The sequence below is a fragment of the Rhinatrema bivittatum genome, unplaced genomic scaffold (assembly GCF_901001135.1).
Source record: "Rhinatrema bivittatum unplaced genomic scaffold, aRhiBiv1.1, whole genome shotgun sequence".
In the NCBI taxonomy this organism is placed as follows: Eukaryota; Metazoa; Chordata; class Amphibia; order Gymnophiona; family Rhinatrematidae; genus Rhinatrema; species Rhinatrema bivittatum.
The window spans coordinates 21016-93104 of record NW_021820842.1 but is presented as its reverse complement, the minus strand read 5'-3'; the positions used below and the strand labels follow the sequence as shown (position 1 = coordinate 93104).

Below are 72089 nucleotides of genomic sequence, written 5' to 3'. Positions count from 1 at the left end.
CCAATAAAATATTTCAAAACAGCAGACACATCACATAATACCCAATAATTAAAATGGCAGTCAATCAAGAAAGCCACCTTTACTTACCCTCTCCAGCAATTCTCCTACTCTTTTCCCTTGCAGGCCAATAGCACTCACCAGAAGCAGTAGTCAGTGGCTGCTGAAGCTCTGTCCTCACAGACCTCTTCCTTAGGGCCCACAACCAATTTCTCTCTCACACATACACACACACACACACCAATTACACCCAATGACCAATCTCTGCCTCTCACATATCAATGACCTCCCCGACCAGCCTCTTTCTCATACCAGTCACATCCCTGACTAGTCTCTGTCTCCCACACACACACACACATCATCTCCTTGACCAGTCTATCTCTCTCTCACATATACACACAGCAGTAATCTCCCTGACCATAAGAACATAAGAAATTGCCATGCTGGGTCAGACCAAGGGTCCATCAAGCCCAGCATCCTGTTTCCAACAGTGGCCAAACCAGGGCACAAGAACCTGGCAAGTACCCAAACACCAAGAAGATCCCATGCTTCTGATGCCAGTAATAGCAGAGGCCATTCCCTAAGTCAACTTTATTAATAGCAGTTAATGGACTTCTCCTCCAAACTTATCCAAACCTTTTTTGAACTCAGCTGCACTAACTGCATTAACCACATCCTCTGGCAAAAAATTCCAGAGCTTAATTGTGCATTTAGTGAAAAAGAATTTTCTCTGATTAGTCTTAAATGTGCTACTTGCTAACTTCATGGAGTGCCCTCTAGTCCTACTAGGACCAGTCTTCCTCTTTCTCACATATACAAACATGTCATCTCCCTAACCTGTCTCTCTCTCTCTGTCACTTACATGCTCTCTCACTTAGACACATACTGTTGATCACACTTGCACAAACAAGCTCTTTTTTACTTACTTACATGCTGTCAATCACATACACATGCTCCCTCTCCTTCTGGCTTGCTTTCACTCATGAACCCCTCCACCAGTACAAATAGCAGCTGTAGCAGCCTCCTCCTCTAGCCCCCACGGCCCGCGAATGAAGAATCCCATTAGTTGCGAGGACTAACTCTGCTATTTCTCCCATTGCTGATCGCCGGCTGTTCTTCATTTTGGTCCGGGCCTGTGCTTCTGCTGCGACTTTATGCAGCCTGGTTCTCTCTTCTTCCTGTGTGTCCCATTGTACATCACTTCCTGTTTCGGGCCATGTCACTGATGTTTACCAGCTTCCACTAACACTTCTGCCATTCCTGCCTGGACAGAATGGCAGCATTGTTAGTGGAAGAAAATGTGCGTCTCCCTGTGATGAAGGGGAGAAAGGGAAGCCATGACACACCTGCTGGTGCTTGGGTCACACTGGTGTGTCACGACACACTGGTTGAGAATTGCTGTTCTAATGCATATCTTAAACACATCACTACAAGTCAGCGCCTTACCTTCAGAGTTAGAGAGACCTTCATCTGACCCAAGTTTGAAAAGAAGCCTAGATAGAGCCATAGTTGACAACTATAATCCTGTTTCCAACCTACTCTAAGTAGGGAAACTTTTCAAAAGAGCGACTTCCTGCCAAGTAACCCATACCAATAAGGTTTATGAGCAGGCTACAGCTTCTCAGTCATCTGTACTGACAGATGACTGAGAAAGTACTTAGACAAAGGCACCAACTCTGATAGCTCTCCTAGCCCTCTCGCTAGCCTTCAACATCGTGGACCATGACATTCTAATTACCTGACTAGAGATTCTTGGTGCCAAAGGTACTATGTTAAAATGGCTCCAGTCAATCCTCAAGGGCAGATCACAGAGAGTACAGGGAGACTCCAATCTCTCCAACCCCTGGGAACTAAAATACAGATTACTTCATAGATTGGTCCTCTCACCTTTCCTATACAACATTTATATACAACTCTTATGCCTCATCAGACAGACGACATTTCTTTGCTAACTACATCCAGATCAACTGCAAACCTGGGCAACTTCACACAGAACTCAGGCAAATTTAACATTTTCCAACAAGCTATGCCTAAACCCTGCCAAAAGAGATAGAATTACTCTGGATAACCTAAACAACTCTCAAACCTCTTCCCCATCAACATACATCCTGGAACCTACAACTGATGACAATATCTTACCTAAAATCCTAGGGGTCATCACTGATTCCCAACTCACCATGCACAAACAAATCTTTTACAAGTTTAAAACATCTTTTCTACACCTATGCAACATCAGAAACTATACACATCTGACAACAGTGATACACATACAGGTCACCTCAAACCTGGATTATTGTAACTCACTATATGCAGGCCTGCAAAAATTACAAGCCCACCACTTCCAACTGGGCTAAAACACAGCAGCATGCATGCATACATCTACAACTGAAACTGTCCAATCACATTACCCATGACTTATATAACCTACCCTAGCTGCCTGTTGCCAGCAGAGCTTTATTCAAAATTCTCACACAGGTCTATAAGACACTTAACAAAAGAACCCAAAATATCTTGTAGACCGGCTGATTCTATACACCACAGACAAAACACTCTGATCACCATAAGAGATCTGCCTCTGCATCCCACCCATAGCTGAGACAACACTTATCAAAACTAACAACAGGGCTTTCTGCTGCCTGAATCCCAAACTATGGAGCGCTATCCCAAAGGACATAAGTACCATCAAGGACTGCTTAGGCTTCAGGAAACACTAAATAATAAGACATTGTTCCGAAAGCCAATGACCTCCCCTCCTTCACACTGACCTCTACTCCCAGTGACTCCTATTCAAACTGGACGGCATACCTGCCACATACATCTAACTCCTATTGACATAGTATCAGTCTGATGCCTACTGCTCACCTTATTTCTCGACCCATGCTGTATACTTGCATTGACCTGTTTTAATGTATGTATCATTTATATAACCTACAAACTGCACAAAGAAACTTGCATTAATTTACACTTGTTGTAACAATTAATGTGTGTTGTATTGATTTAGGTATGTTGTAAACTGCACAAAGCATCAGTTTGACATGGATAACTCAGAAGTTATCTAGCTAAGGGCCGATGCAATACAGTGCGCTCAGCCGAGTGCACTGTATAACCCGCACTCAGACGTGGGTTAAATAGGCACTAATCCACCCCATAATGCAATAGGGGGATTAGCACCTATTTAACCCGCGTCGGATGTGGAGTGAATGTAATAGCGCTCATCACATGCAAATGCATGTGCATAAGCCTATTACTCATTCACTCCGCATGCAAAATATAAATGTGCGTCTCAGAGCGCAGGTAAAAGTAGTACAGAAGAAAAAACTGCTTTTCTGTACTTCTTTTTCCAAGTAAAAAAAAAAAAAAAAAACTCCGCAGACCACCAAGTTATGAAGACCAACGCCGGTAAACTCGGCCTTGGTTTTCATAACCGGCCATCTGCCAGTAATGAAAATGGACGCCGTAACTTATTATCCAGCTAAAATTTGGCCGGATAAGTTAGGGGCGTTCTGGGGACATAACTGGAAGGAGCAGAGTTAGCTGGATAACTTATTCATCCTGAAGCTCTGTCCTGAAGTTAGCCGGATAGAATTATGTGGCTAACGTTAAGATAGCTGGGTATTATTCAGCGGCACTGCTGAATATACATTCTAAGTTAGCCAGATAGTTTTACCCAACTAGATGAGCCGCACAGTGGCTGAATCTGAACCCCACTGGACTTTACATGGTTAGGGAGTGATGAAATAGAAGCTGGTTGCAATGTCAACTGTGCAAAAGAACACTGAGTTATGACTGATGTGGTGCCCATAAGTCAGAATTCCATTCTCCCTACTCCTCCCCCAACTTTTCTCTCTCTTTTTTTTTTTTTTTTTTGTACATTTCTCAGACCTGTAACATTCCTCTAAAAAGCATCGGAGAGAGAGAATATACTGGCTTTTACATCAAAAGCTTGAAGAGTTTGCAAACAAAACAGGGAAGGAATCAAGCCTGGGAACTGAGGTCTGTTAGATAAAATGCGGTGCCTCCTGGGTGGTGAGCAGCCCCATAGGCCTCACACCAAAAAGGAGGAAGCAAGGTAGTAATTATAAGAGCCAGACGGGCAAGAACAAAAGGGGAAACTTGCAGTCTGGCTCAGAGGATCCCTGTGGGTTAATGGAATCCCGAGGAGAAGTTTAATAACAAGACTGGCGAAATCCTCTACAGACAGCCTGGCGTCTGCACTCCCACACTCCTATTAACTGGCTTCACCAGAACAATAACGCAGTGCAGCACAGAAGCGCAAAGGCGCATGAATTATACATGCGAACAGCAAGATTCTACGGTGCTTCTGCAAACTGCCGACTGGGCTTTGCTGCCTTTTGTGTCAAACAGTAATCCAAAAAAAGGCAACACGAACTGTAAAAGCTAAAACTGATTATTAGACAACCCGAGCATTACTCGGAAGCGTTCTGTCTGTGTACGGTGGAGGCAAAAACTAGACAGAGCCAGGTGTGCTAGGTGAGAGGAGGAGAGGAGGAGCGAGATAAGCTGATACAGAGATAGATAGGTGGCTGTGCTCACAATGTTTAAGGACAGAAGAGGGCAAATATAAGGAAATGATTGCTTTATTGCTGGATAACTTTTTCTAAACAGATAAGCAGAAATGTCATTGGAGGCTGCTGTGCAGCAGGCCTGACTTCATGGGTGCCCTGCAACTCCAGCCCCTGAGCTGCTCAGCTTTCAGTCAATCTGAATTCTTTTTTTTTTTTTTTTTTTTTTTTAGTTGGAGAGGGGACTGTTTCTCTACAAAGTTTTCAAAATAGCTATTTCTTGCTCCACTTCTTCTCCCACATTAGCTAAAATAGCTGACCTTGGCACTGTCTCGCCCTCGCTAGATGTTGGAGTTCATCAGGCTCTCCAAGCAGCTTCCTCCAGGTGCTTTTGATGCTGCTCCTGCTCCTCTGCTTTGAAATCTTCTTTCATCTTTTCTCTCTTGCCCTCTTTACAGGCTCCCCCCTCCCCCTCCATCGTTTTATGGCTTTATACCCACCCACCTTTCTCTTCCTCAGTTCACCTCCTGCTGTTTTTTCTGTAGCCACTCATCAATGCCTCCTGGTTTTCCCCTCTGTAGTATTTCTATCCTTCCATCCCACTTACCTTCACTTCTTTCTTGCCCTTAGAAATCCCACCTTGCTCACATATCTTCCTTAAATCCTTTTTCCCCTTCCTACACTACCCACTCTCTGCCTCGCGGTTCTACTTTTTCAGACACCACCTTCACCTACACCAGCGTTTCCCAAGCTTTTCAAGCCTACGTTAGCAAACATTGTTATACGACCCACCAGCCTCCGAGGAGCAGGCAACGCAGACCTGGTGGGTACTGAAATGGCCAAAAGAAGATTCCAAGAGCGACTGGTGGGGCTTTCGGTGCTTTCCTACCAAACTGTAAAACAAAGGGCCAGAGAGGGTGGAAACACCTATGAATCCAACACAATGGACCAGTTCCCGCTATATATAGGTGCAGGCTAAGGGAACGTGGTGGGGACAGTCAGCTCAGCTAGTTATCTTGGCTGCCGCATGTGACTGTCAAGAGCTCCTTCACCGCCGCTGCTCCCAACAAGAGTAAGTCACATCCTGTGCTCCGGGCATGCTTTCTCCCGGGGAGAGGGCAGAAGCTCGGGACAGGGCAAAGGAAAGAGGTTGTGTGCAATGTATCTGCTGCACAAAGCAGGCCCTGGCTATCCATTCCCCGCATGCTGCTGCACACGCTGGGGCTCATGCTACAGCTGGAACGAGGCATGCCTCGTTCCAGCTGTACAACGGTTTTCAGAAAGGAGCTCCTGCACGTTCAAGAGCTGCTGTTGGTGCACCTTGTTGCTGTGAGATGCTGACCTGGATCTGAGTATCAGGTAATGGTGACTTTTTCTTGGCACACCCGATCAGGAAACACTGACATACACTATGCGTTCACCCTTGCCTCCCCAATCTCCTGCCCTCACACTTAAATATCTGTGATCCTGGTCCTAAACTTTGATCCTTATGCCACTAGTAGTGGTATCTTAAGCTTTTCCCCATATCTTCACTTAACTTCTTGTGGCACAAACACAAGTGATCAAGACTTTTTCCTATAAATGCATTTATTAACAGTGTTAAAGTCAGCAAACATCAAACAGGACAGCCATGTTTCAGGAGCTGCCTCAGCCTGCTTCTTCACATAGTTTATCTTCACACTTTCCAAACACAATTTCAGTCTAGCTATTGTCAGGAGTCATCTATTCCCTCTTTACTCACGTAGTTTCAATTTCACAAACAATCAAGTCAGCAATTTTACAGGAGCTGACTTCTCCTGGAGCCCCAGGGGCCTCTCTAAACCTCCCGGGCCCTGATTCTTATCTTCAGCGATGGGATCCTCCCTGAGCCCATAATCCCTTGCTACACTCAGCTTTAAGGTGCTCTGGGGCTTTTGGGAACATACTTTGTCACATGTCTACCATTACTTCTACCATTACTTATACTAGGAGGATGGTTGTCCAGAACAGGATGGCACTGTTTGCCTATCTCTTTAAGTAAGGGTATGGAGAAATGATCTCTGGGAAGAGTATGGCTCTATTTATATAATCCTGAGTTGGGATGGTGATTCTAAGAGATTCTGAAAGAATTTGAGTTTCAGAGGGATAGAATCCATCCTGGGTTCTGGGGATAGCCCTTAAGGCCTGCTGGTTCTGCCACTCCCACAAAAGCATGGCTATACATTTTTTTTTTTTAGGAAAATATTTTTTGCACTTAAAAACAGACTATCAAAATGATTATCCCACCATTTAAATGCCATCTGTGACAGGTGTTTCAAGAGATTACAGTAAGAACATTTTTTTCATTCTCGAGCCCCTGAGGAAAGACTCATTCTGAAACTTGGCCATGTCATGATATTAAGATTATTTTCACGAGAATTGTCAACATAAAGTCTGTCCATAACTTGGGGTCATTACAAGGGTATAAAGGAGAACACTTTGTTTAGCAATTTATTGGAAACCATTTTTGGAGTGGCGATTAATGTATTTGAACTCAATAATCATTTCAATTGTGTTTTTAAGTGCAAAAACATTTTTTCCTAAAAAAAAAAAAAATGTATAACCATGTTTTTGTGGTACTGTGATATTTAAATAAGGCGGGTGGAGGTTAGTAAATGATTACAGTCAGAAAAACAAGGTAATCTGGATGGTACCACAGACCATTTGAGTATGAAGCAACCATTCCCCACCATTTCTACATATTAGATGAGAATAAATTAAGCAGTTTTTTCCCACAATAACATAGTTTTTCTATTAGCTGAAGTAGGTGATGTTTTTGTTTATGACTTTGGCTATCTGCTGAATGGAGACACTTTATTTTTTGGTTCTGCCGGTCCAGCAGGGCCTCTTTCCTGCTGTGCCATAATATACCCGGCTCTAGGGGGATTTTGGAAACAGTTAGCTGCCAGACCACTCTCTGCAAGGAGGTGCCTTTCTGCTAAAAGAATCAGGACTAGGAGTGAGTACTATCTCGTGTTAACATGGGGACAAGCTGGAGATTGTGTTTTCCTTCTTTTTGGTTACTGGAGCTGTTTGGAAGTTTTCATGGCTGTCGCTGTGCTATTATAGGGAGTTAAGGGTTTTACCCAAGATTGTCTGTTAGATTGGTCTGTGGTAAGATCCTGTGACTCGTCCAATTCTGCGATTACTGCTGATTTGTTCTGCTGGTAACCCCCAGAAGATAAAATAAAGTTTATCTTGGAACTACACTGTATTGTGTGAGACTACCTTTATGGATCCCAGGGTGTGGGTTTGCAGAAGAGAGAAGGGTTGACAATCCACAGTGGGGAAAGCAGTGTAGATGGTCACAGAAGGAAAAAGCGTTTTGTTTTTCTTTTCCCTATCCTGAAGAAGAATAATATACCTCATTTCCATGTGAGCCAAATCCAATCCAACAACTTACTCAACCAAATTTTGTGAACCCACAGGACACAAAACCTCCAGTGCCCTAACACGGCTCACATATCTATGTGTATGTAACCCGTTAGGGGCATTCCTCTTCAAACATTTCTTTGCAGTATAGACATTCACTCATGCATTCAACAAATATTTCAAAAAAAATATGCATATATATAGTTTCCTTGCTTGTGATTCCCTCTCTATGACAGCTGTTGCTTAGTCTCTTTTAGTGCAACATCCACGGCTGGTCTTCAGGAAGAAGCAATCAATGTATCATAGCAGATATCTTGTAGTTCTTTGCAGGTACAATAGTAAATGGCCCACTAGTATGACCCAGAGAGTGGAACCTCATTTTCAAGAGCTCACATCTATCATATGCCGAGTGACCCGATTGAGTGCTTTATATCTTACTTCAGCAGGTACTTAAGATGCCATCAGTCAAGGGAGCAAGGGACAGCCATTGTCATCTTGCAAGGCAGAAGAAAAAGCAAGTTCTCTGACAGATTTCTCCAGGTTAAAAAAACAAAAACCAAGGAAGGGAAAAACTCACTGCCGTTAGTAGTTAGGCAGGATAGTTCCTGTCCTTTGGATCATCTCGTATTTCCTGATCAGTACAAAAAAAACTGGATACACTGGGAGATGTAGGCGAACATAGCCTCCAAAATAGATGCACGAAGCTAGAGGCAGAGGATCAATTAATGCCGGTTGTGCTCCCAGTCACCCTTTATAAGAAGTGAAATTCTCCACTCAATTAAGCATCCTCTTGTCCCATCTTTTGTTCAGTTGCTAGTTTAAACCCCATCTCCATTAAAATAATCATAGTTCCTGAAGAACAAACTCAGATTTGAACTCAGCAAGAGAAGAACGAGCAAGGTTAAAGGGGAGGGGAATAATGAAAGCTATTTCCATGGAAAGGGGAGGCTGGATTACTGCCTGCCCTGGGAAGACGTGATCCCGGGGGCGTGGAGAGGGCATGGGTAGAACGACGCACGGAGTTTCCACAAGAAGATTTACCCACAGAGAAAGCTGGAGGGAATCCTCCGTGCTTACTTTTGCAGGGGGGCAATAATGAAAACAGAAGCGGGAGGGCGCTTTTGCTTACGGTATTGGCGGCAGGACACGCAGGACAAAGTTTGCCTGCAGGATTTGAAAGACTGCGAAGAGTTTGATTATTTACCCCAAAGAGAATAAGATGGGGAAAGCAAAAGGAATTAGGTGTTCTAGAGTTGTGGTAAAACCCCCTTGGCTTGAAGTACAAGGCTGCTGGCTTCTATTACACACCGAAGACAAAAGGGGATTTTTTTTTTTTTTTTTTTTGGCACATCGTGATGAAGTAAGGGTTTCACGTAGGCAGACATACCCCAGAGACACAGAAAACAAAGCCAGACTTACAAAGAAGTAGGAAGTAATATTGGGTTGCTGGGAATCATTATTCAGGTAAGTTATGTTCCAAGAACGGGAAATACAGCGAGGGATTGCGGAGGGATTGCCTTCCCACAGAGCCTTGGTCTGCGAGGGCCAGGGGAGGGAAGGAAAAAGTCTCCAGGAGAGGTGGCAGGGGGCAAACAAGCAGAGGGCTAGGAAACTGCCAGGAAAGTCATGGAGTGAAAGCGGGCTCCAGTCAGCTCAAGGGGCAACAGCTGGGCAGCCTTTTGTCTGGGGCCTAACAAGAGTTGCCAATGTACGGCTCAGAAGAGGTTTCATTAAGCACCTGCTGTCAAGTGAGTGGATCGGCCTGGCGTCTTGGGGACTGGACCGGAACGGTATCTGTGTGGCAAGGAATAAACAAGTATTTTGGTACTGCCAGTGCCGGTTTGTGTGCAGTGTTTCTGACACTCTGACAGCAATCCAAAGCAGGCCACAAGCCTGTCACACCCTCCCTGCACACACTTATGTTTACATTTCTTTTATTAAATTTTCAGCAATGCATTGAAACCAATACAACCAACAGAAACAAGTAGAAAAGATCCGGAGCCCTGGTTGATACTTCTCAGGGTCCTGTATTTATAACAATTAACTGTTATATCCCCCCCCCCCCCCCCCCCCCCCCCCACCAAGGTATCACTCTGTATAAAAGCTGCATCCTAATGTCTTTTCTCTTCTGACACACAATAGATTCACAGGGGGTTTATCCCCCATAATCTTTAAGATCTAAACTCCTCACCCTATGTGGCAAAGATTGCAAATACAGGTTCCATATCTGCAGAAAAAAAACATCCACATATTTGTCACATATGTTTGGCTAATTTTCCTCTTACCCAAAACTGTGGTATTACCTTTTTGGATAAAATTAGGCTTTACGGATCCACAGTCTTACAAATGTATGGCCCATAGCCACCCCAGACAGGTTATCAAGTAGTAATACTTTGACTTGGAATGATGCCCTTATAGCTGTTACTCTGTACATGCAGCATATCACAGACTTCCAGAGTTTGCGCAACTCCTTAACTGATGACTTTCCACACCTTTGCACATAATGAATGTATGTGGGTGTCAGTCCTAGCAAATGACCTGAATAGTTTTTGTGCACCAGCAAACAAGCATCAGGAAACTCCTGACAAAAAAAAAAACAACAAACTCTCTTCCATGGGAATGAGAAAAAAATTCCTAGACCAGTAACATATCCCAATATTTTCCCAATTATGTACTTTCAAAATAGAGCGCCTAGTCCTCAGTCCAGAATTGTTCAACATTTATTTTGTTAGTGATACCGGGAAATGTTTGCCTTTTTACGGATGATTCCAAAATCTGCAAGCGGGTAGACACCCTGGAATGTGTGGAAAACATGAGGAGGGATCTTGTGAAGCCTGGCAGCTAAAATGTAATGTTAACAAATGCAGGCCTATGCATTTAGGTTGCACAAACCCAAGGGAGCAATACAGTATAGGGAACGAAATTCTTCTGTGCACAAAACAAGAGCAGGACCTTTAGGTGGCCAAACAGGTAGATAAGGCATAGAAAACAGCAATAATAGTAAAACCATACTATTAAAAAGAATATTTCAAAATAGCTGACAAACAGAATGACATCCAATAATTAAAAATTCATAAAAATTAAATGTTCCAACTCAAAATAAGAAATATTGAAAAATAGCAGACATTAAATAACACCCAATGATTAAAACGAACAAGGATAAAAAAAATCAAGCACTCTCCATACCTTACAACTTTTGATTTCCAGATGCCCTGAGATTGTCGTAGATTAGCTGATAGGGTGGGAAGGGAGTGGTTGTTGCGCACAAACGCCCGAATGTTTGATGGCGTCCATGCACAAATACCCTGCGCTCGCTGAGCGCAGTTTAGAAATGGCCTGGCCGTTAGCGAATCTCCGGGTACACGCAGAAGTGCCAGGCCAATGAAAAGGGGCAAGCTGGGGGCAGGGCCGGTGCAAGGGGATTTGGCGCCCTAGGCGAGCCTTCTTCCTTGCGCCCCCCCCCCGGTCTCGGCCCCGACTCCTACCTCATTCTCAATCACGCCCGCTGACTGGGGTTTTCTGGGTCGCGAGCAGATTGGGCACTGCTTGCGGCCCGCCAAATCTCCACTCCTCTTTGCCACCACTTGCGGCCCCATATGGCTCGCACCCAGTGGCGCACCAAGGGTCTCCGGCACCCAGGGGCCAATGCATTTGTGTGCCACAGAAAATCAGTGGCATCTCTAGACAGAAGAATTTGTTTTGGGTGGGGGGGGGGGGGGCCAAAATGACATTTCTTCATCACACCCACCTCTATAGCATGGATCCTGCTTTAAAATTGGTTATAAAAAAAAGTGTTGTTAAAAAAAGTCCAAAGGGTCCTCTGCATTATTTTAAAAAGCTGGCCAGTTTCACACTTCTAGTAAAACTACTATAAAATTATTTGATAGCCTCATTCAACTAATTCTATATGGATTATGAGAGTGAAGTCTGGAATATATAGGAAGGGACAGAATGTCAATACAAATCCTGCACCTCCAGTTCTGTATCTCTGTGCATCCACTGAAATTCCCCCAAACAATGGAGCTTGGATGTTTCCCTACAGCTCATCATACTAAAAGATATTTTCAAATTCTGGTGTCACCTCACAGTAACAGCAGCACAAACACCTTCCACTGCCAGACACATTGTGAACTAACATAAAGCACCGCAAAAGAGACACCCAAAATCTATACTGCAATCCCATCATAACATAACAGTAATAACACCAAGGACTCAAACAACAATAACCCTACCTGTGAATAAGCAAGGATAAATATTACACTGGGTCCTAGAATACCAATACACCACCTACTGAGGAAACAAAACAAACCCAATTGCTATAGATCCCTATGCTAGCAGAATCTCTCATCATGGTCACACACACAGAGCAGAGACAGACCTTCACCAAATACAGAATACAAAATAAAGGAGCACAAATTAGAAAAAACTGAAATGGAAACCCCAAGAAGCCAGACTCTGTGTATTAGCAATGGAAAAACAGAACAACCATTCCTCATAAAACAAATAAAATCAAGAAACAAAGCATCAGTTATAATAGTAAAACCATACTAATAAAATATTTTAAAACTACTGATAAATAGAATTTCTATTAATTAAAATCATATACATTTTTTACAATTTCCCAAACACCAATAAAATATTTCAAAACAGTACATATATCAAATAACACACAATAATTAAAACTAATAAGGATTTTAAAAAGCCCCTGCTGTCCATACATGGGAGCTCTTGATTTCCAGTCACCCTGATATTGTCGAGGATTAGGAGGTTATCCTCTCTCTCTCACACATACTCACATGTCCATTCTCTCTCACACATACACTGTCACATACATACACATTCATGCTCTTATACCCAACCATAACCTCTCGCTCTCACAGACACTGACACACTCTCAGGGTGTAAGACACTCTCTTCCCCCCCCCCCCCCCCCCCCACTCACACACACTCTTACTCCCCTGGATTTTCTCATACACACTCATGCTCTCACTGGCTCCCTCACATACACACAAACACACACTCCCAGGCAAGCTCCCACTCGTTCTCACACAGACACACACACACAGGCAAGCTCCTAGTCATTCTCACACTGAACCCCAGGCAGGCTCCCATTCATTTTCACACCACTCCCTCTCCATCCCCCAGGCATGCACACATTCATTCTCACACACAGAGACCCCCAGGCAGGCACCAATTTATTCTCACACACACACATACACCACAAACAGGCAGGCACATATTCTCACACATACAAACCCCAGGAAGACACCCATACATTCTCATACACAGACACACCCTCAGGCAGGCACCCATGCATTCACACACATACACCGCCAGGCAGACTCCCATTCATACACATGCACACACTAAAGGCAGAGACCCCCTCTCTTTCTTTTGCCAGCAACCTCAGAGCCTCTCTCATCCCTCTGCTGCCACTGTCACTGCTGCTGTATGGCTATTGCGGAGGTGCTGATTGCTGCTATTGGCACTGAAGCCCATTCTGCTGCCTCCTCTGTGCAGACCCCATGGGCTTCCAGTTCCTCTATGCTGATCTCGTACATTGTGAGATCCGCATAGAGAAAGTGCTACTCTTGCACATTCCCAAAGATTACATGTTCCAATCAGTAAAAAGTAATTTATTTCTTTTTACATTTGCTGTCTGATCTTAGTTTTCTAATCGGTTGGTCACAGGCTTTTTTTTTCCACCTTCCCTTTCTTATTTTTTTGCCAATTCCTTTTATAACATATTTCTTTTCTCTCCATCTGTCTGCTTCCCTCAAACACACAGTCAGGTTCTCATTCTCACATGCTTTCTCTCTCTCACATACACAGGCATTCTCACATGCTGTCCCTCATACAATTATTTATACACAGTCTCTCTCTTGCACATCCTGTCTAACTCTCACTCCCACATGCTGTCTTGCTCAAGCACAGGTTCTCACTGTCACATGCTCTCTCTCATACAATCATTCCTACACACAGGCTCTCACTGTCACATGCTGACTCACACACACACACACACAGGCTCTCTCTCACTCCCACATGCTGTCTTGCTCAAGCACAGGCTCTCACTATCACATGCTGTCTCTCACACACACAGAGGCTCTCCCATGCTGTCTCTGCAAACATTCAGGTCTTCACTCACACCCACACACACAGTCTCTCAACTCATCTCATACACGCACACATACACACTGTACAAACCCTCAGTCTCTCTCTCACCTCTGGGCCTCCTCTTCACGGGCCACTGCAGGATGGGCTCTGCAGCGGCCCCGGTCTTCTCGAGCCGCGCTGATCCTCTTCTGCACGCGGCTGATGCTCCTCCTCTTTCCTGCCCGCGCGGCTCCGGCAACATTTTTCTTCCGGGGCCGCGCGGGCAGGAAGGAGGAGAAGTTCCTGCATTGGCTGATGCTCCTCCTCTTTCCTGCCCGCGCGGCTCCGGCAACATTTTTCTTCCGGGGCCGCGCGGGCAGGAAGGAGGAGAAGTTCCTGCATTGGCTGATGCTCCTCCTCTTTCCTGCCCGCGCGGCTCCGGCAACATTTTTCTTTCGGGGCCGCGCGGGCAGGAAGGAGGAGAAGTTCCTGCATTGGCTGATGCTCCTCCTCTTTCCTGCCCGCGCGGCCCCGGCAAACATTTTTCTTCCGGGGCCGCGCGGGCAGGAAGGAGGAGAAGTTCCTGCATTGGCTGATGCTCCTCCTCTTTCCTGCCCGCGCGGCCCCGGCAACATTTTTCTTCCGGGGCCGCGCGGGCAGGAAGGAGGAGAAGTTCCTGCATTGGCTGATGCTCCTCCTCTTTCCTGCCCGCGCGGCCCCGGCAACATTTTCTTCCGGGGCCGCGCGGGCAGGAAGGAGGAGGAGGAGCACCAGCATGTTTAGACGCGACTGTACCACGGTCCTGCCGATCTTCTTGCTGTGTGTATCCGGCACACAGCATAGCAGTAGTTCACCGCTCAGCCGCCATTGGGATGACGTCCACCGGCGGCCATTGGCCATCAGCGGCTCGGCGCCCCCTAATGCTCAGCGCCCTAGGCGATCGCCTAGTCCACCTAGTGCTTCCGCCGGCCCTGGCTGGGGGGCGGTGTCTGGACGGGGCCCTACCCCGGGGAAGCGGGCCCCAGCAGCCAGCCGGTGTGCAGTGCTTACTTCTCCGATGAAGAGGAAGTAAGTAGTGAAACAAACAAACAAAAAATAAAATAGGGTAGATAGAGTTAGGTTAGGGGTTGGAGAGGAGAGGGGAAAAGGGATGAAGGGTAGGTAGGGCTATAGAAAAGTTCCCTCCAGGTCCGACTGGTAGGGAAGTAGGCAAAGGCCCAATCACGTCACCGTGCTACTTTATAAAAATCCCCCCCCGTGCAAGCGAGTCACGACCTGCCCACACATGCATGAAGATATCGTATTTTATAACATGCGTGCACATGGAGGCCCGCGCCCGTTTTTTAAAATCGTACCTCCACAAGACCTACCCGCTCCTCCCTTCGTGGAACTTTTATCCCCCCATCTATAAAATCCACAAGACTCATCTCCACCACCAATAGGGCCCTTTCCCTCGCAGGCCCTTCCCTGTGGAACTCCATGCCACTTGACCTTCGCACCGAAACCTCCACACCCACCTTTAAAAAGAAACTCAAAACCTGGCTCTTCCTCCAAGCATACCCCCAATCACCTTCACCACCTATAAACACCTTAACCCAACCTCCATCTAGTACTAGTACTAACACCCCTACCACAGGACCTACACCCATCCCCTCAAGACAACCACAAACCCCTCACTTATCATGCACACAATAATCTATCTCTTATTAGCACCGTACATATCTTCTTACCCCTTTCACTGTTGCCCTTGCGCATTTTCAAATATTGCACACAACCTCTGTACATACCACTTGTTCATTGTTTCCCTGTACATATTTTCTCCTCACGTTTCCGTCTTCACCCCCCCTGCCCCCCCCTTTGTCTCGACCACCCCCTCCCCTCCCTCCCCTATTTATTTAGTTATTGATCTGTTACTATGTTCTAGGTTACACAATGTTCCTTGTAAAGGCTTTGCCTATATATATCCTTGTTTTAAGTTATCTGTAAACCGGCACGATGTGCAAACGGTTGCCGATATATAAAATTAAATAAATAAAAATACACAGACACACATTCGCTCTCTCTCTCTTACATACAAGCTCTCCTACACATGCATGCTCTGCCACACATACATATATACACACATGCTTTATTTAAACTAGCTGCTAAATCAGCACCCCAAGCTAGTCAATTGTTTTCTGCTTGTTTGCACTACTCCTTTAGTAGCGTTAAGTTAAATAATTCTCTCTCTCTTAATGGCCCTGTATTGTACACCCTGTTTATTGTAACTTTCTTTCTAGTTAAATGGTTTTTCCCCAGTTATGACGTAAACCGGTACGATAAGACTTCGTCTTGAGCATCGGTATATTAAAAGAATTTAAATAAATAAATAAAATGCTTTCTAACACTTGGACACATATGCACACGTTTTCTAACACTTGCGCGCACACACACACATATTCTCTCTCACACTCTCTTTCTTTTGCACAAGCTCCTCTGTCTCACAAATGCACATACACACAGGTTTTGTATCACTCACACATACTCACCACACAGGCTCCCTCTCCCTCTCTCTCACAAAAACAAAATCCTTCTCTCTCTCTCTCTCACTCACACACATTCCCCATCATACAAGCTCCCTTTCTTTCTCATTCACATACACACACCCTCACATGGGCTCCCTCTGTCTCTCTATACATACAAACACATGCACACACCCTCACACAGGCTTCCTCTCTCTCTTGCACACACATACACAAACACAAACACCCTGACACAAGCTCCCCCTCTCTCTCATATACATACTTTTACAAAGGCTCCCTCTCTCTCTCTCATACATACTCTTACAAAGGTTCCCACGTGCTCTCGCTCTCTTATATGTACACTCATCCCTTCACAAAGGCTCCTTCTCTTACACACAAACATGCACCCTCACTACCTCATTTACACACAATCCTTCTTTCACACATACCCTCATTCATGCACACAGGCTCGCAATTTCACTCACACACTCCTTCACACAAGATCCCTTTCTTTTTCTCTCTCACACACACAGACTCACACAAACAGGCTCTCTTACACTCATTTTGAGCCTTTCCATCTTCTTCCACTGCAGGTAGGATGGACTCCATATTTAAATGTTTAATGTATTTGACAAAGGTAACGCATAAGTTCCTGCAAATTTTGTTTAAATGTAAACCGATGTGATATGTAAAATCGAACACCGGTATATAAAAGTAAATAAATAAATAAACTCTATCAGGCCTCTCCTCTGTGTCTTCAGCTGTGAGCAGGGTGGGCTGTTTCCGTGGCTCTCCCAGGCCTTTCTCTTCTGTGTCTTTGGCCAAAGGTAGGATGGACTTTGCCCACGGCACTGCCAGGCCTAATCTTTGGCAGCAAGTAGGACCGGTTCTGTTCACAGTTCACCGGGCCACTTCCCTAATCTTCTGTCCTGAGTGGAATGGGTTCCACTCATGGCTCTATCAGACCTAATTTGCAGCTATAAAAGGGATGTGCTCTGCTTGCAGTCCTGCTGAGCAAATCTTCAGCCATGAGTGGGATGGGCAACATTTGTGTCCCCATCAGGCCTATCTTCGGCCATGAATGTACTCCACTGGGCCTATCCAGCCATAAGTGGGATGGGCTCTGCTCTTGCAGCCCCGCTCTGTTCCTCTCCTGTGTGTCTTCAGCTGTCATCCAGGAACCTGTGCTGCCCCCTAATGCAGGGGTGGCCAGCCAGCATTTCTCAAGCCACATGCAGCTCTTTGGAGGAGTCTGTGCAGCTCTTGGAGCTGGCCCCATAATTCTTATATGGATGGCAGGCATAGAGAGAGAGCTTCAACTCGCAGAATTTGCATATATAGATCCTCCCCATTCTCAAAAAACTGCCCGCAACAGAAGATGTAATGTCTAACTTCTGGTGTAGACAGGCTGCTGAGAACAGGGAGGATCGCCATGTGCAGGAATTTGCTGGGACAGAGCTGATTTTCTTTCATGCCGCCGCGAGCGTGAGCTGCGCGGTTCCCTCGCTGGTATCTGAGCTGCGCTGCGCCGCCTCTGCTGTTGCTGCTACATTAATTTTCTCACTGTGCTGTTGCTGCTAAGGCTATCGTTGCCATGCTGGTCTTCTGTCACGGCTCTCTTCACAGTGCCAGTCTGTTCACCACCAAAGTGACTGCCCGGGCAAGGAATCCGCTGCTCCACCGCCTCTGCTTGTCCCCCAGTAGGACAATAACTCAGCCACTTGAGTGGGATGGGGGTGGGGGAGGGGAAGGGGCAGAAGTGAGAAAAGAGGGAGATGTTGGAGAGAAGAAAAGAGAGAGGCAGAGTGTGGCAGACTGCTGGTACCCACAACCAGCAGAGAGAGGGAGAGGCGGAGACAATAAAGGTAATGCCATTATTATTACTAATAACAACCTTTTCAATGTTAAAAAGTAGTTACAAGATTACGTGACTCTCGAGCTCTCTTTGTTTTGTTTTTTCTGCTCTTGGTCTGTGAAAGGTTGGCCACCCCTACCCTAGTGGTTGGCACTCTAGGCGACTGCCTTCTTCCCTGATTACTTTTATCATTAGCCTATCCCTGGAGTCCAAAGTAATGTGCAATAAGCAAAGCATAAAAACATTTCAAAGAACAAAACAAAACTTGCCCAGCTGCATTTAAATAAAGAGCAGACATAGATAAATGTTCCCAAACTATCAATTTCAACAACTAGGCAGACTGCGAATACAATTAAAAGTCATACTTTGAACAATAAATATATAAAAATAAATAAAAATGGTCTGTATGTCAAAGCCAGAAGTGTAAAAATGAAGATTAAAGAGCTAGAATGCATAGCATTGAATGAAGATGTAGATCTAATTAGCATCTCAGAGGCCTGGTAAAAGGAGGATAACCAATGGACACTCAGAGGTCCATATTCAGACTCAGTCCAGATAGCAAAGTTAGTCAGATAAACTTATCTGTCTAACTTTGGATACTGCAGCTGGGCACAAATTATACCAACATGACAGGCCACGCCAATTTGGTGAAGAGGTGGCGCTCTATGTTAAGGATGGCATAGAAACAAACAGGATAAAAATTTTGCAGAAATCAAAATATACTGTTATTTATTGATTTATATTCTGCCTATAAGGCATTTCACAGCGGATTTCATTCAGGTACTGTTTATAGAATCTCTGTGGGTAGAAATTCTCTGTGTGATGGGAAAGAGTATAGCTTTGGGGGTAGACTACCATCTGCCTGGCCAGGAGGAGGAGATAGACAGAAATTAGGAAAGCGAACAAATTAGGTAACACAACAACAAAGGAGATTTTAATTACTCCGTTATTGATTGGGTAAGTGTCTGGTCAGGACGTGTTTGGGCGGAAACATTTCTAGATGCTATGACCGATTCATAGAGCAGATGGTCTGGGAACTGAGGGCGGGGGGGGGGGGGGGGGGGAACACTCTAGGTTTAATTCTCACTGTGATGCAAAATCTGGTGCGAGGTAATGGTGATGGGGATCACTTGGCAAGAGACCTAATCAAATTTAACAATCATTGAAGAGAGGACATTAAAGAAAACTACTGTTGAGGCACTTAGGGAAGAACCACTTACAAAGACTTTAAAAAATATTCTAAAGGCTTTTATTTTTTCAAAGCACTTTGGTTCAATATTAAATCTTTATAGTTTATGTCCAGCATGGCTCACCATTTATTCAGAATTACCCACTCTCTTGATGACAAACGAGAGAATTTTTCCAGTCAAATTGTTTGTTATCAAGAGCATGTATTTTACATGGCTCATCACAGTTCTTATAAATAACAATGGCTTTTCTGATATCTGCTGCTAGCTGAGCAACCATCACTTAGGTCAGTCGACATTTTTCTATCTGTTTTATTGTATCTATATGTGATGGGGCTTTGCCAGACATGATCTCCGGTATTTTTCTCAGCAATGGGCAGGAGAAGGGGTTTTGGATAGCTAGGATTGCCCTAACCCCAACCTTTTTGGGAAAAGACTTGTATCATGCGCGTGCTCAGTGGTTGAGTGAAGGCGACCGAGGAGTGAGTGGACGGAAGGAGAGGAGCTCTGAAGAGTCTTGACCTCAATTCCTGGAGGTCCATTGACATGAAGAAGTACTATTGCTTTTTAGAAAAAAATTTTTGGAAAGAAAATTGATCAGTCCAGAGGGAAGGGAGCTCCCCTGGTATCTCAAAAGGCTGTATCAATGGATCTATTTGCTCAGGCGGCCAGTAAGCAGCATAGGTGAAGAAAAGTATTGAGGCTTTTGAGAAAAAAACCTCAAGAGACTTGAAGCTTTTGATGGATTACAGTTAAGAGGTTTTGCCCCACTTGGGATTTTTTTTGAAGATTTTTTTCTGCTTGGGGATATTCTTCCATCTTGACCAGCCTATGCTGGAGCTGCACTCTAATTATCCTTCCCTGCAAGGGGAGGATATGTTTTTTGCTATGGTTGAAGATGCAAGAGAGGGGAGAGTGTTGAGAAAATTTAAAATGGACAAGGAGACCATCGTTTTCATTGTAACAATATTTTATAATATTTCTGTTATTTTTTATTTTCATGATTTTTGACCTGGATACGTCTATTTAAGTTACAGTAAAATGATTATTTTGAACACCACTTTGGATTTTGATTTTTTTTCTTAATTTTCCCAGTGCATTAGCTAAATGGATGGACACTGGCTTGATCTTTGCTTTCTACCTATTTTACTACTTCTGGCTTCCTCTTGCACCTAGTAGTGATCATCGAGCTGGAGTGTGAGCCTTTGACTGATGTTCTGATTGACCGTGCCAGGGTCCCAGGAAGATAACTTTCCCCCATCTGAGCGTGAACCTTGGAAACCCATGCCATCCCTGGATGAAGTTCACAGTGCATACCCGGACCCACTACATATTCTGTATATGGGTTTTTTTTTACTGATGATGCTTAGAACTTTGGATTGCAGCACATAAATATTTTAAATAAAATAAACAGCATTTAACTGTAAACAAGATTATGATAAAATGAGGAAAAAAACTAAAAGAAGCAGTTGCAAAGGTTAAACATTTGCATGAGGCATGGACACTGTTTAAAAATACCATCTTGAAAGCCCAGACAAGATGTATTCCATGCATTAGAAAAAACAGAAAGGAGACCAACAAGAGCCAACAAGAATTCAGCAAAGGGAAGTCTTGTCTTACAATCTGTTAGATTGTTTTTGAAGGCATTAATAAACATGTCAACATGGTCAGTTTCCTCCTGCTCCTTTTGGCTTTGAGTTTCATCAGAACTAGGACTGGGATCTTGGCATCGCAAACTTTCATTTGCAGCTACCCAGGGAATTTTCACCTATTTTATATCATCTCCAAAATCTGGTCACTAGGTGTTGCCATTGCATAATGACTATGACTTCCTCCCCTCTAAAGGCTGGGAATGCTACCTCCGCAGCATCCCCACTCAAGGGTGGCCAGTTTAGAGAGCAGAAGACCCTAGCCAGGAATGAAATTCAGGCTTTAGAATAGGTATTAGGAAAGGCACAGCAGACCTGCCAAATCTCCTGCCCTGGACGGGAGGGTCCGCTTTGGGACTCTATCTCCCATTCTCCCGTACAAGAGCCAGAAGCTCCCGCCCAGTGCAAAGGTGGGAGAGCTCGGCCTCAGGGCTGCAGTCTCACATCACTTGAGTGGCCAGGGAAGGCAATGTTAATGCCACACCTCAGACTGCAGAGGGGGAGCTCCAGGAGTCTGGCATGCAGCAGTCCACAGACCTCTGTGATTTTAGAGCAGTTGTTCCATCTTTTTTTTTTTTTTTATCAACTATCGATAACTGCAACACCTTATATGTGAGTCTTCCCAAGTGCCATCTGACAGCCTTCAGCTCCTCTTGAATGCAGCTGCACATTTGGTTTCTGGTTGTGCTCTATGGGATAATATCACACCAGTATTGCAATCTGTGCCCTGGCTTCCTTCCTGCTGCTTTCTGTGCTTCCCCCTTTAAGGAACCACAGAAAGCAGGATTTATTTTTTTTTTGGGTCAGGCCTTTGAGCAGCACATAATTCTGCTTTCCGTGGCTCCTCCTATTTAGTATCGCAACAATACTAATAGAAGAAATCACAGAAAGCAAGATTTTTTGTTTTGTATCGTCAGCCCTTGAGCGCCGCATGCCAGCCAGGCATTACATTTGCAGCGTTAAAATGGGCACCGTGGCAATGTTTTGCATTGTGAGGTAATAGCTAATAGCCTCATCTACATGCATGTGATGAGCGCTATTAGCTATGTGCTCAGTTGGACGGGCTAATCCTGGTATTGCATCGGGGGTTATTTTAGCGCATCCAAATAGTGCGTCCAACCGTGTGTTAAGCGGCACGCTGACCTGAGTGCCGAATATTGTATCGGCCTGTCAGATAGTACTAGAACTAGGGGGCACACCTGGAAAGTAACTGGTAGATTTTAAAACAAATTGGGGAAAAAAGTATCTTTTCACTCAACACACAATTAAGATATGGAATTTTTTTTACCAGAGGATGTGGTCATGGCAACTAGCATAGCTGGGTTTAAAAAGGGTCTGGGGGAAAAAAAAGGCCATAACCAGGTGACTCCAGGAAACCCACCATTTATCCCAAGCAAGAAGAACTTGGATCTACGTGTTGAGACTGGCCACTGCTGGGTTTACGATGCCGGGCTCGAAAGACATTTGGTCTGAACCAGCGTGGCACCTCTTATGCTCCTGTGCGGGGTAGTGCTCAGCAGTGTAAAGGTACAACTTAAGGAGGTTGATTGGAAAGCAAGAAAACCCTCAGCTGAGACATTGGCTACTAGTTGCGCTTTTATTCATTAGATTTGATCTTAAAACAGGGGCACCCAGCGTTTATAAATTTGTGCACAATGATACGGACGATTAAGCTTTTGATACCCATGCAGTGTCTCTTGGTTCAGCTTTAGTACTGTTGGCAACGACAGTACAATGCATACACACAGTGATAATGGAAAGGGGAGTAACTGATGGCGTCATTCGTATGTAATGACGTGGAAAGTTTTGTGGTTGGGAATGAGTTTTGAGATACATTTTAGGCGATTCCTGTTTATTGGACCAGCTTAACTGTGACTATGCTTTCTTCGTTAAGATGATCCAATAAAAAGGTATCACCTACAACTTATTTGTTGACCCTTGTTTTTACATAGGCAAGAAGACTTAACACAGCAAACACATGAACTTTGATACAGAATTTGAAACGGGGAGGAGATAGGGCCAGTTCCAGAGAAACTAGGGCAAATATGGTCAGTTCTAACCCAATCAATAACCAGAGTGAGCAAAGGTCGTTTGTGAGCCCTCCTTTATCACCTTTTAATTTTCTGAAGCTTCTGTTTGAAGGCAGTTTCCAAGATGACAGGGAACTGTTACAACAGGAGGTTAACAAATGGGGGTTTTCAATGACAGAAGGATTTCTTCAAACAGGGCCAGCTCCAATTACAAACGGTCCCCATGTCTGGTGGGGCCTGTTTGCTGAGCCTGACGTGCATTCTCTCTACTTTCTGAAGGTGAGGGCTCTTTCATCAAATCCAGGTCTGCGTGTTTCCTCACAAGCCCCAAGGCGGAGTCTTACCTGTCATGAAGCAAGAACATGACAAAAGGCGCTTCTGTCCACCTGACAGGGGAGCTGCATTCTACCTCACCTCCTCCCCCTCCCCTACGCGCTGTTTGCATCCTGGCTAGGCCGGTGTCCTAAGCCCTGACAACTGCTGCTAGCCCCTATTGACAAACCTGCAGTCTGCAGCACCTCCTGGGTGAGGGGAGGAGGGGGGGGATGTGTTGTGTTGAATAGCTGGAGATGTTTATCGGCTGAAATGCCTCTTAAGCTAAAGCTCTTTCATCTGGAAGCCTGGCTGCTACTAACATTACATTTCCTGGCTCTTTGTCTCTCCAACTAGAAGCTCTCCTGTGTGCAACACCTGGGAACAACAAACAGCTACCCAGTTAGAACCAGACTTCAGGGAAGCATTTCATATCAGGCCACTAGAGCAGCTGATGGGGGGGAAAAAGAGGAGCTTTCAAAAGCCTTCAGACTGAATCTTAAATTAAACAGGCTTTATAGACCAGAGCGTAATCCACCATGGCCTGTACACAAGGGAAAATGTGCAGTTTGATTACCTGATGTCATGGGAATTAAAGAAGGTGGAGTAGAGATGGGCTAAGCTAATTTCAGGAATCATGAGCCAGGCTTCACAAATCGGGGACTCCTTGTGACGTGCTCATTTTTCCCATCCAACCCCCCTGACAGCAGATAAAGACAGCAAGGCCAGGGCTTTTTTTTTTCAGGGGATACTTGCCAGTACGACTAAGTGTACTGGCACCTTTTTCCTCAACCTGCTTGATTTGCCCCTTGGTCCCTCAGTTTTCCCCAGAAAGAAAGCACTGAGCCAGGTCCGCATTTAGTATGCATATTCCCGATGCAGTACCTCCGAGCCTACCAAATCTCAGACTTTTCCCTCACGGCTTTGCAGCTGCAAATCCTTTGTGCATTTTTTTTGGGGGGGGGGGGGGGGGGGTGTAATTTTCCAAGTCACGTCACGCATAAAACTAGGTTTTATGTGTATATGTGGCTCTTTGAAAACAGATCCAGCTGGTTTGCGCGTGAAACTATGCAGGGAGCAAGAGTTTGCACTTGCTTGTACGTGGCACACTAAACAGGCCTTCCAGGAGGCGGAAGAGGGTCAGGATGGGGATTTACGCATGTATGCTGCATGAGGCTCTCCACACACTCATGAATTTTCAAAGGGCTTTTATGCATAAGTTGGCTTTGAATCTCTGCCGGTAAAAAGTACCCCCAGAATTTAGACTATGCGGGCTGTTTGAGAAGTATCCTTCCCAGTCCTTTGCTTTCTTGAATTGTGTTCGCAGTGGGCCGGCTGGGGTGAGTGTGGCAGCTCTCCCGGATGCAAACCTGCAATGGGGCACAGAGTTTCAGCTTTCCAACCAATAATTCAGAACTAAATCTAGGAAGTTATTTATTTTGATATTTTTTCATTGTTGGCAATCCTAGAAAGTATTTATTTATATCCTGCCTGCCACCTCCAATACAATTGTCCAGGGTGGGTTATAGCTAGGTTTACACACATAAAATTAAAAACTCACATACAACAACTAAAATTATAACATTTTAAACGTATTATTAAGCTAAAACAGCTTAAAAGCTTCCTGAAACAAAAATGCTTTTAGGCTCTTTCTAAATTTTTTATATAAGTCTCAGTTCTCTATTCAACAGGAAGGGTGTTCTACATAAAGAACGATGTTCTTGTTCGATGTAAAGCGCCGCCACAGGCACTAGTTTCTTGTTTCGCTGTGAACCGATGTGATATCATTGATGAATGTCGGTATATAAAACCGTTAAATAAATAAATAAATAAATAAAAGGTGCTAAGAATGAAAATCTTCTATTACATGTCGATTGTAAGTGAAAATCTTGGCTCGGAGGTAGCTCGAGCTTTGCTGTCCCTTCTGATTAGGGTTGCCAACTGGCTCCAGATTTTCAGGACAGGTTGATCCAGTCCTGGTTTGACTCCCCTGCATGCGGGTACTTGTAGACTTGCTTTTCTTTAGGGAATGCAATAGGGAAATCAGGATAAGTCCCAGCATGCAATGGGGTAAAGCCAGGACTGATTCAACCTTTCCTGAAAATCTGGAGCCAGTTGGCAAAGCTACTTCTGATCTCATATCTCCCCGGTTCATACTGCCATAGCGTTGTTATTAACATACATTTATATTCTAACTGAAGTAGCTAATACACAATAACCATCATTTTAAATTGTGCACAACTTCTGATAGGCAGCCAATGAAGGTCTTTTAATACCAAGGTAGTGTGGTCATCCTTTCTGTTACCCCTAAGCATCCTAGCTACCTCATGCTGGGCCACCTGTATTACCCGCAATACTTTATCTAACAAACCTACAAGTAAACTGTAATAGAGAGTTAGCAGATATTTTATATATATAATATAATATATATATATATATATATATAATATATATATATATAATATAACAAATTTTGTTTATAATTTTATTGCAAAACTTCCCATATTATTGTTCCCCCCTCTCGTTAATGCCTTGTTATCATGTTTTTACTGTTCAATGTAAAGCGCCATGCCGTGCGTTTGTTTTTGCGTTACAATGTGAACCGATATGATATCCTGGATGAATGTCGGTATATAAAAATTTTAAATAAATAAATAAATAAATAAATAAATATTTATTCTATTTATTTAAAAAATGCTTCTTAATTGCATCTCTCCAAGCAATTTACAACCTAATCATTACATTAAAACAATGTACAATCAAACAAATCTCAAAAGACCAATATTACCAGAGACAATTCTTACTAGTCACTCACCAGGCCATTGATATAAGCCATGCTTTTAATTTCTTTGGTAACCTCAAAATCTCATTTTCTTCCCTTAGATTTTGTGGGAGATTATGCCACATGCCTGAAGCCAGAAATGAGATAGAGATATGAATTTGTTTGAAACAAATGGGTAATACACAATGAATGAGTTTATCTTTGGTTTGTTTTGTTGTTTCCAAAATAAATGGATGGTGCCTCTGAAAATGCTTGAAAATTTTAGTTTCATTAGGGAAAAACTGCTAATTTTTTTTCTCATCAAGATAAGGAACTGGGGAGGGAAGGGATAAGGAAGGAGGAAGACCAATCAAGGTGAAGCACTTTTTCAATCAGCCTATTCCAACTTGACTTCCTCATTTTTTAAAATCTGAAACTAAAGAAAAATGTTACTTTGAATCACCATTTTGTTTAGTCATTTCTCTGTTGGATTTCAGACAGAGAGGTTCTGCTACTGAAGCTCTTTCTCAGAGTGAAATAAATGGTTTTAAAAAAAGATTTAGGAAGGAAGCCAAATTTAGGCTCTTAGGTAGAAAGCTTAAATCCAGAACCTCCAGGGTGGCATTCTCTGAAATGCTCCCTGTTCCACGCGCAGGACACCAGAGGCAGGCAGAGCTCCAGAGTCTCAATGCGTGGATGAGACTATGGTGCAAGGAAGAGGTATTCAGTTTTGTTAGGAACTGGGGAACCTTTTGGGGAAGGGGGAGTCTCTTCCGAAGGGATGGGCTCCACCTTAACCAGGGTGGAACCAGACTGCTGGTGCTAATCATTAAAAAGGAGATAGAGCAGCTTTTAAATTAGAACAAAGGGGAAAGCCGACAGTCGCTCAGCAGCGCATGGTTCGGAGAAAGGTATCTTTAAAGGATACTAATGATGCATTAGAATTAGAGCATCCAGACTGTGAGGTTCTAATAATTAGAAAAGTAGTCCAAGTGCCTGTAACTAAAAACTCACCTGAGCTAAAAAATTCTAACTTATCCCTATCAATTAAAAAGCAGAATGAAAATACAAACAAAAAACAAACTTTGAAATGTTTGTATGCTAATGCTAGAAGTCTAAGTAGTAAGATGGGAGAATTAGAATGTATAGCAGTGAATGATGACATAGACTTAATTGGCATCTCAGAGACATGGTGGAAGGAGGATAACCAATGGGACAGTGCTATACCGGGGTACAAATTATATCGCAATGACAGAGAGGAGCAGTCGGGAGGAGGTGTGGCACTTTATGTCCGGGATGGCATAGAGTCCAACAGGATAAACATCCTGCATGAGACTAAATACAAAATTGAATCTTTATGGGTAGAAATCCCTTGTGTGTCGGGGAAGACTATAGTGATAGGGGTATAACTACCGTCCACCTGGTCAAGATGGTGAGACGGACAGTGAAATGCTAAGAGAAATTAAGGAAGCTAACCAAATTGGTAGTGCAGTAATAATGAGAGACTTCAATTACCAATAAACACTGGTGCAAGCTAAAACTTATCACCACCAAGAGTTTCAAATAATGTCTTTTTTTATTATTCCAAACACGTTAGAAGTAACAGGAAACTTAGAATGGCAACTCCGTATGTCATAGCAACAATTCTCAGTAGTCCCCCAACATGGTCTCGTGTTTCGCTAGGCTGCATCGGGAGGGACCAAGGATGGCGCCGGCCGTACGGCAACACGATTCGACTGCAGGAGGTCGTTCCGGACACCCGCTGGACTTTTGGCAAGTCTTGTGGGGGTCAGGAGGCCCCCCCAAGCTGGCCAAAAGTCCCTGGGGGTCCAGCGGGGGTCCGGGAACGACCTCCTGCAGTCGAATCGTGTTGCCGTACGGCCGGCGCCATTTTGCGCAAAATGGCGCCGGCCGTACGGCAACACGATTCGAGTGCAGGAGGTCGCTCCCGGACACCCGCTGGACTTTTGGCAAGTCTTGTGGGGGTCAGGAGCCCCCCCCAAGCTGGCCAAAAGTCCCTGGGGGTCCAGCGGGGGTCCCGGTGTGATCTTTTACTCTCGGGCCTGCGGTGCGTTGTAGAAATGGCGCCGGCGCTACCTTTGCCCTGTAGCGCCGGCGCCATTTCTACAACGCACCGCAGGCCCGAGAGTAAAAGATCACACCGGGACCCCCGCTCTGGACCCCAGGTAATTTAAGGCATTTTGGGAGGGTTCGGGAGGGTGGGGGATTTATTTTAAAGGGTCGGGGTGGGTTTTAGGGATGTTTTAGTGTGCCGGTTTTCCCGCCCTCCCACGATTTACACGATATTTACAAAAACAAAACCGCGACGAAACGATTCCCTCCCCCCCCCCAGCCGAAATCGATCGTTAAGACGATCGATCACACGATTCACATCTCTAGTCTTTGCTCTCTTTCTGTGTGTATGGAAAGTAGTCAGTATACTGTGCATGTGACTCTTTCACAAATTGCATCACTTAGTCATTAGTGTAAGTGTATATATATTCATCAAGCAGACAGAAGTGTATGGCACACTTCGCTTCTAAGAAAAGTGATTGTGGCTGGTCTTCTGTGCTATCTGTGTGTGTGTGTGTATGTTTTAATCAGTGTTTTAACTAGTATTTTTATAAATGTTTTCTTGTTTTCCTCCAGGCCCAGCACCACTGAGTGTGCAAACCGTGCAATTGCACAGGACACACACCCAGTGGGGCGTTGTTGGGAGCAGGGAGAGATCCATGGTGCCACCGGTGAACCCAATCCTACTGCTGGCAGAAGAGGAGTAGGCCCGTGGTGCTGCCGGTGGACCTGATCCCACCAGCAGTGGAAGGAGGAGGTCCGTGCTGCCACCAGTGAACCTGATCCCACCGCTTCCAGAAGAAGAGGAGGTCCGTGGTACCATCGGTGGACCCGAACCCATCAGCGGTTGAAGGAGGTCCATGGTGCCGCCAGTGGAACTAATTGCACTGGAGGCAGAAGAAGAAGAGGCCCTTGGTGCCGCTGATGGACCTGGTCCCACAGGCGATGGAAGGAGGTCCATGGTGCTGCTGGTGGACCCAGTCCCACTAGCGGCAGAAGCAGGAGGCCACAGCAGAGGAAGCCCATCTGGCAGCTCCTCCAGTGCTGGCTCCGCAGTACTGAACAGTCACCCCCTGCTGGCCATGGGTGTCTAAAATGTAATTCCAGCCCTGCCTATAAGGCCCATCAGATTTGCCCAATGTCTCTTCTGTTGCAATACCATGATCTGTGGCTTTCCCTTCCCTTCCTTGCAACTATAGACCCTCTGTGCTTTTTTTGAATTCTGTTACTGTTTCTGCCTTCATTGTCTCCACTGGGCAGTAGTTCAATACATCCACCCCCCTTCCTTGTTAATGCAGTAGCACAGGTACATGCCAGCACTGAATGTGGTGCTTTGATCTCCATTCCGTTGTCCCATAGATCTGTGCTGCACGTCTAAGAAGATGAGCGATGGATTAGTATAAATTGTTCTCCTGCAACAAGATGGCTCTTTCCAGTTAGCTTTTCCTTTTTTCCCCCCAAAACACTAAAATCTTTTACAAATTCCAAAATCACCACTACTCGAAGGAGTAGCAGTTTTGTATAACTGCACCCGAGCTCTGGCCCAGAATTCTTGGTGTCGCAAATGGAAGTAATGCTAATTGCGTGGGGGAGGGGGAGGGGAAGGCAGCTGCTGATGGCAAATAAAAGGTGCATCCATATTTGGATGAATCCGTGTTCGAGGGTCTGTTTGCGAAGGAGGTAAGGCATTAATGGAGCGTCTGTAGAAGCCCCTCCTCCTGCATGCCTCAACTATGATAACATTTCTCTGTCTTTCTCTGAATATCTTCTAAATATCTGCATTTGCTATTTGAGTTTTTGGCTCCCCTCTTCCACCACATTTGAGATCCTAAGAAATCTGAGTGAATTTTGACAGAATTTAAGGTCAAGGGCTTTCGATATTAGAAACCAAAAATGGGAAGGGCTTGCCAAAAGTTTGCTCCAGTGCCAGAATGGTTCCGGGTTTTTCTGAGGCATTTCCCACAGTGAAAATAAAGGCAAACATTCCTTAAAATCTGGAGAAAGCATCTGATAGAGCTCCCGCCTCCTCCCCTGGTTAAGTCCTTGGTAAAGGGGAGAAAAGAGCAGTAAAGCTCAAAAACATCTAAAAAGTCACAGAAAGTGAGGGAAGATAAAGAAATGCACAAGTAATGAAAAAATCTGCCGGTTAAACTCTGGATGTTTAAGTTTGCCTCAGAACATAGGGAAGTGAATGCCTGGCCTGCCGCTGTACATTAAACATTAACCGGCGGCGCTGATAGGCAAACCATTCTCATGAGATATGTGGTTGGCCTGGAAATGGAGAGTCTGTTGGTGGTCCCCACACAAAGCTGCCCTTGAATGAATGAATGACTTTCCATTCCTAAGCTAAAATTGCAACAGTTAGACATGTGCACTCTGTATCTCATTAGGAGAGATAAATATACGCCACAAGCTCAGCACTTTCGAGTGTTTTATACCCAAAAGGAACATATGCTGTAATCACAGCAGGGGACAGGAAATGCCACCCACAAGACCTAGAGAGTAAATGCAATGAGGCAAAGTCAGTAGTGTCGAGTCGCAAAATGATGGCAAGAAGAGGGCATACGCCCCGATTCCAGCTCACCTCATTTTGAGGGCGGCTCTTTCACTGGAAGACAGACATCCTCCTCATCACACCATTCATTTCTACAGATGAATATCCTGGATGTGTATTTGAATGGCGCTGTGTATCCGCTCTTTCACTATGACAACTGAAAGTCATGAAATCCTTGCTCACTATTGATTCAACGGGTTTGAAAGCACAGAACGCCCTTGCTACCCAGTCTCAAGATCTGCTGGCAGCTTTACAAAGGTAAAGTTTCAGTACACTATGATCTGAGTAGGAGAATATTGGCGCTGGCACAGTATTATGGACCCAGTCCTGGTTCAAAAGCAAACGTATATATTACCTTGAAAACACCATTTGCCAACTTTGATCACTGGTAGCAGCCTCTTTATTTATTGAGGTCTCCCCTTGCCTTGCTTGAAAACTGTCATCTTCACCAACTGAAGGTTCTTTGTAAATCAAAAGAACTACTACTACTACCAGTTCTCATCATTCCCAAAGTGCTACTTGACAAAACACAGCGCCATTCAAATACACATACAGGATGAAAAAGGCCCTTAACATCACTGTGACTTGGATTGACCTATGCTGGAAACAGGATGCTGGACTTGATGGACCCTTGGTCTGACCCAGTATGGCTTGGCAAGCCTTATGTTCTTATGGGACATTATGAGAAGCAAATATTGACTTGATGCTGTTTTTTCTTGCAAGGACTTTCATGATTTCTCAAGACAATGTTTCTGCCAGACATCTCACACTGAACAAAGAAAACCACTCACACTCCAGGACTCATAAGCCTGTCATCATTTATGAAACCTTCATACCAAGTAAACGGGCTTTACATAAATCACTTATATATATGGTTAGAGGAATATAGATTTCTTCTCATAATCATTAAGATGATAAATGCCTGACTTTTATAATCAGTCTCCTATGAATTTTTTTTTATCATTTTCTTATTTTTGCATTTAAAATTACTTTTAAAAGCAAATCGCCATAGCCACTTATCTTGAGATGCTGTGTTAAAACTCTTATTGCACCAAATAGAAAGCCCGACAAGGCTCATGTTTTGAAACTTCTCCTTCCTTAGGGGCTATTGGTATGGCGGACAAATTCAATTATTTTCATAAGAACATAAGAAATTGCCATGCTGGGTCAGACCAAGGGTCCATCAAGCCCTGCATCCTGTTTCCAACAGAGGCCAAAACCAGGCCACAAGAACCTGGCAATTACCCAAACACTAAGAAGAACCCATGCTACTGATGTAATTAATAGCAGTGCTATTCCCTAAGTATAATTGATTAATAGCCATTAATGGACTTCTCCTCCAAGAACTTATCCAAACCTTTTTTGAACCCAGCTACACTAACTGCACTAACCACATCCCCCGGCAACAAATTCCAGAGCTTTATTGTGCCTTGAATGAAAAAGAATTTTCTCCGATTAGTCTTAAATGTGCTACTTGCTAACTTCATGGAATGCCCCCTTGTCCTTCTATTATTCGAAAGTGTAAATAACCGAGTCACATCTACTCGTTCAAGACCTCTCATGATCTTAAAGACCTCTATCATATCCCCCCTCAGCCGTCTCTTCTCCAAGCTGAACAGCCCCAACCTCTTCAGCCTTTCCTCATAGGGGAGCTGTTCCATCCCCTTTATCATTTTGGTTGCCCTTCTCTGTACCTTCTCCATCGCAACTATATCTTTTTTGAGATGCGGTGACCAGAATTCATGTCTAGGTCATGAAATCCAACTTATCTTGCAAATGCTTAAGACTCTGGTAGACCAGCTTGAGTGGCCTAAGGTAGCCCTGGATAGACTGCAGAACAAGGCAAGGAGCAAAGGTAGCCCTGGATAGACTGCAGAACAAGGCAAGGGGCAAGAAGGTCCTTAGGCCACAAGGCATGGCAAGGAGCAAGAAGACCCAGAGGTCACAGACCAGGAACAAGAAACAGAGGCCAGGACAAAGTGCCAAGGATGACTCAATGAGCCAGCTAGGAGGTTCTGGCAAGGCAAATCTAAAATAGGGCTGGGGCTGGGGCTGGGGTCATGCAGGCAGGAAGGAGGGTCCTGGCAAGTTCTGGAAGCCAAGCCTGCTGAGGACTCCTAGTGGAGAAAAGGCTGTACCACAGGCTGAGTCAGGTTGGTCACTGAGGAGCTAGCTCCGGTGGCTGAGAGCAGATCTTGCTAGAGGCCTCTGCTGGTGAGGAGATATCATAGCAGGAGGCAGCAGGGTAGGATGAGGTTGCGTAGCAGGCGAAATCCTAACAGTCACAGACCACACAAGGCCCCATGACTTCCTGGAGCTCCCTCACAGTAGGGAAAGGACAGTTTTTTCAAGGCCCTTATGGTTTTTTTCAGTCTCTGGCACTCTTCTGCACACCATTCCAGTTTCCACTGAGAAGCTGTTCAAAATAAAAGCCTTTACTGAAACTGGTGGCAGGAACACAAAATTCAACACAGTGCACTAGCTGGTAGTGCATTCAAGCAACACAAAGTCCAAAAACTCCAAAATAGCACAATGTCTTCCACCATCTCACATCCTTTCCCAAACAGGTCAACTCTTAGGGAAGGTATCCTTCCTGCCTGGGCCCTCCTAATATCTTTTGGGTGGCAGAATCTTCTCACCTCTGTTTACCTCACATTCGTTTTCTGTAGAGCTTCTGACTCAATGACTTGGGACAACCTTCAACTTTGTGGATTTTCCCAGGCAGGCTTTACCTGTTTATTCAGATTCTTTTTTTATATTCTGCTTTTCGCACTTTTTTCAGCACTTCAGAGAGGATTAAATTCAGGTACTGTAGGCTTAGTTCATCTGAAACATCTCAGCACATTCATTAGCAGTTTCTGTGGAATCCCTTTCTTTATTCCTCAGACTCTGGAGAGCACCGGCGCAAAGCACTATTCCAAAAACGTGCATTATAATAGCTTAGAAACTCTACATCATAACAAATGTAATTGTAAACACTGTGAATATGAATTTTAACCGTGAATGTTACCCTAGCGGTACACCTGGTCATGACCTTCTTCACTAAACAAATTGACCTTCTTTAACGATATATTGTAACCGAACCTTTTGTGGCACCTATTCAAATGTACTATAGTACGCAACCACCTACATTAATTTATGTGCCTTCATGTAAAAAATGGCGATGGTATTTAACTTAGCGACGGTATAGAAAAGATTTTAAATAAATAAATAAAAATAAATTCTCTGCTCCTGGACCTGTGAATTTCTGCCTCTCAGACACCTGCCACTTCAGCCCTCTACTGACTAGAAAGTAGCAAGGAACAGTTCCACTCTTCACATCCATAATTATAGCAGAGTTTTTCACTAACATCCTCACTTCAATTATATGATATGCAGAAAATTTGGATTTTAAGAGGAGAATTTTCAACAGCGTATGTCAGCACATTATACGTATAAGTATGTACACACAAAAGGTATGCCTGTATTTTATAAACTGCAATTGTGGTAGCCACCTAATTTATGAAATACCCTGAATCTCTAGCCAAAAGTATGTGCGCATCTTTCAGTTCCTGTACATTTCATTAATGCTAGGAGCTGTATACTTTTTATAGCTGTTTATGAAGGTACCCATATATACTGTATGTTACGTATCAAATAATTCTAAAGTGTGCACGTATTTACAACAGTTTATGCGCCGAGGCAAGAATTTTATAAAGCGTGTGTGTGTGTACTCAGCTTATGAAATCAATTGTTGTATTCATCCATCTATTCACACATCTCCACCAGTTCACCCAGACCCTCCAGCACTTTACCTTGACTCCCTCGCCCCCACCACCACTTAACCCAGATCTTCCATCCACAACCTGCAGGCAAAAGACAACGGTGACCATTTCCACAACTCAATTAGCAGGGGTAAATGTATGCATGCTTATAAAATACTAACTGCACCAATTACTGAATTCCACCCTGGAACACCCCTAAACCACCCCTCCTTTTAATTAACATTTGTGGGCCCCCTCCTCCCAGCTATCCCGCTGAAGCGTGCACCAGGATCAGACTGGCATGCGCAACCTGTTAGGTTCTATTTTAGGAGTTACCACCCAGGAAAGAGATCTAGGCGTCATAGTGGATATACATCAAAATCGTGGGCCCAGTGTGCTGTGGCAATCAAAAAAGCAAACAGAATGTTAGGAATTATTAAGAAGGGAATGGCAAATAAAATGGAGGATGTCATAATGCCTCTGTATCGCTCCATGGTGAGATCGCATCTTGAAGACTGTGTGCAGTTCTGGTCACCACATTTCAAAAAGGATATAGCTACACTGGAGAAAGTGCAGAGAAGGGTGACCAAAATGATAAGGGGCATGGAACGGCTGCCCCATGAAGAAAAGCTAAAGAATATAGGGCTGTTCAGTTTGGAGAAGAGAGGACCTGAGGGGGATATGATAGAAGTCTACAAAATCATGAAAGGACTTGAACAAGTTAATGGAAATCAGTTATTTACTCTCTCAGATAATAGGACCAGTGGGCACTCCATGAAGTTAGCAAGTAGCTCATTTAAAACAAATTGAAGAAAATTCTTTTTCACTCAGTGCATAGTTAAGCTCTGAAATTCATTGCCAGAGGATGTGGTTACAACAGTTAGTGTAACTGGGTTTAAAAAAGGTTTGCGCAAGTTCCTAGAGGATAAATCCATAAACTGCTATGATGGTAATTAATAAGTAATAGGAACTTGTGATCTATCTGTTTCGGTACTTGCCAGGTACTTATGACTTGGATTGGCCACTGTTGGAAGCAGGATACTGGGCTTGATGGACCCTTGGTCTGACACAGTATGGCATATCTTATGCTTATATGGGTAAGTTGTGAAACAAAATAATGTAGGTTAGTTAGGGGGATTTTAGGGGTTGGGATTAGTAGGGGAAAAGGCAGACAGGGTAGGTAGGCAGTTCTGTTGTATCAGAACATCCTGTTGTACCAATAAAGGAGCGGACTGGGAGGGAACTGGGAATCGGGACAATCATATAGCTGCATTCATATTATAAAATTCCCCCCATTACGCTCGTAATTCGGCACTCATGCACATGTGTAGTGGATTTTATAACATGCACACGTTGTCACAGGCATGTTATAAAATCAGCGCTCCTTGTGCGTGCACCAGGAACCGCACACATATGGTCGCCCACACGTGGGTATTAAAATTTACCTTTTAATAACTTGGCAGGCACAGGGATCACTACCTCCTACATCTGGGAATGGCTAACAGGGAAGGGATCTTCTGGGTACTTGATGGATCATTGATTGTATCCAACATGGTACTTATGTTCTCATATCCCTCTGCCCAATCCCTGAGTCATTCAGTCCTAGAGATGAAAAGTCCTGTATCCTTGTATTAACTCTCTGAGCCACCTTAACATGGTTGTTTCTGAGGAAAACATTCATGAATATGTTTCATAAAGATAGATCTCTCTCTATATATAAAATATATGTACACACACACTATTGTCACAAACATTTCTCATCAGCTGTTTACCTTTAGTGATATGGTGAAATATAAGACTACAGTATCAGTTCTGGCACAGATCTGTGCCCTTTAGCAGAGAGGAAGGAGCCAGGAATCGTGGTTTGGGCAATCATAAGGCTATAAGAAGGAAAAACATCCTCCAAAAACCTGCTCTTCAAATGTAAGCATGCCTGGAGGGATTTCTAATTATCTGCTTTTGTTTTGTTTGCTTTCTTCTTTATACTATAAAGCTTTGTATTCTGTTGACAATAAAAGACAGATAAGAAGTTTGTTGACCACATGCACCCAACAAAAAAACAAATCTCATGAGACTGTTATTGTATCCCGTGTACAAACTTACATCAAGGGTTAATCCCATGATAAAACAAAACCCTGAATTATCTCCTATGGATCTAATGCGTCTTCATTATGAATATCTTGAAAACCAGACATGTTTGTGGCACTCTTGGACAGGCAACCAGAGTTGCCTGTCCAAGAGCTAGATGTACTGATACCCCTATATCTGGAAGAATGACTCAGATAGGTATCGTTTTCATTTTTGTCCATTTCTAGCAGCAGTTCTAACTTTACTTCCTTTAGAATTAAAACTTTCATGGCTACTACTGCCAGTCATGTTTTTAGCATATCCAATGCTTTTGGAGTGGAGGAGTAGCCTAGTGGTTAGAGCAGTGGGCTATAAACCAGGAGGCCATGGTTTAAGTTCCACCGTCACTCCTTGTGACCTTGGGCAAGTCACTTTACCCTTATTTGCCTGGCAGCCTGGGATGTGTGTAAGTCCCGGGGCTTCAGGGTGGGGCTAGAGGCCCCTGGCACAGCAGCCATTTGCCACTGTGCAGGGGGATTACGTACCTGTGCCTGCTTTGAGCAGGCGCAAAAGGTGAGATAACATTTTTTTGGGGGGTTAGGATAGGGCTAGGGAGCGAGAAGGTTAGGGGAAGGGTTAGGAAGGATAGATTAGGAGGTTGGGAAGTTCCCTCTCAGGCCAACCCCCAATTTTATAATATGCGCACGCAACCTTTTAAAATCTACCTCAAAATGTATTAGCCTATAAAAAATAAGGTCAATGGCTTAGAAAGATACAAAACAAGAACTGCAATCTTGAACAGCAAACACCTATCTAATACCACATCCCCCAAAAAACATTTACACATTTCCTTAATTTACGATCTCCTCATAAAAGTACAACACTTATTCCACAGATAGCAAATTATACCTCTCTCTTACTCAGACATTCAATTGTCAATCTTTTCAAAGTTTTCATGGCCTGACAGTTTATAAAGTATTCAACAAATTAACACAGGAGAGAAAGAACAGGGACAATAGCAAATGGAGCTTTATCTGCCTTACATAAGGGCTCTATCTCTGCAACCTCCTCCCTGCAGGTGTTTCCTTACCAGAAGGAATGTACAATCTAGCTGGGGAGGTTCAGAGATATTTAATGAAGAGAAGTTGGGGGGGGGGAGGGGGGTTGTTTGTTTTTGTTTTTTTTAATTTTTAATTTATCATTTTCAAAATTTACAACAATAAAACGTATGTTGTAATAAACAGATATATCGATACATATTACAACTGCAATACAATTTTTAAGAATAATTATCTTTTATCTGTATATTTCTAAAATATTAAGGGGGTTGCAATCTAGCGGTTTATAAGTAAAGAAAAACATACTTTCATTTTATAAAGCCCACAATGTTGAGACCCAGCAAACAAACTTATCCTACCACCAAAACCTGGTCAGTAACCTCTGGGGTATAAGTGTCCAAGAATTTATGCAAGTGTAGTGGTTCAAAGAAAACACAATTGTTATTCAAATAATTCTCTAAACATTTACAAGGATATTTTAAGGTAAACTTGCCCCCTCTGGTTACTACCTCAGGTCTCATAATAAACTTTTTTCTTCTTTCTTGCGTGATCCTTGAAAGGTCTGGATATAAACAAATTTTTCCACCATGAAATTCCTTTAATCTATTTCGCGTAAACATTCGAAACACTAAGTCTGGATCCGATGGAAGAGTAAAAGACACAAATAATGTCCTTCTTTTTGAAATTTCTGAATCTAAAGACATTTCCAGAACTTGAGTTAAGTTCAAGGTGACTTCTGATAGTTGATCTCCATTCAATTTTTCTTCTCTTGTAGGAAGATAATATATTCTATTAAGCATTGGTAACATCTTAGAAGATAATTTAAAACATGCACGAGATATTTCTTGAACATATCATAAGGAGATATGATTTCTACAAACGGAAAATTAAGGACTCGAAGATTTGAATATTTTCCAAGGTTCTCAATATTCTCCATTTTCTTAATATTCACAGCCTCTACCCTTAATATTTCATGCTGCGCCAACTCAACTTTATCAATTCTTGCCTCTAATTGTTCCATTTTGTTTCTTGTAAAGTAATTTTACTCTCAATGTTCTGAAATTGCAAATTAGATTCCAAGGTAATCTTAGTTAAATTTGAAATTGCTGTCTCCAAACCTTTCAAAGCGCTCCACAAAGAATCTAAGGTTGGTTTCACCATTAGAGCAAAAACATCCAACTGCTTCTTAGTCGTCTCGTCTCCCGTTGCTGCCAGGTTCCCTATCTCCACCCCCCAAGTTTCTTCTTCCATACTGGTAGCAGAATCTCCAGAAGAAAAATCTCTCACTGGCCTGAACTTTAGCCAGTTTCCTGCTCCTGCTGTATCCACCCTTACGGGTTCGCTGGAAACCCCAGGCATCGGTTCAGCCTTCCCTTGTTTCTGTAGGCCCAGTACGTCCTCTACCTAAGTCACAATCATGGGGGGAGAGGGAGTTTTCAGTGTGCCGGGGCTTAATGTGAGCACGCCACTGCCAATTTCCCCTGAGCCAGGCATTGTTCTCTGATGTGGCAAGATGACGCTGAGGGCTTCTGTGTGGCGTGCCTCTCTTTGGCTTTTAAAGGGACCACAGCAGGAAAAGCCTGCGGCCCCTAAAAATGATATCACAAGTCTTGAGCCTCACAAGTCCTTGTTTCCCTGCAATCCATGCCTTAGCAATAGGTCCACTACAGCTTGTAGAGTGAGTTGCCTCAGCGATCCTGGTCTTTGTCTCTTCAGTTCCTGGTCTCCTTGTCTTCTGCTCCAGTGGTCTTCATCTTTCATTGTGTGGTCAGTCTTCAGTTCTTCAGTATTTTCTGTCTCCTTGCCTGCCTGCCTATGCTGTTTCTTACCTCTCTGTCTGACTGTCCATCCCACCTTTCCTTGGACAGATCTCTGGTTCTTTAACCTGCTTCTGGGACTCTTCTTGACCACAGCTTGATCCTAGATTACATCTGAACTCCGCCTGCTACTACCCACTGCCTGATTCTATTCTATGGCTGAACTCCGCTTGCCACTGACCATAGCCTGATCTTCAACTATGACTGAACACCTCCTGGTTCTCGATTATGCCTGAACTCTGCCTAACCCAGACCTTGGCCTGTAACTCTATTATCTCCATGGATCCTCAGCTCTTCAGCAGAGGCCCCCACTTAAGACCTACCAGCTCCGGGACCAGAGGGCTCAACGTAAGATAAACTTGGGCTGGTATAGATGAAGCTCCAATTGGATCTCTGCCTCATCTAGATCCACCAGCTGATGGTAGAGACCTGGAAAACTCCACACTGCAGGTTGCACCAACTCCACCTCGGTCTAAGGGTCCACGCCTGCAACATTTTGCCTGTTCTATTTTTGGCTTATTTACTATTTTGATCCATTTTTGGAAATCTTCCTTGTAAAAACTTTGGTACCCCTTTCACAGAGGATTTGGGGCATCCCTGTATAAGGTTAGATCAGGGGGTGGGAAAGATTCTGCTGCTATCTCACCTCCAGTGGACAAATCAGTCAGTGACCTGATGCAGAGGGATTTCACATTTGAGTTGTGTTTTTCTTCACTGACTCTCTCTTCATTTTGGGAGACAAGGAAGTTGTTTCCAATTTTCTTGACTTGTTTTTCCCCTTTTGAGTCAGTCTCTTTTTGTTCCTTTGGAGCTGAGTACCCTTGGAACCAGGAAATCAGTTTCCAATCCATTGGGAGAGGTGGTGTCTTTCATCTAGGAAGAGCCTGAGGAGTGGAAGTTTTGTTAGAGGGGAATGGATCCCTGTCCCTTGCCAGAGGGAAGAGGTTTAAGGTAATGTTCAAGAGCTGCTTTTCTACTGACTTAAGTGTGCTGCACTTGAATGGAAAATGCTCACTGGTGCTTTCAGAAGCAGATCTAAGGCATTTAAGAACACTGCAGGAAATGTATGGGAATTGGGACTTACCGTGTTCTGACAAGTAATTGGGACTAACTTCTAACCATTCTACAGTGGGGAGAAGATTGAGATAAAATTGGGAGGTGGAAGAAGAATTATACTTTCTTAAATCTGAGTAATTGGAAAAGAGGAGGAGATCAATTGTTAAGGAATTGGTTTCCATAAATGTATAGACTTTACTAGAAAAGTGATATCTCAAATGTATTAATCTTTCTTCTTCCTTATTGTTCATCAACTTTATATAAATCTAAGTGTTGTAAAGAATCTTTATTTCAATTTATCAAAGAAGTTGGAAACCACATTGCTTTTCAGTGTGATCATTGCTGCTATAGACTGTGGAGATTATCAGTGCTAACGACAGAGACTTGGAAAAGGGACCAAGTACATGGTTAATGCAAAAGGGCCTTGCAACTATGCTCCCCCCCCCCCCCCGCCCCCCCACAGGGAGCTCTGGATCTCAGACGTAAAAGCTATCCATGGAGAACTGATTGCAGATAAGATCTATTTTAATTTTATGTGCCTTTGGGAACAGCATCAGGGTTCTATTCCACCCAGGGAATGCGCAGCACTCCTATATTTATACAGGTAGCTCTGCCTATGTATATGCCACCTGGATCCCTGGCGGTGATCTCTCGACTCCTCTCCTGGGGGATGCTGGGAGCAGTATGCAGATGAGCCTTCCGGTCCTCCTCTACTGTTTTCCCAACTATCCCTTGAAAGACTGACAAGCTAGTAAATCTTTATCCTAATTTGCCGATATATCTCATGGAGATGTCTGTGAGACCATTAGGATTCACTGCCATACGGGGTTTCACTGAATCTCAGCTATGGTGTTGAGGCAGATTCCTGATTTATACAGGAGTGATCAGGTGTTACGGTTGTGGACCCTTGGGCCGGCTGAGACAGTGGATGGTATGCTGCGGAGGCCCACAGCAAGTGTCGCAGCCGGGAGGCGGTACTGAAAGAACTCGGAAGAGGCTTCACCACTGAAAGTCCGAGGTCCCCCCAGGAGGAACCCATAGGGACCCGGACCTCTTGGACTTAGATGGGACCCTGTACGATCAAGGATCTGGGCAGTGGCCGAAGAGATGGATGAAGGATGGCAGGGCCCAGGTAGTCGAAGAGTCTTCACCCTCAGAAGCCCATGAGAGCCCGAGCCGCTGGGACTTAGGAGAATCCTCTGGGCCAGCAAGTACCAGATACCTGAGATGATGGAAGAAGCCGAAGTCAAAGTCCAAGAGCGAAGCCAGGTCAGAAGCCAGAAGTCCAAGATCCAATCCAAAGCCAGGGACGTAAGCAGAAGACAGAGTCGTGGGACGGAGCTGGGTCAAGCCAGGAGTCAGAGGACGAACCAAAACCAGGAGCGGAAGCTAGAAGTGAAGTCCGGAGACGAAGCCGGGTCAGAAGCCAGCAGTCAATACCAAAGCCAGGAGCGGAAGACGAAGACAAGAACAAGGCAGGTCAGGAGCCAGAAGACAAGATGAACAGGACACACTGCAGCAACTAAATACTCAGGGGAACTGAGGAGCCTCGTTGCAAGGCAAGGTTCTAGGCTAGCTGCAGGGTTTAAATAACCCTGTAGCGTCTGATGTCATCCAGGGGGTTTGGCCTATTCTCCCATGCTGGCCCCTTTAAATCCGGAGCCCCCTGCACACGCGTGCACACCTAGGGGCAGGGCCAGCGACAAGAGGACGACAGCGTCTCCCTAGCGGGGAGAACGCCGCAGCAGAAGCCCAACCAGGCCACATTGGCTGGGGAGTCCCTCCAGCGGTCCAGGCCGGCCTCAGAGTGAGTGCAGGTCCCAGGGCACGGCCCAGGACAGTAACATCTGGCTTGGATAAGTGTGAGAACACTGGCTTAATTACCTTTCAGCTGAGTTAATTAGTTTAGCATTGCGTAATTACTAAGTGGAAGTTGGCTTAGAGATAACACTTAAATTTTGTTTATCTTTCATTTCAGTGCTTTGTGCTGTGTGACTGTAACAAACTTAAAAACTAAAACCAAAACAAAGAAAAGAATTATTTGTACCGTATTAAACCTTGTATACCTTATGCTGCTACGATAAACTCATTGACTACTTCACAAAAGTGTCTGTAACTGCTCCCTAAAACTAATGAATTTGTAACATAAGGCTATTAGATTAATTATTTTAATCAATTGTAAGATATCCACACAAGATAGTCATACAATCAGATATGTATTACCTTTGCATCCAAAGGTAGATCAAATATGCTCAATGCATTAAAACATTAAAATTAGTAATTTATTTTTTTTTAAGAAAAGATTTATAGTAGAGGAGTGGCCTAGCAATGAGCTGTGAACTAGGGTTCAAATCCCACTGATGCTTCTTGTGACCTTGGGCAAGTCACTTCACCTTCCATTTCTATTGTAAGCTATCTGGAGATATGAAAATACCTACAGTACCTGAATGTAATCCGCTTTGATGTGCCTGAAAAGCAGAATGTAAATCAAATAATAAAATCTCTTGGATACAGCAAATAACAATCAAGATGAACAATTTACTAGACCATAAGCCAAACGGAGGTCTTTAGATAGGTTAATGTACATAAGAGTTTGCAAAACAATAGCTACATTCTTGGGAAAGACTATTCTACAATATCACCATATCAAAATCAAATCCAGCACTTAGACAGCTCTGTGGGCTTTCCCGTTTTATTATATCAAAAAAGGAATAATCTAGAAAATGTTGATTTGTACAATCGTGGTTCTAAAGCCAGTAAGAATGTATTGGTGAATAATTTTTGGGGTTGGTTTATGGGCAAAGTGGAGTTCATTAATGGAATATCTATGGTGGTTCCACCTCCTACATCCTCCGAATTTCTTTTTATGAACCATGCCAAATAATGTTTTGCTCATACCACATATCTGCCTTATAATTCCCTGACTAACGGTTGCTATTTAGCAACAAATCTGGATTTCCCATTATATTTGCCATCCAAAAAGCCCAAAAAGACTTGGGGTGAATTGAGTCCATAGTCAAAACCAGACATGTTTTTATAGACAAGCAGAGGCATGCTCACAACCTCTCATACACAACACACAACATTTACCACCACCTCTAACCCAGTCTCATGTACTGCTTGTCACACAGCCTACAAATCATCTCAGATCACATCTTCTACCTGGTATTTCTTAGCTCCCATCCCCTCCTCACCCTGCAGCAGAGTCTGATTTATTATCTCTTAATGGAGCCAGATTTGGCATCTTCTGGCTATTTTCCTTCTGGACTGGCATTTGCACCAGAAGTGCTGGAAGTTTGCACAAATCTAGGAGGCAGCAGAATGAACTTGGCCCTTACAAGGGCTGCTGGTCATGATCAGCCCCTTGTGGGCCACTGGAGAGTAATGTAGGGGAGTTTAATAATTAGAGGCAATAGGCACACCTCCTGTTGCTCTCCTTTCTACATTCCCCCTTCCTGTCATTCACTCCTCACCATTTCTCCCTTTATGCATCCTCTTACACCTTCTTTCCCAATCCCACCCCTCTATTTTATCTTCTCTACCCCTGTGCCTATGTCCTCTACCAGCTCTCCCACTGTTGCAGGCCGAAGCAATATCATGCATGTAAAAAACATGCGGCCAAAGTGGACGCACTTTTTTTTAAACACGTGTATATCCACCTCTCCTGGGCGCTCCATGCAATACGCAAATGAGCTGCCGTGATAAAAGGGATGTGCAATGATAATTTGTGCGTCCCTAGTGCTCTGCACCGGGTGCCCAGGAGAAGTGGCTGTGCGTCCACAACAGCCTGGCCAGAGCTCCTTCCCCACTCCCCAGCAGGGCTGTTCCCTTTCAGGACAGCCTTCTGAAAGGGGATCGGTCCTTTCACTGACATGTGACAGAGAATCGACCAATTGGCAGTAAGAGAAGCAGTGAATAAATTAATATTAAGTGCTCTGTGTGTGCAGGTTACTCAAACAGATGCTCAATTTATGCGTGTCCGTTGTATCCCACAGCAGCTAATTTACTAGCACAATACGCATGCACAATATACATGGCCCTGAGGGTGTATATTGTGCACACCAAAATGTTTTTTTTTACGCCAAGCTTTTTTTTTTTGCATGGTGCTGCTTTCTATGGTTCTTCCCACTTAGTATCATAATGATACTAAGAAGGAGGAACCACAGAAAAGCAGTTTTCTAAGTTGAGCCTTTGCTGTGCAGTAAAATTTTACGCCTGCTCTAGGCAGGCATAAAATTTGACGGGTTAAAAAGTGCGCCTCAGGCACACAGGACATTTTTGCATTTCGGGCTAATAACTAATATAGCCTCATCTACGTGGAATTTACATGTGATGAGCATCATTAGCTATGCATGAGTTTGGATGCGCGTTTTGGACTCGCTGATTCCCTTATTGCATCGGGGGTTGTGGATGCACATCCAAAACTTGTGTGCAAGCACTCATTAACCTGTGCGCTAGGCTCAGTGCACAATATTGCATCAGCCTGTTAATTTTTAATTTTATTTGGTCGCATCCCAGGCTTCGAAAACCAAACTCACTCCCTCTGGTCGTGGGCAAATCATATTATTTCCCACTGCCTCAGGTACCCACCTAGATTGAAATCACTCTGGGGCTGGACCTATATGTTTACTTTTGTATGGTGCTCTCATTAGGGTGACATGCTGAAATAACACAAAATATTTCTTCTGATTGCTGAAGAGTTTCAGCACTGACCATCCTTTCAAGACCTCATCTTTAGCAATACTCTATTCATATAATAGGACTTGTGGCCGAGATTCAAGCCAGGTCTACTATAGCATTCCTAATCTGCTGCATTATCTGGATAAAGTTCACCTACGGTGAAGATCATCCTCATCACAAGAACCGGCTTTACTAGGAGGAGATGCCAATGTCATCACAATAATAGCAAACTGCAGGAGAACACAAGAACAAGTCTGTCATGCTCTTTATCAGCATCCTGTACAGAGGGACAGATAATGCATGCAAGTCATTTCCCTAGACTGCTGAGCAGGTCCATCTGATAACTTCCTCCCAGACTGCCTTTTACTGACGCCTTCAAGGTTATCAGACCAATACTGGCCATCCTATATTGCTAAGAGAGCTTATTTGTAGTCATCATTTCAGACCACGACCCTGAAGATCACTGATGCTTTCCTGTTATTGTACAATTTAATCGAGCTACAGCTGCTAAGATAGCTGGGAGAGCTGTGCTGCTTCTTGGCATCAGCAGCAGTTGGTCCTACAAGAGGAAGTCCCCTAATAAGACGCCAACAAATGTTTTTGGTCCCTAAGGAAATCTTACAAATGACAACTTTCAAAGCAATTTTCTGGGGGTAAAAAGCATTTTCCCTCTCTCCCCCAGGAGGTGGGAGGAGTTGTTCTCAGGCTCCAATCTCTGAGTGCCCTTTTGGGAGAGAGGTTTATGTATTTAGATGAAGTTTATGTATTATTGTTGATTTTAAGTTAGTCAGTGATGATTTATTTCTAGTTCTCACCTTCTGTTGTTAAGCTGCTACCACTGGGATGTTTGTGTATTCATTTTAAGCTTAGGTATTATTTTTAAGTTTGCTCATTACTGTTGACTCATTAGTTCAGTTCAGTCCTTACTATGCACCTTACTCTGTGGTAAAGCTGCTACTGATCTCTGATTGCATTCTGCCCCGAGTGGATTTCTTTTCCAAAAAAGGCGGGCAATGAAGCAAAGGAATAAATAATAAAAGTTTAGGTCAGAGGAGGAAAAGTATGCATGGAGATCGCATTTTGAATTCTACTTGCATCCTTTTCAAGCACAAAATGCCAGTGAAGTGATGATGCACACTGCATCCAGGGCAATTTTTAAAGAGAAAGCACGGGTACATTCGCTTTGAGAACTGGTGGAAAAGCCCACGGGTAAAAAGGATGCTCAGTCTCTCTCAATACGGACAGTTTCAAAATTGCTGCCACAGGGGAGCTTAGCACCTCAACCATACATTTAAGCAGAGGACATAAGATCGTATGGCATCATCGTGTCTACAACAACTTGTTAATGGCTTACATCGGGTTCTAAAGATGATAACCACGTTGTTCTGAGAACATTATATAATGGTAAACGTGTCGGACCCCAGGTTTATGAGCAGCCTGTGATCTTCAGAAATATGCTAATGCTGCTGTAGATCTTGCAGCAAAGTTTCGATCTCTGGGCAGTAATGATGAGGACGGCAGATAAACAAGCATCACATTTTCATCCTGGGCACTATAAGAGCATTGGGGCAGGTTTACAAGACTTTGGAAAAGCTCTGCTATTATTTCCTCTGTTATTTGTCACTTGCACCTTTTCACTGGTAGCTCAACGCAAGTTACACACAAGTAATTTCCCTATTCCCAGAGGGTTTACAATCTAAGGGCCAGATTTACTAAGGCTTTTTTTCTCCCCATTCTGTCTATGGGAAAAAAGCTTAGTAAATGAGGCTGTAAGTTTCTACTTAAGGCAATGTTTCATTTATTTATTTAATAATTTTTATATACCAACTTTTCATGCGAGCATATCAAATCGGTTTTCAGTAGTTAGCAGATATTCATTTAAAAATATTTGCATTCCCAAAGAAGAAAGGAAGTAGATACATAGTTTCATAATGTAAATAATTAAATAGTAAACTAAAATAGTAGGCTAAGTAATCATAAAATTTAAACAATGTAAAGCTTTGAACTACCTTTATTTTATTTGTTCTGATTATGTGGTATTTGTGTTTTGAAATAAATAAAATAGTGAACACCAAATAGTAGCACAAAAGTTTCAGCTAACAAAAATCACAAATAAATTCCTCAAAACCTTTGAGAAACGTAGAATGGATTTGGACTTTCCCCAGAGTCAAGTAGGTCTCCTTTCTTCCAGGAGTCCTTACTAAAACAGACATGACATCACCAAATACCTGGCTGCTGCAATAGATTGCAGGACTGGTCTCCCATACCTGACACTGGGACAGATACCTTCCTGGACCCCGGCCGCATCCGAGTCACTCCTGCTTCCCACTCTCTCAATAAAACCGAAGGCAAACCATCCTTCTCCCTCCAGGAGCCTGCAGAGCCACAGCCCCTGCTGCCTCTCCTTTGCTCCTCTGGATGACATCCCCCCCCCCCCACCACCAAGGCTTTACATTTCCAATGGAAAAAGTACCCATAGAAAAAGCAAGTGCAAATGTCCACAGGTATTTTGTACCCACAGCAAGTTTAAAGTGAAAGTACATGCATACTTTTGTTTTGAAACCTGGGGTAAAATCCTCAGGTATAAAGTAACTGCTGACTTTGTCTCAAAAAGCTTAGTTTGAAAATTCGACCACTTATGGATATTCAGTAGCATTGATACAACTAGTCATGAGGTTGAATATCCAGCGAGATCTTCTTGCTCAAAATTTGGGAGGGTAGATTTAGGTCTGCCACATGCCAGCCATGGTTGACCAGCTAAATTGAACTGGTTAGCACTGAATATCACACTAACCTGCTAAATTTGAAAGCCCACTGCAGGAATGCCTCCAATTCAGCCCTTTTACCCGGTTAAAGGATTCTAAAACTTCCACATTCAGAGAGCGGGTGAGTAAAGATACCTGAGATGACTTTACTTGCTTATTCAGGAGAATGCGGCCAATTATGTGTTCCACTGAATACAGAGCAATCTCAAACCAAGAATCTTGTTTGCTCACACTTAAGTGACTTATACTGAATCTCGTATGCTGTCCAACACAAGAAGCAAAGGACAGTGTACCAGCAGTTTTCAAGCAAGAATTTCAAACGTGTCAGTAATGCAAAGTAAGTACTATTAAATCGGGTGTCAACAAGCCGGGAAAGTGTAAGAAATCGCTAAATGGAGGTACCCTGGTCCTCTCGATCATTCACTCTTACCAATTTTTCAAGAGTTATTTTTTCACTGCATTTAAAAATAAGTTAAATTAAATGCAGTCATTGACCCTAAGTAATGCATAAACCACAATAAAAGCAACAAAAGATTGCCCCGACATCAGCATCAGGGAGAACTTATCTGTATGTCTTTGTAGTCGATTGATCCAACCTGGACCTCCTGATCTCAAGGATGTAAAGGGTCATCCAATACTTCCAAAAACTCAGCAAGACCGATATGGCCTGTCACCTGACATGTGGCTGTCAACAAAAATAACTTTATTCGAACAATGTCACATAAGCCCTGGTATAATGAGGGAAACAGAATGAAAGCATTGATATAGCAAGATAAAGTACATAACAACATAAGATATGCCATACTGGGTCAGACCAAGGATCCATCAAGCCCAGTATCCTATTTCCAATCCAAGTCCTTGGCAAGTACCCAAACATTAAATAAATCCCATGCTAATAATGCCAACAAAAAGCAGTGGCTATTCCCTATTCATTAATAACAGTTTATAGACTTCTCCTCCAGGAACTTATCCAAACCTTTTTTAAACCCAGCTACACTAACTGCCATCAGGATAAAGTTATTCTGGACAATTTTAGGACTGCAATCCAGCAGGACCAGGCTTATCCAGATAATTTACCTGGATACCTCTGAATATCAGAATTATCCAGCCAACTTATTCAGGTAAGTTAGCCCCAGAGAACCCTTACCCCAATGCCTCTGATTTATCCAGGTAAGTTTTAGCAAGCTAAAATGTTTCCTGGATAAATCTTGAGGCAGTTAGATTGGCAGGAATTTTAATCTGCAGTTTGTCCAGCTAAATCCCAAATTTAGCCAGACAAACTATTTCAATATAGACCTCTAAATGAGTAAACTTACATGGCTAAAAACTGATGTTATTCAGGTATAGCTTTTGAACATCAACTCTATTATTAATGGCTTAAGATAAATATCTCTGTATTAGATGTCTCAATTATCTAAAAGTTTGAACAGGGGAAATCAGAGGATGTTGAGAAAGCAGAAATATTAAATTTCCTTTGTTTGCATCTTCATGCACTGTAATGGAACATACTATATAGTTACAAGTGAGCACCAGGATATAACAGCAAATCATAAACCTTACTGAAGAGGAAGTCCTGAAAATATTAAATTGCATAAGAATTAATGAGGAGCCAGATCCGGATGTCTTTTATCCAAGAGTTCTAAACAGATTGGCAAAGTCCATGCTAGAAAGGCAAGTGCAGTGCAAAATAGACCCATATCATATTGGAGTGATTGATGCAGGAGGAATTATCCCATTGGTTAAATTACATATTTGAGCCATCTTTCATTGCCTCTCAGACATAGATGAGCTTTATAAACTAAAGTGAATTAAGGTTCAATGACTAATAAAATAAATACTACCAATAATAATAGTTACTTCATTTATATATCACTTTTATCCAAACAACTGCACAGTAAAATTAATAAGGGCTACATATAGTAGAATGAGTATTTTTTAGCCTAATTTGTTTTTGTTGTGCTATTATTTTTTTTTTTTTTTTAATATGGGAAAGTTCAGAGGTGTTGCCAGTACGTTAAAGATCCAGGGCATGGGCTCATAAGCCCTCCTTTCCCCTCCCCCTGAGATTTTGATAATTAACTCAATCACTATCAGTAGTTTCCCCTTTTCCCAAGAACAATCCTATAAAAATACATCATTGGACATCACACAAATGATCCCTGTTTACCTTCCCATTCAGCTGTCTCTAGTCAGAACCACCTTCTAAGCAACCCCTGGCCAGTTTTCAACCATCCAGTAAAACTCCCTAAAATTACTGGAGAGCAATCAATCAATACAAATTCTTCTATGTGGGAGCAAAGTCTTTTGAGACTGGTGCCATGCTGGGGGGTACCACATTATCCCTTCGAGTCGAAGGGAAAAAGGAATACCAACAGCCATCCTTGCCCGGGAAACCATGCTGTCCAGCAACTGCCCTGCAGGAAACTCTGCTATTGGTTTGACATCTTGGATTGGGAAAAGGTGACGAGCACAGATGATGCCGAGTGCAAGAAGAAGGCCCCTGCGCATTTATTACAAGTCTGCATAGCTCTTCAGGGATGAGACTGGCAACAAATTTTCTTTTGCTCACACTTGAATGACTTATATTGACTCGCCAGAATGATGGCTACTGCCTGGACACAATACCCTTATTCAATAAACATACACATGGTTACTGTGACTCCAACATCACTCTAAGCTTCAACAGCAAGAGGAAATGTGGAAAAAAGGATTTGCACTCACAAAGCTGGGAGTAGCTGGCTTGTTACGGCGGTTACTACCCCAAACCAAATGTGCCTGATACTTCACTTTCGATGCACATCCAGCATAGCTCTCTGCTCCAACGGCAGGGGAGAAGAAAAACTGATACTTCACGCATACCCAGCATAGCTTCAACGGCAGGGGAGAAGAAAAAAGGATTCACACTCACAAAGCGGGGAGTAGCTGGCTTGTTACGGCGGTTACTACCCCAAACCAAATGTGCCTGATACTTCACTTTAGATGCATATCCAGCATAGCTCTCTGCTTCAACGGCAGGGGAGAAGAAAAACAACCAATAAGGGCTGTATAACATAGTCTGGGTTAAAACAAATAAGCATGGGTGTAGCTTGCTTATTGCGGCGGTTACTACCCCTACTACCCCCTAACTAATCAAGCTAGATATTTCACTTGGATGCAGCTCCATCACTGCTCTCTACATTAATGGTGGGGGAGGAAGGGAAATAGAACCAAGAGCTAAAAGAAACAGATAAGTATGAGAGAAAAAATGTGTGAAGCTTGCTGGGCAGACTGGATGGGCCGTTTGGTCTTCTTCTGCCGTCATTTCTATGTTTCTATGTTTCTAATTCATGCCTCTGGCTATTGGATGGAGGGTACAGAGACTGAAGTTTTGGGTGAAATTTATGATCCTCTGCTTCAGTTTTGAAAGCAAAAGAAACACTGTGAGAACTCAAGCTTGTGTGTGTAGACCGATTTTAGCTGAATAAGGTGGTATCACGGTGCCTTCCACCAGTAGGGTTTTCCCTTGAACACACCTCAGGTCCCTGAGAGCTGCCGGGCTACATCCAGTTTTAGCCATTGTACAATGTTGACGCCTAATGGCCAGACCCAAGGCCCGTGCTTATCAGGAACTGGAGGGAGCTGCGGTACTGTAATAAATGGGCTAAATTGTGAGGTGATAAAAATAAGGGAACAAAAGCAGACTAGTTATAATGAAGACTCTTGGTCCCCTAGTCCAATAAAGAACAGTTCCATTTGAGTGGGAAGCCTAAAAAAGCAGGAGAAAATTTCCAGACCAGATGTAAAGTTTGTACCCTCCAGCTAGTACAAATACTTCAGAACAGAGTCTGAACTTAGCAGTCCTATTTGACTCTTCAGGATCCTGGTATCAAAAGTGCTAAAGGATTGAGGTGAAAAAATAGTTATGGCTCATTTCAGTCCTCTTCCCCAGTTAAATCTCTGATACATCCTCAGTGGAATCAGTCTATATTCCAGCAACTGCATCAGCTTTGCCTCACTTTCTGGTATAAGACCAACAGCCCAATCCTATGAAACAGTTCAACATGTGTCTCTACCCAACATGGGGTAGAGCATGAATTACTTTCTACGTGTGGCAATTGCTTCACAGTAAACCTCTCCGGGGATTCTGTGTCCTTCACTGCAGAGTCACTTGGCCACCTTGGCTGGTTTATAACTCCGTTATCTTATCTTCTCTCGTCTTATGTAAAAGTCTTTTGAGCTCAGCGGTCTCACTCTGACAGCATTACTTCTCTCAAACAAATCTCCCATGGACTTAACCTTAACGTAGGAATCGCCTTCTCTCTACTCATCGGCCCTGGACCTTCTTTCCTTTGGGAAGGAAATAATCCTGCAGGGCCCACTCCATACCAGAGGGGTCTCCAGAACCCCACTAGCCCACAGGCTGGCTACTCCAGAACTCTACATCCTGGAGGTTCCTCTCTTTCCAAGCTCCAACCTAGAAAGGGTTAATCCCCTCAATCACGTCCTCCCATTACTCTTAAGAGGAAAACCTCAAAACCTCTTAACTTATATTGTCTTAAAATATCGCAGAAACTGCATTCCATTGATCCCATATTACCAAGTGCCATATAGAGCACCTTAGCCGGACTGCAGGCTCAGACATTCAACATTTTCCATAATCCTTCAAACACTGACAAATCATGGCATTTTTCCCACCCAAAATATTTTGTGCTACTACACACACAAGGGCAATATTACCTCCTTCCCTCCCCCCCCCCCCCCATTAGTGATACCTCTCCGAATGCAACCAAGTATACTATTACTGTTCCATGCTACTTTATCACACTGATTGGTTATTTTTAGGTCATAATAACATAAAGTAACAGAGGGCAATATTCAAAGACCATGGAAATGGGCTGTTTGAAAATTGTCCACCTGTAACGTCTAATTTTATCTGTATTGATCGGAGGCGTTCCCAAGAGTGGGTTTAGGTCAAGGGAGGGAAATAACAGGTAGATCACATTTTCAAACCTGCATGCATTATTTCCAAGGGAAAAAGTACCCTCAAAAAGTAGGTGTGAATCTCTGCTGGCACTTTTTCTCAGGCAATAATCTAAACAAAACTGTACTAGATATACTTTGATTATTGGTGCAAACCCTACAGGTAAAAAGTATCCATATTTGTACCAAATGTGGACAATTTGATTATTGCCCCTGTAATAAATCTAGATGACAGATAAGGTCCAAGTGGCCCGTTCGGTCTGCCCAGTTGTCATCCCTCTGCTTTTCTACCTCATTAGGTACAGCAGCATATAGATTTCCATACTTAAACCAATACCAGCTTCCCACCATACTCCACATCTTTTATCCTGCTTCTCAACCTGGTCCTACTGCTGCACTCTGTACTTATCCCAAGAAAGTTTAAATTGTATTAAAGTGCTGGTCTCACTCTCTACCACCTTTGCTGATAGGCTATGTCAGGCCATATTGTTTTCTTATTTGTTTCTTACAAGGCCCAAACTTAATCCTCTGGGTAAAGTCTCCTCTTTACACTGCTACACCTAAGTCATTAGCTTAAATAAAGCTGTGTGTATTCAGAAAAACTGGTTAGTCGTTTGTGTAGATATTAAAAAGGAGATGTGCCAATGCACTCTCTTGTGGTGGAGCAGTGGCTGCATTTTCCTCCATGTTGATATAGAAGCGATGGTTTCCAGTAAGTATTTGGATCAGACAGATATGCTGGGAGCTCTTTGTTATATCACTGATCTTCCAAAGCAGCATTTAATGGCTGACAGTGTCATATGCTGCTGGGAGGTCAACTAAAGCGACACCATTGTTTGGCATTTTTTAAAGTCATCCTGGGTGAGATTCAGCACCTGGCCTAAACATGGCTTGTCCAACCGAAAGCCATTTTATTCAGGGATGAGCTATTTTTCTAAAATGGTGACAGCTGATTCAGGATGAGGTGCTCATAAAATCTGTAGAAGCGACAAAGCAAGGAAGTTGGCCAAAAGCTCTTTTGACCTGAAAGGTCCTTAGCTAGTTTCATTAGCACAAAAATCCATACATTTGTCTCCACATTTTGGGTATCAAACCTAATCTCCCATAGGAACTGAACAGTTTCAGAAATTAGTCCCTTCTTGCTGCTCCAAATTTTTAACCTCTTCATTATGGGCGCCTCCGGCCTACAGCCTTGCCAAGCCTTCATGTTGCTGATATTTTTTGTCATTTCTGTAATTATGGTCAATGAGAGCAGTCCATGCTGAAAGAGCCGGTGAGCAGGTAAATTAACTGGATAAAGTTATCCAGACAACTTTAACTGATTATTCAGAACCTGCCCAGGTATGTTTTCTGCTGAAAACTGGGTATAGTCATCTAGATAATTTTAGATCAGTTATTTGCATGTATGAAGTTTTCCACACAAATTTAGAGGATAGCACTCATATAGTGCTCTCATATAGTGCTATCCAGCTGCATATTTTAGCCCTCCCTTTCCATGTCCACAGTCCTGTTCCCTTTTTGTCTGGGTAACTTTGTCCACACAAAAAAGTTACCCGGACAAAAGTGGTGTATATTTAAAGCACCAGATTTAGGCAGGTAAAGACAATTTTACCTGTATAAATCTCTGAAGTTTTTCTTTTCTTGATGTTCTTCTTGTTGCCGTTTCGTTGTGCATTGGTTTGGCGTTTTTAAGCTATTTATATGCAACCTGGTTAGCTGCAATGTTGTTCTGCCTTCCACGGATCAGAGCTTAGTTTCTTGATTGTGGATCAAGCTTTCTTATTATTGTGGATCGTAAATGTGTGATTATTTTTTTTTATCAGTTGCTGCCAGGACTTGCCTTGTTCTTCTAATCCAGTGTCAAGCTCTTTTCCTGTATAATAGTATTATTTACAAATCATTTTAGACTACTTAAAGCAAATTAATTATACTTAAGTGGTGTACAGAGCAACACAGATACAAATTAAATGACAAACATCAACAGACATTACATAAAACAGTTACAAACATTTAAATAAACCTTAAACACTATACTACTATATGATCAAAAGCTTCATGAAATAAAAAGGCCTTCACCTGCTTAAGAAACATTTTAATATCTGGAATAAGCCATAACTCCTTGGGTAGGGCATTCGATAATGCTGGCCCAACTACAGAAAAGGCCCGGGCTCAAGATTCCACATGACAGATTTGTTTAACAGAAGGCTCTGCTAACAACAGGTCATCCTGAACATGCACAGTCCGAACAGGTGCAAAGGCTGAAACTCAACTAGATAAGTAAGACGGGCCTTCGCCTCTAACAACCTTAAACACCAATGTTAAAACTTTAAAATTGTATTCTTTGTGTCACCGATAACCAATGTAACCAAGCAAGCATTGGTGTAGCATGGTCTCTGAGCTTACCACGCATTTCTAAGCGTGCAGCTGCATTGTGTAGTAATTGCGGAGTGTGGGTAAACAGCATTTTGGTAGCCAACGAAAAGAGCATTCTGATAATTGACTGAAGTCAAAATAAAAACCTGAACTATAGTTCTAAAATAATTACTTGATAAAAAGTAACTGTAATAATTTAAGCTTATAAAAACCAGTTTTTTAAACCAATTTAATGTGAGTCTTACAGGACACAGCAGAGTCAAATTGGCAACCCAAGTTTCTAGAAGACTCAGCAAATGGTTATCATCTTGTCCTCAATTATCACAAGAATCTGGAGCAGGATGATGAGAAATCCACAGAGCTTGTCCTTTTCTAAATTTAACATAAGCTGATTTGACATCATCCAGGCTCTAATTACCTCCAAACGGTGAGAAATCTTTGTCAATGTAGCCAAAATTTCAGCTTGAACTAGAAAAAAAAACTGGCTAGCTTCTGCTTAAACTTGAAGAAAGTGTGATATAGTTGTAAAATGCGACAGAGTGGATAAAGATAAACATTAAAAAAAAGTGGCAGATGATACCAGGCCCTGAGGTATGCCAACCTCCAAATTACATCAAGCTAACTGCTGCTGATCTGTTCTTAGCTGAAATTCCTCCCAGATAAAAATGAAGTGAACCAGCGATATACCTGTCACCTAATTTGCTCAGCTTGTCCAACAAAATTGATTTTGTACAATTGGATGTAACTGTTGCATATGATGGTCAGGTAAGGTATGAGTCCTGGAATGTAGTTTGTCCTCCAGGCTCATGGGATATATTATCTGGGAGTGTATTGTACTACTTGGACAAACTGTTTGTAGATTTCTGGATTAGATTTTTATGTCTACCACTTCTTTACTGAGGTATACTGCAAAATTTATTTATTTATTTATTTATAAGTATTTCTATACCGTCTTTACAAACAATGTTTAGTCAAAAAGGTTTACATGTATTGAATAAAATAAAAATAAAATAGACAAAGGATAATTGAAAGCAAATTGAACTTAAAAGAACATAAACATTATATAGAATATAAAATTATAAAAATGTCATCAATATAAAATAATAAATAGTTTAAAATAAAATAGTTAATATAAACAGATCAATAAATAAGTAGAAACAAAATCAGGGTGCCAAGCTAGGTTTGTGAGCATAATGAAAGTGGAATGTAATTATTTGGTAGGTGATATATGAAATGCAATTTGAAATAAGTGGGTTTTTAGAGACTTTTTGAAATGTTTAGAGTTGGATATGGATCTGATGGAGTCTGGTAATGCATTCCACAGAATGAGACCTATGACTGAAAATGCTCTTTTTCTGGTAATATCAAGGCGGGCTTGTCGAGGTGAGGGAATGTCTAGAAGATTTTTATCCAGTGATCTTAAATGTCTGGTTGGTTTGTAAATTCGAAGAATGGAGCATAGAGTAACCGAGTTGGGAGTGTAGATAAGAGAGTGTATAATGGATAAGATTTTGAATTGTATTCTGTATTTGACTGGTAGCCAGTGTAAGGATTGAAGTATTGGGGTAATGTGATTTTTTATTGAAGAATTTGTTAGGATACGTGCTGCTGCATTTTGAATCAATTGGAGTGAATGAAGTGTGTTTTCTGGAAGACCTATATATAGAGAATTACAATAGTCCAGTCCTGCCAATTAGCATCTTTGAAGCTGAAATGATGGCAGAATGGAACCATATTTGATGTTGCAATTGGATGGATCTAAACGGCGATGGGGCAGCACTGGGCGGGTGAGACTGCAACACTAATCTTCAAGAACGCCATGGATCCAATGTTGCTATTGACAAGCTGAGGCCAGGGTTATAACCTCATTTCCACCTTTGGGGGAGACAAATCCCGCTCAGTTGGTTTGCTTCTGTTAAGTTTACCATCAGTTTCCTCATGGCTGGTGTTGGATCACCAGTTGTTGCTGTAACTGTTAAAGTCACCAATGACAATCTGAGGGATTTTTTTTAAACATGTTCTTGGTTCGAAGATTTCATTTCTTCCATTCGTTTCTTTAGATTTATATCTCGCTTCAGTCATTGCCACATTTCGGATAGTAGAAAGACTAGGGGGCACTCCATGAAGTTAGCATGTGGCACATTTAAAACTAATTGGAGAAAGTTCTTTTTTACTCAACGCACAATTAAACTCTGGAATTTGTTGCCAGAGGATGTGGTTAGTGCAGTTAGTATAGCTGTGTTTAAAAAAGGATTGGATAAGTTCTTGGAGGAGAAGTCCATTACCTGCTATTAATTAAGTTGACTTGGAAAATAGCCACTGCTATTACTAGCAACGGTAACATGGAATAGACTTAGTTTTTGGGTACTTGCCAGGTTCTTATGGCCTGGATTGGCCACTGTTGGAAACAGCATGCTGGGCTTGATGGACCCTAGGTCTGACCCAGTATGGCATGTTCTTATGTGAAAAGGGTTACAGCAAACTTACACACATACAATGAAAATATGTAACTCAAATCAATGGTAAAAAAAAAAAATATATATATATATATATAATATATATATATATATATATATATACACACACTGACAAAACTTACACAGAACTAAATAAATCTGAATTAACAATAATGTCAGTACAGATATATTAATTAACATTGCACCAAAATAGTGCTGCAAACGGCAGCAAATTTCTTATTTGGTGGTTTATAGACGTAGGGGATTGAGGTTGTCTCTGATTTTTACATTTAGAATCTCAAAGTCATTGTTATTGTACCGATGCTCGCTCAGTAGGAGGCTGAATTTACAAAGATGGCATCTCATCTCTGTACCTTCCACTTGGCAGCCACTGACTGGATCCTAGGCTGAGATTTCCCAATGTTACAGTCCTGCAAACAGCTACAGTGTGGCAGATAAGGACCATAAAACCCATCTAGTCTGCCCAGCTTCTTTTCCTTCTGCAGAACCAGAAAGCTCAGTCGATCTTTGCAATTTTCTTCACTTCTTCCTTGAAATCTGTTACTGTTTTTACCTCCACTGCCTTGCTAGCTTAACGTCTCATGATATGTTCGCTGTGCATCAAAGGCTTTTTCAGCACACATCACATGACAAATATAGGACTGATTTTCACAGACAGTTTACAAATGTATAGATACACACGTACGGTACTTAAAAGGTCAAATGTCAGAATTTTCAGTCAGCAAACAGAGAGGATCTCTGCCTATAGAAAATCTGAGAGTCTTTTTAAACAAGGAACCGGAAGCACTCTCTTCCTCATCCCATTTCCTGGAATCCACCATGTATTTCCCCTTTTCTGCCAGCCTAATAGCTGACTTTAAAGGGCTGGTCCCCCCTTTGCCTGCGAGTGTCAGGGGGCCTGCGAGAGGCTGCTTGTACCCTGCCAGGGGCAGAGCTTCGCCTGTAGCTGTCACTCAGGCTTGTGGAATGCGGCTGAGACTGCCCAGGGCATCCTGCGGTTGGAGCTCCACCCTGTCGATTGAGTCTGGCGCCCTGGTACCCATGCAAGGCTTGGCGCCAGATGAAAGGGAGCAGTGCACTTAACCCTTTCCTCTCCCATGCAATCAGGTGCTGCAATGCTGTAAGGGAGGAGATTCTGGAGTATTAGGAATGCTGCAGGTCTCTTTCGCTGTTAAAGTAAGTGTATGTGATTATGTGATTGGCCAGAGCATAAGGAAAAAAAAAACCCCATCTAAACCAGAGCATCAAAGTTTTGGAATCTCACTAGGGGAAGCTGCCTTGAACCTATGAAATATAGGAACTACAACTTTAGGGTCAAATGTATCTTGGGTAGAAAAAAATGCAAAAAGCCTGAAAATCAGTTTGTTTTCCTTTTCTGAAACAGTGCATCTTTTGCCACGACATTCACTGCCTGCAGCTTCTACTGAGGAAGCAAACACTTCAGCAAAATGGTACTACTTCTTTAACTTCAGCATATCTGGGCTGCAGGAAATTCGGCTCTGGGTAGAAAAAAAAATGTCATTTCAAAATCATGCAAGGAAAGAGCAACTTGCAGGTTTTATGCACCTTTTTTTTTTTTTTTTTTAATCCTGCTTTTGGCCAAACCTTAAATCTGGTGCTTGCCATATTGTGCAATGCAAACGGCTGTCACCCAGGAAGAGCAGTATCACTGAGCTGTTTCTACCACATGATTTTAGAAGTTACCACCTGGCTGTTTGGTGGCTCCAGCCATCAGGCACAGTCTGAGCCCGTCCTAGCTTTGCATCTTTGGATTTGTACTTCCTTTTCTCAGAGAAGCTGGAACCACAAACCCATAGATGCAATGGGATAAAAGTAGGATGGGCTTGGTCTGCCCTGATGGCCTGGATCCATCTTGTAAATCTCCTTCCTCCTGCCAGCAGCCAGAGGAGAAAGAGACATTTATAAGGTACTGAGCAAATGCTGAGGGCCAGGCATATGCTCTCACTCATTTTGCTGTACAGACAGGGAGACTGGGCACATGCTAAAACAGACGGAGAAGGAAATCATTCTGATCTAGTCACACTATAGAGCAACTATTATTTCTGATCTAAAAATATCACCAGTAACAGAACAATGAAATCAGAGATTAAAAGAGATGACAGAAATATCAAGACATAGAGATCAATATTCAAGCTTTTATACATGTAATGTTTCAGGTTACACATGCAAAAACTGAGCTCTGAATGTTTTCCCCTGCTGAACGTACATATTTATGCACACAAAATTTACCTGTGCAAAAAGGGGTTGTCAATGGAGACATTCCAGGAAAGTAGCTTAGCATGCACATTAAGCTTCTTAGGGAAAAGTTGCAGGCATGAATAAAGTGACTTGCAAATTTTAATGCAAGCTCATTTGCATAGTAATGAGCTGTTTAGCATGCCAGCATTGTGCTGGGTTTGTGGTTTGGGAAGGAACGTGTGGAAATTTGCATTCCACACATTATTTCCATGCTAATGCATTTATTGTATGGTAAGTGCTGTTTACTGCATGTTAATGCTATAGCATGGTTTAATAAATACTAGGTCCCAAAAAAAGATGCTGAACACCATTCACAAAGTAAACTCAGGTAGGATAAACTTTCAAAACCTGCTCACATGGCCCATTCACGCATGTATATGGGCGCACACAGATGTTGCTACTAACCTGCATGGATACGACATGCTCAAGTTATAAAACACGAGTACATATGCACGCAATTAACCCGCAACATGTAAAAACCATGAGCCATTTAAGTTTTGCCTTATCTGGAAAATTAGTGGCACTTATCTAGATAAGTTCTGACTTATGTGGCTAATTAGCAACCTTTAGCCAGATAACTCTGAAAAACACTACTTGTCTGACTAATTAGCACTTTTCTGACTTATCCAGATATGTAAGATAGCCAGATAAGTCTAAAAAAAGTTCAATTTATCCGTCTAAGTAGCAACAAGGGCACTAATTAGCCGATAGTCAAATTTAGCTGGATAAGTGTGTGTAAACGATATACCTGCATATCTGTACTTCGAATTTTAAAGGGAACATGAATGGATTTTACTCACGTTATTTAGACGCATTTACTTAGTACATTGTATTTTCCATGTGCAAGTCAGGGGATTTTATAACATTCACACAACTAGTTCACCCAGTCTATCTGCAGCTTGTGAAGACCCTGCTGGCTCTTTAGCCTGAAGTCCTCCCATTTCAGCTGTAAAGATGTTTGCGATCATACACTCAATGATGGATTTAGGTCTTTGTCACCCCTAGCACTAGTGGTGCCGTCATCCCCTCCCTCCCCCAGTTAAGGAACAACAGAGCAGAAGTCTGGGGGTGGGATGATGGTGCCATGGGGGTGCAATTTTGCACTTTTTGGGTGGGGGCAGGGTTTGAGAAAGGGGTCGGTCTTCACAGCATTTCCTGCGGGGAGGGGGGGGGTGAGGAACTGAGGACCATTGGCTTTATAAGAGGATTTGTGGGGAGGGTCCTTGGGAAAGAGGGAAGCGGGAGTTCCTCCCCTTTCAACCAGCATGAAAACAAATAAAACAAAAAAGTCAGGCCAATGAAACAAGGACAAAATAAATATTTTCTCCATGTACACCCCTAATGGGCCAATTTTGTTGGACTAAGGGAACAGCGATGACAGAGAGAGGAGTGAGGAAGGCATAAAGGCAGTACAATCTGGTCCCTTTCATGCCCTTCTGGATTGGGACAGGGGGGTGAGGAGGATGACGTCCTCTTCTCTTCCTGTTCCTTCTGCTACTGCTGTTCTTTAGCCATGGGAGTAGCAAGTTTGCCTGTGTATAAATGAGGAACAACAAGATCTAAGGGATGAGTTCACCCTTCCTTTCACCTTACCTAACCAGCACCTACTCCCATCTTTAACAACACAAGTACAGGAAAGGATAGGAAGCAGACAAGGAGGGGCTGAGAGGGAACAGCAACAAAGCTAAGATTCACAAAAAGAACAACATACAGCAGACTTTTACAGAAACTGCCAACATTGTAACCATTCGTATCCAGCTGTCTTGCAAAGAGAGGAAGACAACTGACGAGTGAGCAGGACATGGAATGCCAACCCCGATTCTCCCCAGACTTACACATAGTTTAGTCATAGAGTGACATGTCCATATATCATTGCTAACATTCTGACGGAGACCAATGGCATCATGTACGAAGCTGGCAGGATTACTATGCACAAAACGGACACAGCAGCCATGCTGTCATATGAGCTTGTGCTACTAGACAGCACATTCAGTCTTACTTGCAGGTAGAGACAACTGAAAAAGTTAAAATCATAAGTCACCAGTGAGCTTCAGTATTTTCCCGTGCTTCCCTCATAGCGTCAGCTGCCACCTGGTCCCCCTCCTGCAGGGTCCGCGACCCCCCACGTTCTGCGATATGACCCATTCTGAAATCAAGCACTTCCAGCTGCACCTCCTAGCCAGGAAGGTGGGTTGGCTTCTCCTTCCTACTTCTAAAAAAAATAAATTCAAGGGGGACATACGCTGGTATATTTTGGCATTGTAATGTTCAGTTCATTTGTGATTGTTTGGCATGTATATGATGTCTCTTGAATAAAGATATCTTTAAAAAAAATTGATTAGTTATGTGATTGATTCTGAGTTGGTTTGTCTGGCTAAGTTAGAGACTTACCTCTACAGACTATGGGATTTAAAAATTCCACCATGCTGACCAGAGTACATTTTTAACCAGGTAAAACTTACCTGGATAAATCGGGAACATTCTGGGAGGGTTTTAGAGAATGCCAAACTTACCTAGATAACGCCAACACTCAGAGTTATCTGGATAAGTCCGGTCATGCCTGCAAGGCAGTCAAAGTTATCCAAATAAACCTATCCAGATAACTGAGCTCACCAGCATTATTCAGCTGAATGTTCGGTTTACAACGTACCCGAACAGCTCCCAGCTGCATATTGACCTTTATAAGAGCTATTTTTTTTTATAACAGTCTGTGCAGGGTTGAAATCTGCCTGTGGAAAGTACACTCAGACTTCAAAGGAGGACTTACACATATAAAGTCTGCTTTGAAAATTAGCAGGTCTACGCGAAACCCTACACACCATATGCAAACAGCTTTATCCCTGCTTGGCAGCAGGTGGAAATGTGCAAGTGCACATTTCTTTATGTACTTTTGAAACTAAAAAATACACGTGTAAATGGTTTCCCTGTCTCAGTTCTGCCCCTAGGGATTCCTTCTTTCATATATCTGTAAAAAGCGCATGCAAAATCACTTCCACACACATTGTAAGGCACCCATCCCCCAGGGCAACTTTTAATAAGTCCATTTACGTGCCTAAAACTGTATTTTACGCATGCAATGCAAATGCTTTTGAAAATGTAGCCCTTCCTTTCTAAAGCAGCAGAAAACCTTGAGTTTGATTTTAAGTATACGTGGAGAGGGCACATTCCCTCCTCCATTTTACAATATGTTCAACTTTAGCTCTAAGGAAATAAAAATGAATACTTAGAAAAGTGGGCAGATGGACCTGCAAGAATATCTTGGCCTGTTCCCTAAGGGGGATCCTTTTCAAAGCCCATTTACATGCATACAATCTGCTTTTATTCATGCAAATCTCCTTTTAAAAATACTCCAGGGGGGTTGTGTGCCTAAAAGTGCACGCAACAGCAATTTTGCATTAACATTTACAGCATGAGGGAAGGTAGAGCTTGCGGGGGGGGGGGGGGGGGTATGATTTATACACACATTCATTTTCGAACGTGTGTGTAAACACAGCAGCACAAAGTTACGCTTGCTCCTGAGCAGGTGTAACTTTGTGTGCGTGGGTCGGCACCGGTTTCGCGCCCACCCCACAAATTTTCAAAGCTGATTTATGTGCAGGGATCCACTTTGAAAATTCCGTCTGAAGTCTGCGCATAGAAAGTACCCACTGGCTTCAGCCTGTGCTGGCTGCCTGAAAATCAGCTTGAAGAGGGGGGGGGGGGCCCCCGCCTCGGCCCCCAGGTAGCAGAGGAGCAGGTCTTACAGGCGCTATATATTCACTATCATTCCGACATTGCAGGTAACCGTCCAAAGGAGTTCAGAATCAGAGCCTGGCTGTATGTGACTACCAGGGTGGCTCTGCAGAGAAATATAAGCGGGCCCGGACTCTTTGGCAGAGCTCTGGAAAGGCCTTGATAGATAAGAAGGGCTCTGACCCATTTGTGCCAGGTGAATCTGAGTTCGATCTACGTAGTTGTGTTTGAGCATCTACCCCCACCCATTTTCTTGAAAGTATTTCATGAAGCAGATTATCCTGTCTGCTGTCTTAATGTATGTAGAAGAGCTAACTTGTAAATAATGATTTCCTGCTGATTCTTTTGAAAGGATGAATTGAGACATTAGTGTCACCAGTGTGCAGATGTGTCATTTTTTTTGTGAACGGGCATGGCCAATACTATTCCCCCTTGCATCCTTTATAGCTGTAATGTACAATATAGTCAAGAGATGCTAATGTGCTCCCACGAGCTGGATCATTTACCAAAGGGGATGTGAACCTGTTAGTGTCTGTGCTGCCCTCTGCTAGATGGAAACTCTTGCATGACTCTGCATTTTCCCCTTCAGCCAGTACTCTCCTTCCATCTCCACCCAGCAGAGCAAGTCAGTCATAGGAGCTATGCACTTTCATGGGAATATGGAAATTAGTTCTGATTCAGTTCACTCTTCCCTAGACTTCAGCATAATGGTTGAATATGTGGGACTGGCCTGCTGGGAATGGGCAAGATGTTTCCAACTACGAGCATAGGCAACGGCACAGCAAAGTGAAAGTCAATCAGACCTCTGGCCCCTTTCCCCTACTGATGCCGTAGGGACTCTACTTCAGGACTGCAGTAGATGATATTCAGAGTTCTCGCTGGCTTCTGTTCCCTGTTCATAATGCTTTGCACTTCTTGCAATGCCTTTACATGTTCTTACCTCCATGCTACACTGGAGAAATGACTGGCAGTCTAGAACAACCACTGTTGGTGCTGTTTGTGCCCCTCTCATGGCACCTTGGTGGTGTCCATGCCACTGTTGATGCTGCCTTGCCCCTTTCACAAGCTTGTGTGTTGTTCATATCTCTGTTTGGGCTACTTAGACCCCTCACTGTCTTGCCTTGACTTAAGATGTTCGTGCCACTGTTTGTCCACATTCTCCGTTTTGGTGCCTTGGGTTGTATTTACCCCAGTTTTTGATGCCTTGGGGGTCCTTCAATGTAATTGTTCATGCTACTTTGCTCCTCTTTTACAGCCTTGGGGAGGGGGGGGGGGTTTCAAGTCATTGTTGTTGATGCCCTTTGCCCCTCTTTTGCAGCCTGGTGGTATCCATGCCACTTTTGATGGTGCCCTTTGCCCCTCTTTTTGGTTGCTTGGGGCTGTTCATACCATGCTTGGTGTCACTTTTCCCACCCTAAGTGTCTGGGGGTGCTCTTCCCTCTGCTGTTGAATGCCTACCTGCAATGTTTCACTAAACTTTGATAGAAAACCCTCATTTAGAGCCCAAAATAGGATGGCATTGCTTCTCCCGCCAACTCTAATGAAAAAATAAATGACAAAAAATTATATGAATAAAACAAACAATTTTTGAATCCCCAACCAAACAAAACAAATCACCGAGTCAGAAGGACTGGATGAACAAATGGAAAATGAACATTCTTTCCATGCACATCCCTAAAAAAATGTAATATAAATTATTTTAATGCAACTTTTTCAAGATACAGGGGACATCTTATAGCTGTTTTTTTAGATTATAAGGGCACGACTGTTTGTATCACCAAACTTGGCAAATTATTTTCTTCCCCTTGATACACACACCATGTTGGACACAGAAAAACTGTTTTCTGTTACCATACCAGCCCGATGAAGATGTTATTATTTAGAAACTAATTGCTTAAACAACTACAAGCGGCATGGCCATGTAGTGTTGACTCATGGATGGTTTTAGCTCTGAGGAAGTGAAGCAGCCCTTGAGAATGGGAACAGGTTCCCTGCTGACGGTGGTTTCCTTTATGATACATGGGCAGCAACTCATGTCAAACCTGTTTGGGAATACCAATGGGTTTGAACAAGACTTAAATGGGCTCGCCAGGTTCCATGCTTGACACTGTCAGTGGATGAGATGAATGACAAAGGGTACTTGATGTCTATTGCATCTGCCTTACTGACTACAAAATACTAAGCTAGAGCACTATATTTATTACAAACCTCAGTGTGATCTGCTGGCTGTGCGTTTCTCTATTATATTATCTTCTTCCAAATTCAGGATTCCTTTGACTAGTAATGTGCATCAATGAAATTTGGATGGAGATGCCTGATTCTTTGTTTTGCATAGTTCAGAGTTGTAACTCTTGTACTTGTCCTGGAGAAAAGGAGATTTGTTACAGGTTCTGGCATCTTTTACTAAGAGTCATCCAAAGATGTCTATTTCCTTTTCCTCCAAAAAAGATATAGAGAAAGTAGAAAGCAGTCCCAGAGAGAGGCCACCAAAACGATGTGGGGTTTCCACCAAAAGTCACATGATTTGAAAATTAGGGCTAAATGTTCAAAGCTATTTACACTCCTTACACCATTTTTATGTGCACATATGGCTGTTAGAAAATAGGCCGGTTACACGTGTACTTTTACGTGACCTGGGGAGATATGTTCTGGGGGGGAGGGGGAGGCGTGGTAAGGGACAGAGTTGGAATTTAGGCACATATGTTTTTTATTTTAAGCCACAAGTTACACCCTCTGAAGAGGTGGTGTAACTTTGTATGCATTAATCTGTATGAAAGTACTCTCCCTAAGTCCTAAATATGACCTAGGAGAGGTAGGGGTGATATAACAAAAACATTAAAATACCCAAAGGCACAAGAAGCAAAAATCTTACAGCAGAAATAAAGCTGCAGAAGATGAGGCTTGATTGGTGGAGGGGGAGGGAGGGAAGAAGGGAGGTAGTACTAGTTAGGCTCAGGAGCACATCAGAAAATCCTTTTTCATAGAAAGGGTGGTGGATGCCAGGAATGGACTCCTAATGGAGGCTGAGGAGACAAAAGCAGTAATAGAATTCAAGAAAGCATGGGATAAGCACAAAAGATCCCTAGGGGTAAAAAGATGAAGGGAGAGCAGAGATGCTGTGCCAGGGATGGAACTGGACAGACTATATAGCCTTAATGGTCGCTTATTCATTTATTACATTTATTTATTAATTTAAAAGGTATTTATATCCCACTTTTACGATATCTTGTCCATAGAAGATTACAATCAAATATACCTAATCATAAATGACAAACTTCTTAAAAAATAAAGGAAAGCAAACCCAGAAACAAAAAATACATTCTTCTTAAAATAAACAGAGTAATCCTACAGATGAGCATAATTGATTGTTTTAACGTTTTAAATGTTTGAAGGTAGTAGGTTAAGAACTATCAATAGCCCAATTATAGAACAGAAAAATGAAAATAACCCAAATAAGTTTACAGACTAAGGGCCTGATTCACTAAAGCAGTGGTCCCCAACCCTGTCCTGGGGGCCCACCAGCCAGTCGGGTTTTCAGGATATCCACAATGAATATGCATAGAGAAAATTTGCATGCATATCCTGAAAACCCGATTGGCTGGTGGGCCCCCAGGACAGGGTTGGGGACCACTGCACTAAGGCATTTCTACCATTCTGTGTCTCTGGGAAAATGCCTTGATGAATCAGGCCCTTACATTAACAGCAGTAGACAACCAGATCATTCTGTCTGCTCACGGTTACCTCAATTGTCAGTAAGCTATAATATAATGGTATTAATACTCTCTCTCTCCACCATGTCCTGCCTAATACAATGCCTTCTCTCTCTTCTGTATATATTTTACCCATCTCTTGTACATCACTTCATGCATCTGACGAAATGAACTCTGTCCTCAAAAGCTCATGCTTCAATAATTAGTTTATAAGATGCCACTCGACTCCTGTCTTTTTTGTTATACCAGACTATCCCTCTGAAAATGTTTGAATATTTAATCTGCAATGGATATACTTCTTTCTAGAAGTTCATGGAATATAAGATTTTAATAAATAAAAAAAATAAAAAAAAGATATCATGCTCCCTTATCTACTATAATATTCTATGATAGGATTGAATGGGGCGGTTTTGCAATCAATCCAGTCTTATTCTACCTTAAGAGCAGAAGCAAGGGAAGAGGTGATAAGGAACATCTTTTACATTCATTAAAAAAAATCACATAGAAACCATAACTGGTAAAAGGAGCATCTGTCTCACAGATGACACTAAAAACCCCGACTGTTTGACATAAAAACCAATGACACAAAAAACCCAACCATCCACTCCAAGATGCTGTTAAGGTTAGTAGGTGAAGAACAATCAATAGCCCAGTAATAGAGACAAAAATGGAAATAAGCCAAACAAGGTTACAAACTAACATTCAGGCCGATACACTGTTTTTGAGGTGCTATTTTTACCCCTTATACAGTAAGGGGTAATAGCGCGTCGAAACGTGCGGCCACCTCCCCCCCCCCCCCGAAACTAATAGCGCCCGCAACATGCAAATGCATGTTGACAGTGGTAGGAAAAGGGTTGAGAGATCAGGTATGCTTTTCTGTACACCCTCCGACCCTCATAGCGATATTAAGTCAGAGGCCCCAAAAATAAAAAAAAAGTTAAATGTGCCCACAGGTCAGAAGACGGACACTCAATTATGCCGGCGTCTGTTTTCCGAACCCGTGGCTGTCAGCAGGCTCGAGAACTGACAGACAATCGCTGCTCCTGTCAAAAAGGAGACGGGCCCTCATTTAAATACTTGATCACGCGCCCAGGAGAGTGGCCTGGGCGTGCGTTGGGAGAGCGGGCACTCGCCTCGGAGCGCCGTCTCTCCCGCGGATTTTACTGTATCAGCCCGATTGACAGCAGGAGACAATCAGAATACCTCCGAAACATTCGCACAGTCCCATACTGTAAAGTATCAAAAGGCATGCACCAAAGAGGCCTACCAAAGGTCAGCTCATTCCAATGCCATCCTGGTTAAGGGAATGGAACAGATCCCTTATGAAGGGAGGCTTGACAAATGAGAGGTTACAAAATCGTGAGTGGGTGGAAGAAGTTGGATAGGGAATGGTTATTTACTCTTTCCAATAGCTCAAGAACTAGGGGACACTCCCTGAAAAACTAGTAGCAGATTTAAAACAAATTCTAAATAGTATTTTTTCAGTCAATGCATAGTTAAACTATGGAATTTGCTGCTAGAAAATATGGTCAAGACTAGTAATATAGCTGAGTTTTAAAAAGGTTTGACAAGTTTCTAGAGGAAGGCCCACTAACTATTACTTGGCCAGATAGTCTTAAGTATCCCCACCTCCTGCTTCTGGGGATGACCAGCAAGGAATGGGCTTTCCTAATTGAGATCTGATGTGTATTCCAAATAATCTAGGCTGGCCACTGTTGAATGCCAGCCTTACTGGACCATTAGACTGAACCAGCACTGGCATTTTATATGTTTTTACTCAAAGAGAACGTCAGGTCAACATGGTAACAGATTTTGGGCATATTTGAGGACGATATGGAGGATAGTGGTAGGAAAAGGGTTGAGAGATCAGGTATGAGACATGGGGGAACGGGGAGCTGATATTGGTTTGCATATGGAAAGTTGTATGCTCATCTATCCAAAGTGGTGGAAAATCAGAGGAAAAATCTCAATTGGGCAGACTGGATGGGCCAATTGTTCTTTATCCGTCGTCATTTACATGGGAACCTGAATATAGGACATCTCTACAGCTACTAGCAGCAACACTGTTCTATTTATTATTTTATCTTTATTAACATATAATAAAACAAGAAGGAAAACCCTGTACAGATATTTTAGGAGATGCTCACAAGAAACATATAATCCAATTATTAAAAACAACCACGAAATTCATAACAGAGACACTCCAATTGCAAGCCCACAACACAGAAAACATTTGGGCTACTTCTCTTTCTTTATTTACCCTTCCCTCTTTCTCCCACTTCTCTTTCCTTCATCTCAATTATAGTTCTCTCCCCCCCCTCCCCCCAATACTGTATTCTGGATCTCCCTTCCTTCCCTTCATGAAAAGCTCTCTCCTTACACTTCTCTCATCTTACCTTATTTCTTCCTTATTATGTCTCTCCTTTTCTTGTTTCCCGCTGCCTTATTTATTTTTTTAAATTTTTACAAATCCTCTCTCTCATATGTCCCTCTTCTCTCTCCTGAAAACATCTGCATATACTTATTTATTTATTTATTTATTTTAATTTTTATATACCGACATTCTTACATCCGATGTAAATCATACCGGTTTACATTAAACAGAATAGCAGGAAATAAATTTCCATAGTCTAATACAATGAACATTTCTAATTAAAATTAACAAGCGAAAAGAAAAGGTAAAGAATTGGAATAAAGGTTAAATTACAGAAAATATAAAAGATTTTTTTTTTTTTTTTAGAAGCACAAGGGTTGCAATGAAGGGGTGCACAAAGGGGAGAGCCCCTTTGTCACGCGGCGCCTGATGGTGAGGTGCTCTTCAACCATCGACGGGGCTCCCAGTGACGTCAGGGGGGGCGTGGTCACACATCGCATCGCAGTCATTCACACATCGCATCGCAGTCATACTTTCACCTCCCTTTCTGCCCTTATACCCAGTCCTGCTCCCTCCTTCTTCCTTCCCTCTTACTGATGTAACAGAGCCATTCTCTGGTTACCAGGACGCCCAGGGAAGCGTTAGCTAGAATATTTATTTTTTATTTATTTATTTAATTATTATTTATTTATACAGTTTTTCTATACCGTTATACAGAAACAAGTTTCTATCACTACGGTGTACATTTCAATTGAAAAATAAAACATAAAAATATAAAATAATTAGAATAAAATTATAAAAACAGGATTAATAAAAATAAATAAGACTAATAAATAACTACATTCATTACAAAAACAGTAAAGGTAAAAAACTATAAAAAATAAAAAGTAGAACAATCTTTTCATTCGGGGTCAGCTTTAAACGCCTGTTGGAAGTACCATGTTTTTAACTCTTTTCTAAACTTTCTCAATCCGGTTGTAATCTCAGGTTCTGGTGTTAAAGTGTTCCAAAAGTTTCGGCCCTGCAACTGAGATAGCTCGTCTCTCACCTCACTTAAGTGGGCAGGTTAGTGGAATGGGAGGAGGATCTGTTCAAATTCCAGTTCCTCCTCCTTTGAGGGGCTTGGCAATGGCCGTCTCCCTACAGCTTCATATACTGATCTCTCCTCAGAGGCGTGGAGGCAGTTCCCTTATAAGTTTTGGAGAGTTAGCAGGTAGTGAGGAGCTTACCTGCTAACTCTCCTGACCAGTGTTGGGAGGGTGTTCCTGCCAGTGTACTCCATCGCTAATTGGTATACTCCTCTGGGTTGTTTTGAGCTTTTCGTGGTTGGAGCCTCACAGGACACCTGGGGCCATCCTGGTCTCAAGCACTGGGAACCCTGTGTCTGGGACGTCCAGAGACCTGCCCCAATGTGGTGGTGACCCGTTGTGGGGAGAAACTCCAGTGTTATATTCGGTTAAGGGAAAAGACTATTAAGTTAGACAAACAAGGAGGAAGATTTTGGGCTGCCCCTTCCGTCCTGCAGTGGAGGCAGAGTAAGAAAAAACCTGCATCCAAGGATCCTTCCCAAAAGAGATTCAGAGTAGAGTCAAAGACTGAGACAAACTATCCTGCCAGGTACTTGTGGCCTGGTTTGGCCTCTGTTGGAAACAGGATACTAGGCTTGATGGACCCTTGGTCTGACCCGGTATGGCAAGCCTTATGTTCTTAAACTAAAGAGTGGAAGAACTGCTAACCGTGAGTAGAAGAATTGTAAAGATCCTAGAGGACCCTAATCCAGAGTCTTCAGCCCCTGGGGAGAGGAGAGATTACTCTCTGTACAAGGACAAGATTTTTGGCCATCCGTGGAAAGGGTTTTCCTGCTCAGCTTAAAAGGTTGCCCTGCCCACTGTAATCAAGGAGAGACAAGATTGTGGTGCTGGAAGCATATTTATTGTACCATCTGCAACTATCTTATACAGTAAATTTAAGTTTGGACACTAACCCAACGCATCCAGCATCTTTAGTTGGGCACACAGCAAACAGAAAGAGGTGACCCCCCCTCACCCAGGGCTAACCAGAGGAAGTTAGTCACCGCTGCACTGGGACCTGAAA

At 42.9% G+C, this 72089-nt stretch overlaps 1 long non-coding RNA gene across 1 annotated transcript; it reads left to right on the top strand.

The window, feature by feature from the left end:
* Positions 1 to 14900: 14900 nt before the first annotated feature.
* On the top strand, positions 14901 to 32032 carry LOC115082210. The gene is made up of 3 exons (XR_003854106.1): positions 14901 to 15071; positions 26421 to 26494; positions 28948 to 32032. It is a non-coding gene; the product is annotated as an uncharacterized LOC115082210 (long non-coding RNA).
* The last annotated feature ends 40057 nt before the right edge of the window (positions 32033 to 72089 follow it).